Below are 72,089 nucleotides of genomic sequence, written 5' to 3' on the forward strand. Positions count from 1 at the left end.
TAAACCCCTCATATTCCACGAACTAAAATCATTTAAAAACTTTATTACACACCTTATTTCAGTTTTTGGGGCGGCACCTTCTTGCTTGCCTTTTTTTTTGTACCAATAATTCATTCTGAGCTTGGAGAATAGTCATAATGTCCTTATACTCGTCATATAAAACAGCTCCTGATTCGACAACCAGATCTCAAGCAACCCTATTTTCAGCCATATCTTTATCCCAACTTCCTTTGTGTTCATCTTGATATTATACGAAGAAAATATTATAAGCTAATCACTTTGATAAAACCAAAATGTGACCAATTACCACTTATAACTTCAAAGAGGAAAGAAAGAAAAAATATATATTAAGCAATGGGAATTCATGAAAAAATGTATCCTAAAACAAAATATATTTATAATTAATCAAGTATATTAGAGTTATCATCATTTTGGATACTCATAAATTTTATCACTAAAATAAATATGTTTGTTGGACTTCTAATAGATACAAAGTAATATGAAATTAATCACTACTCATAATAATACAATTGCTATATATTTTGTAAAGACAAAACCAATATAAAAGATTGATTATATTATGTGAATACTACATTTTTCATCTGATACAAAATATGCAATGCAATTTATAATGATTGAAGCAATTAAAGAAAGAATCACTAACATTGTTTCCTAATTAAAGAATGGTTTATGTGACATGAGGAATAAAGCTCCACTATTTTTTTCCTTAAATTTCTCATGGTTCTCCTAACCTTAATGAACACCTATTATTTTTATAATTCTTCACCTCAGTCGCAATTTGATAAATTGACTCAAATTTTGAACGAACAAATTGTAGTAGTATCTGGTTGCATCATCTTGATAATGACTGCCTATGTACCCTTACCAGGATCAAACCAAATGTAGTTCATTTATTCGCCATGTAATGCCTAACAGGTAATAATGTTGAGCAAATCCAAGCAATACTGGAATTTGTTTCCCGATGCTACTTTAGTCAACATGTCTGCTGGGTTTTCATTTGTGTGTACCTTCATGAGAGAAATGTCACCTTTCTCTATAACATCAAGTACAAAGAGATACCTAACATCAATATGCTTGGTACGAACATGATGAACCTGATTTTTAGCCAAATTAATCGCACTTTGGCTATCACAACTAAGATTCACACAATCTTGCTTAAAACCCAAATCATCTAGAAGACCCCTTAACCAAAATGCCTCATTCACCCCTTCTTCTATTGCCATGTACTCAACCTCTGCAGTAGATAGTGCCCTTGTAGCTTGTAATCGATCACCAACTAACCGGAGTACTAGATATTTTATATATATAAGTAGTTGTAGATCATCGTCTATCTAGATCACCAGCATAATCAAAATCAGCAAAACTGCTAATATGACATGATGATTTACCACCAAAGCATAAACATGTTCCAATACCCTTCAAGTACCTTAATATCCACTTGACTGCTTCCCAGTGTGTCTTTTTTAGGTTTGTCAGAAACCTGCTAACAACACTGATTGCTTGTGAGATGTCTGGGCGGGTGCATACCATAGCATACATTAGGCTGCCTACAGCACCTGCGTAGAGTACATTGTCCATGTAAGCCTTATCTTCTGTTGTTGTAGAAGATTGTTTATCTGAGGGCCTAAAATGTAGAACCAATGGAGTCACCACTGACTTAGCATTTTTCGTCCCAAACCTTTCGACAACTAGTGCATGAAACTGACTCCGCACGTTTCACACAGATAGACCGGCAAGTATACCGGGTCGTCCAAGTAATACCTCAGGTGAGTGAGGGTTGATCCTACGGAGATTGTTGGATTGAGCAAGCAATGGTTATCTTGCAGATTTTAGTTGGGCGGATAGAAAATATAATTGTCACAAGAAAATGCATAAAACAGATAAATAAATAAAACGTTACTAGATAGGTGTGAAATCAATGGTATGAGAATGGTTGAGGCTTCAGAGATGCTTTGTCTTTCCTGATTAACTTTTCTTACTGTCTACTTCAATAACTTTTTGATTCATTCAATGGCAGCTATAAGTGATTAACTCATGTCCACTCATCAAGTTAACCTCTTCCAGTGCAGTAATTCACCAAGTTGTAAGTGACTCATGTCCTCTCATCAAGCCACCTCTAGGTTTCTCACTGTAGCAGAAGATGAAGCTCTAAGCAATCCACTCCCTTTCATGATCCTACTCAAAGTGCCACAGACAAGGTAGATCTTCCGAATCAGGGAACACTGCTTCTCAAACTCTAGCCTTAGCGGCACAGAAACCTCACTTACCCACAGTCAATAGGATTTCATGTCACTTATCCAAAGTTGTCCAGGTACTCTATTGGAATCTGCAATGCAATCTCTAGCTTTGATTCAACGCTATCCGGGTCAAGACTCGCACGGAACCCATGTAGAACAAGGGTGATTGTCACGAGTCACCCTCAATTCATAAGATGAAGAACGAGAATGCATAAGAGAATAAAATCAGACATATTGAAATAGAACAATAATATTATTAATCCATGAAACTCAACAGAGCTCCTAACCTTAACCTTAGGAGGTTAGTCACTCATATTGTATAGAAAATAGTAATGAAAGGTTCGAATGGGCAAAGATCTCTAACAAGGGTGATCTTTGTTGTATATATACTGATCTAATAACTAAAGATTACAGAAATATGATAGAATGGTCTTGTATTACGAAAATCCACCTCTAGGACCCACTTTGTGAGTGTTTGGGGTGAGTTAAGCGTGTCTCCCACAAGCTTGCTCCCTTTTAGGCGTCCAACGCTAGCTTTGGACTCCAGAATAGGCGTTGGACGCTAGCTACTCCCCTTTGGGCAATGGACATCAGGAATGGGGCTGGTGGCTGGCATTGAACGCCAGTTTTTGGCCTTCATTTCTGAAACAAAGTATATACTGTTATATATTTCTAAAAATCCCTAGATGTTAGCTTTCCATAGCCGTTAAGAGGGCACCATTTGGACTTTTATAGCTCTAGAAATGCTCCTTCGAGTGCACGAAGGTTAGATCCTAACAGCATCTGCAGTCCTTTCTCTGTCTTTGAATCAGACTTTGCCAAAACTCCTTAATTTCAGTCAGAAAATACCTGAAATCAAATGAAATGTAACAAATCAAAGTAGAATCCTAAAAATGTGAATTTTACACTAAAACTTAAACAAAACATAATAAAAACTATATGAAAATTATGCCAAAAAGCGTATAAAATATCCACTCATCAGAACACCAAACTTAAACTGTTGCTTGTCCCCAAGCAACCAAAACAAGTAGGATAAAAAGAAGATAAGGATACAATAAATCTCATAGTTTTCAATGAAGCTCAGTTTCAATTAGATGAGCGGGACTAGTAGCTATTCACGTCTGAATAGTTTTGGCATCTCACTTTCCTTTGAAGCTCAGAATGATTGGCATCTTTAGGAACTTAGAATCTAGATGATATTATTGACTCTCTTAGTTTAGTTCTTTTTTATTCTTGAACACATCTTCTTTTGAGTCTTGGTCGTGACCCTAAGTGTTTTGTTTTCCCGTATTACCACCGGATATATAAACGCCACAAACACTTAAATGGGTGAACCCCTTAGGATTGTGATTCAGCTTTGCTAGAATCCCAGCCAGTGGTGTCCAGAGTTCTTAAGCACACTCCTTTTGCTTTGGATTACGACTTTAACTGTCCAGTCTCAAGCTTTTTACTTGACATATTCACACCACAAGCATATACTTAGGGGGAGAAGTTCATTTGAACTTTTAAGGCCAAGGTTTTGTTTCTTTTAGGCCCTTCTAACCATTGATGCTCAAAGCCTTGGACCCTTGCTCTTGCCTTTTGGTTTAAAGAGCTATTGGATTTTTCTTTCTTTTTCTGCTTGCTTTTTTTCACATATTTTCTTTCTCTTTTTCTTTTTTTTTTGCTTTTCGCTGCTTTTTCTTGCTTCAAGAATCAATTTTTGGATTTTTCAGATTACCAATAATACTTATCTTTTTTCATCATTCTTTCAAGAGGCAACATTCTTAACTCTAACATCAAACATGCACTGTTCATTCATACATTCAGAAAGTGAAAGCAATGCCACCACATCAAATAATTGAACTATTCTTATTACATAACTCGAAATTCATGTATTTTCCTATTCTTTTTCAAATAAAATTTTCTTTTAAGTAAGGTGAGAGATGCATGGAATATTTCATAGCCTTAAAACATAGATAAAGATGATCATGCATTTAGAAACAGGAAACATATAATGAAATACAATGGAAAACAGAAACATGAGCAAAGGGGAATATGTAACGGGTGCCACCTTAGTGACAGAGGCTACCGCTTCCTCTAGAGAATCCAATGGAGCGCTTGATTTCTTCTATGTCACACCCTTACCTCTGTTGTTCTTTCCTCATGGCTCTTTGATCTTCTCTTATTTCATGGAGGATGATGGAGTGCTCTTGATGTCCCATCCTCAACTAATCCATTTTAGTGCTTAATTTTCCTAGAGAAGTATGCAATTGGTCCCAATAGCCTTGGAGAGAAAAATGTATCCCTTGAGGCATCTCAGGGATTTCTTGTTGAGGCGGCTCCACATGCTCTTGTTGAGGTGCATGTATGGACTCTCTAGTTTGCTCCATCCTTCTTTTAGTGATGGGCTTGTCTTCCTCAATAGGAATGTCTCCTTCTATGACAATTCTAACTGGATTGCATAGGTGATAGATAAGGTAGGAAAAAGCCAACCTTGCTAAGGTGGAAGGCTTTTCAGCTATCTTGTACAGTTCTTGAGGTATTACCTCATGTACCTCCACCTCACTCCCAGTCATGATGCAATGAATCATGATGGCTCAGTTGATGGTCACTTCTGATCGATTGCTAGTAGGGAGTATGGAACGCCTAATAAAGTCCAACCAACCCCTAGCAACTGGTTTGAGATCCAATCTTCTCAGTTGGTTTGGTTTACCTTTTGTGTTATTGATCCACTGAGTTCCAGGCAGACATATGTCTTTTAGAATTTGATCCAACTTTGGATTGGCTACCACCCTCCTATTAAAAGATTCTGGATCATCCCTTTGTGGAGGCAACTTAAAGATCTCTCACACCTTGTCAAGATGAAAATAGAGAGTCTTCCCTCGCACCATGGTGTGAAAAGTATGGAATCCTTGTCCATCTTTCTTTTGCTTATTTGTCATCCAAAGATTTGCATAGAATTCATAGATCATTGTTATTCCAACATTGATCTCAGGGTCGGCCAGGATCTCCCAGCCTCTCTTTCGAATTTGCTCTTTGATATCCGGGTACTCATCTTCTTTTAATTCGAATTTGGCTTTCAGGATCACTGTCCTCTTGCACATTATTTTGTAATAATTTCCTTCATGCTGCTTTATGTAGAATTTGAGAGGTTTGAAAATAACTGTTTGGTTGTCTTCTTTCTTGCTTCTTGAAGTGGGATTTCCATTTTTTGGAGCCATGGAATTTAAATGGAGTGAGAAGGCAAGGGTCTTTCTACACCAAACTTAAAAGGTTTTGCTCATTCTTGAGCAAAAGAGAAGAAAGAAGACAAAGAAGAGGAGAAGAATTTGAAAGTAGTGCGGATGAGGGAGTGTATGGAGCGAATGTTATATATATAGGGAGGAAAGGGTGGGTTTCGAAATTAATTAGATAAAAGATAAAGAAGATATGAGCCATACTTTAGTAAAAGATAGAAAAATATAAGTTTTAAAATTAAAAGATATGAAAAAGATAAAAAGATAAGATAGAAGGTATGAAAAAGTTTTAAAAGATATGAAAAAAATTGAAAAAGATATGAAATTTTGAAAAAAAATTGAAAAATAATTGAAAAAGATTTTGAAAAAATTTTAGATTTGAAAAGAATTTGATATTAAAATATGATGGATAAGAGAGTTTTGTTTAAAAGATACGCCTGAAAAGATAAAGATTGGAAAAGATAAGCTTTGAAAACGTCAACAACTTTCCTAACATGTGTTGGGCGTTTGAACGCCCAAAATGCCTTGATTATGGCGTTCAACGCCATACTGGTGCTCTCTCTGGGCGTTGAACGCCCAGCCAGTGCTCCCTGGTTGGTGGTCAACGCCAGCCTTGCTTCCTCCCTTCAGGGCGTTGAACGCCCAGCCAGTGCTCCCTGGCTAGCGTTCAATGCCAGGTCTGCTACTCCTTGAGGGCGTTCAACACCCAACCAGTATTCCCTGGCTGGCGTTGAATGCTAGTTTTGCTGCTTCTTTGGGGCGTTTAACGCCAACAAGGTTCCTGCTCCAGGGTGTTCTGTTTCCAGCTCTGATTGTTTCTGTGTCTGTTCTAACTACTGCACATGACCACAAACTTAAACAAATGTAAAAATTAAACTTATATAACTGAAATAAACTTAATAAAACAAAAATAACTTTAATTACAGTTGGGTTGCCTCCCAACAAGTGCTTCTTTAACGTCACTAGCTTGACGGTACTGCGCCCATGTCAGCAATATGGTGGATTTGTGACGGAGAAAAAATGTCGATAAAGATTTTCACAAGAATATCGCGTTGCAAGTATAGTTCTAAATTGACAATTAAACCTCAATCAACGTTTAAATTATTTGTCACTTAAACAAACCCAATAAAATTAACCGAAGTATTTAAACCTCAGGTCGTCTTTCAAGGAATTACAGGGAAGTGTATTTATTATTGGTTACGAGATTGTATTTTTTTGGGTTTTGAGTTTAATAAGCAAGGAATGTAAATAACAAAAAAATAAACTAACAACTAAGAAAAGTCCTAGCAAGGGTTAAGAATCGAAATTCCTATCCTCATTATCATTGTCAATTGTGATGGTAATTGCAAATTGCTCTCACTTAGTTAACCTCTAACAATTAAAGGAAAGTCAAGTAATCAAATCAACTTGAGTTTACAAGTCCTAATCAAAGACTAGAGTTAATGAAGCTCAAGCCAACTAGCAACTTTCAATCACCAACCAACAAGAGACTTTGACAATTCAAGAGTCTCCAAATTACTCAATTTAAGCTAAGAATATAAAAATCTAATTTAAAATCCAACCAAATATTTTATCAAACACTTGGAAGGCATAAAATAAAAACATAGAAAACTAACAAGACATAGCAAAATCTAAGACTAACAATTGCAAGAGGAAACAATAACAACAAATTAAAGAAAGCAATCATAAACATGAAAATATAAATTGCATTAATATGGATTAAAGGAAACAAGAAGAGTTCATAAACTAAATTGGCAACATAAGAAAATCAACAAGAGAAGTAGATAAACCAAAGTACTAGAACAAATAAAAGTAGAAGAAAACTAAATTAAAGTAAGGTAGAAATCTGAATTTGAGAAGGAACAATACTAAAAACAAACCTAAAACCTAGAGAGAGGAGCCTCTCTCTCCCTAGAGTAAATGCCTCCTCTAGCTATTTTTTGTAGGAGAACATCCTTGGAAACTTGATCACGAACCATACAAGATTTAGGCCGAAATTCAAAATAGACTTTATTATCCTCAGCAAATTTGGACACACTTAAAAGATTTTGTGTAATAGAAAGGATATGCAGTAAGTTATTTAATTTAAATAAAATATTTTGATATTTATTATAAAGAATTGTAGATCCATGATGTAAAATAGGTACTCCCTGACCATTACCAATAAAGAGTTGCTCAGGGCCTGGTGATGAATAATTGGTGGAATTCAGAAAATTGGCATGTTCAGCAGTAATATGATGTGAAGCACCAGAATTTAGGTGCCATGTGCTGTCATCCAGGATGAAAAAGGTGGTCATGTATGTTTAAAGTTGATGAAAGGATGCTGGAGGAGGTGGTGGAAGTGAATTTGCATATGAAACTGCAGTCTGAGTAGATGGTGAGATGATGAATTGTGAAATTGAGCATCAAACCTGTGATAACAGATTTGCATTACATGACCCACTCTGTCACATAATTGGCATTAAAGTCTTGAATTCATAAATCTAGCACCCCCTCTTATAGGTCTCCCAGCATGGCCCCTTCTTCCATTGCTTCTCTTCCAAAGTTTGGTATTGAAAATAGAGAAACTTGAGCTAAATTTGCTAAAACAATCCCTGGTTCAAGCTTCTTAAACCCCTTGAGCATATCTTCATAAGCAAGCAAAAATGATTTTGCTTCATAAATTGTGAAATTCGTCATTCGAGACATCACTGATGTAATGTAACCTTGATATTCTTATGTGAAACCATCCAGGATAGCTTGAATGTGATTATCTTTTTGAAATGGGTAACCTATAGCAATGAGAGAGTTTGCAATTTTGCGAATTGTAGAGAGATATTCAATAATTGTTGTGGTTTTCTTGCAAGCTCTAAGCTGAGTCTTTAAACTTTGAATACGTGTTCTTGAAGAAACCGTAAAGATGTGATTAATCTTTTCCCACATTTAAGCAAAAGTAATGCAGTGTACCATCTTGTTCTTGTATGTACCATTCATGGAGGACATAGCCCAAGTCATGAGTGCAAAATCATTTTGCATTCATTCTTTGTATTTGGATGAGTTTTTCTAACTTATTGATGTAGGTGTGGAATTGTCGTTGAAGCAACATCATCTTTTGTAGCAGAGGGGGTTAGAGTTTGTTTTGAAGAATCTGAGATTTCACTTTCTTCAACAATTGTAATCGATTCTTGCTGTGATGAGATTTTTGATGGATCGAGATGATCTTCAAGCTCAAGCGTCTGAATTGTTAGAAAGATGTTGTGCCTCCATGTTGAGAAGTTATTTTCTTTAAGTTTGTCTGCCAGAGGAACCAGTGCGTTCTTGAGATTTGTTGATGAAGTTGCAAATGGTAGAGCCATGATCGTTTTCAACCTGCTCTTGATACCATGTGAAAGATCTTGTATCTATTGAGAAAGAACACTGATGACCAAAGAAAAGAGAATGATGCAGAGAAAGTAATGATAAAAATGATTAAAAGCTGAATAAGAAGAATGTGTTATTAAAGAGTGTTGATACAAAAGCACCTAGCTCCTATTTATAGTCTAATAAAAATTGCACTAACACTCTCTAACTACTTTTAATAGCCACTCTAACTGAACTCTTCTCATAATAAAATTTTAGTGACTTCACATAATTTGTTACTTAAGTTTTGACTTCTTCTTTTTTAACAATGTGTTGAATTGTTGTGAGGGTATAGGCATAGTTTGTGTTAATGAGCAGGTTGGATGGGTTTTGGTGTTGATAGTTTTAGGAAGGATATTTGGGTAGTAGCCATGGTGGTTAACGTTAGGAGTTTGTTGAGTGTTATTAAATAAATCCATGAAGTTTGCTTCCTTTTGACACGTCAAGTCCTTTCATTAAAAAACACTTAATGCTGTTAGTGACAGGGACCTAGTTATTTAATTTAGAGCAAAAACAACAAAAACAAATAGAGTTGAAACAATTTGGGTGGAATTCATAACACTAGTTGAGATCTAAATCTATCTTTTTCAAGAATAATTTCAGGATTAATTAATATATTGAGATTAGTAGGTAAATTATTATTGGTTAAATGATTCAAAATATCAAACAATTTAATTAATATACATATTAATCTTTTTAAATTTTAAAATTAGATATATTAGTCTTTTAAAAATTTTAAATTAAACAATTTAATTCATATCCATTAATTATGACAAATGCCTTTTAAAAAAGGACTTATGTATCAATCGAAAACAAATGTAAGAATTCTTTCTATGAACTATGAAGAGCATCTAACAAGCAATAAGTTGTAGTTTTTTTTTCTTTGTCAATAAATTGGACAACTCTCAATTTTAAATATGAATCTCTAGAGTTTGAATCCTAAACCTTTAAGGTGAGAAGGAAAAAATATGCCATGTGAACTAAGGTGGCAGCAACAAGTTGTAGTTTATTTTACTTGAAAGGGGTTCAAGATAAGCCCACTGTGGCTAAGTCCTTTAACTTTCCCCAATTAAGTACTAGTCCTTCCCTGAACAACTACCTCCAACTCTCCAACATATGTCCCTCAAATTAGGAATATATATACCCCTTCTATGAACTTGGGTCTTACATTGGGACCCATCATTTAATATAACTATCTAAGAGACAAATAAAGACCTTGGTCAATAGTGGGTCAAATAGGAAATAGATAGAGAGTTGCAGTGAAGCTAAGACCTCAGAAAGCAAAAGTGATGGAGAACCCACATTGCCCATCTTCTTTTGAGCATGGCGTGGGCCATATCTACTCCCAATTTCATGATGCAATGCATCTAACCCTCCCTTCCCCTTTCATTGTTTAATGACAACCCAATATGTTGTAAATATTTTGTTTCCTCAATCATTCACTTAATGAATTGCCAACATCCACAACGATTTTAAGTGTAGGTGGGTTCCATGATCGATTTGGATTCAGCTCTCTAGTTGGTCGCCATATTGTTCCGCACTAGTAACTCTAGTAGTTGTATTTACACTGCTTAAACGGATTAACAATACTATTAAATTTTCAGTTTACCGACATAATTGATGCCGTAGGGCCTCCAAACTATGGCAACAATTCAGTGTGGAACTTGGTAGAAACCAACGCAATCAAGTCAACAGATTTTGTACACCAGAAAAACTTGCTTACATTATTAATTACCAGAGTTTTGAATAGTGAGAGAGAAAGAGAGGCACATATAACAAGTAAAGTGTATCGTCGAGTCAATTTTCAGCCTTAGAGATTATTCATGACAAAAGAACTACAGCCACTATATTGATTGAATTCAATAATAGCTGCAATTTGAAACTCAATGCTTCTTAGGCTTCATTTGATGCCGCTGCTGTCATTGTTATTAAATCAATTTTATTTGATAATTATAGTAAGGTTTAATTGGTCGAGCATGAGAGAGTCATGAGAATAATCACACCTAGGGCTAGAAGTGAGCCAAGTTTAGTCGAACTAGACCAAGTTCAAACTCGACTCACGAAAATTGAGCTTGACTCACAACTCTACTAACTATCGAACTTATTTCTTAAACTCAAATTTTGCTCACCGAAAATTTATGAGCCGACTCGAGCTCACGAGCTGGCTTAAATAACAGGAACATAATCTATAATTTTATATTAATAAATTATAACTTATATATATATTAAAAAATATTAACTTTATATATTATGTATCTATTAATTATAAATTTTTTATTTATGTCATACATCAAAATTATATAAAAATAATTATAAAATTTTAAATAAGAACACTAATATATGTAAAATTATATATTATTATTTTATATGTATATATATGATATTAAAGGTATAAACTAAATGTATATAGGATATGTGTGTATAAATTGTATATATATAATCGAATCAGCTCCCAAGCTAATGAGTTGAGCTTATCCACGCTCAAACTCGGGTTATTTAATTTATAAGCTCAATTTCAGACTCAACTCATAAATTCACGAACTCAGCTTATCGAACTATTAACGAGTTGAGCTCGAGTTGGCTTGACTGACTTCCAGCCCTATACCTAACAATTTTCAAAAATATTATCTGCGCACAAAACATTAATCGCTAAATTAATCATCATATATTTATGTATTAATACATATATTTTTAAATCATAGAAAATATATATTTTTGTATTACAATATAAATTCTATCCAAATAATTAATTTGGTAATTAATTTTTGTGTGCATCTAATATGGTTAGAATTTTTTACTCCAAATTATCAAAATCATCGAAAATGAGTTTTGTCATGAGGTTTTAAAATTAATTAATTATTAAAGTTGTTACATCATTTTTTTTTTATTTTTCACAGTATCTCCCGATCTAACAGACTAATGACTAATCTATTGCAGATCCGAATTTCATTTAAGGTTGGTTGCTGGCCGATGGGGTTTCATCATATTTTATTATTATAATATATTTCAATTTTCACTCAAGAACACATCACGTATTGGCTCAATTGAGTTGTTGGGATTATACAAACAAGAATTGTGAACGAATGGAAACAAATGATCTTCTAAAATGGTAGGAACTAGAAAAACATATATAGCTTCTTCATGGTTCATGACTTGTGTGGTTAAAACTTAAAAGCAATAAGGCCAAGTTGGTTGAATGCCATGTTCCTCTCTCTCATTCTTCACCAACTCTTTTGCTTCTGATGCCCTTGCTCTCTGCAACAATTCAAATTTCAAACATTATTTACATATAAATAAATAATATAGTGATGAGAATTTCAATTCAGTGAGCATGCACCAGCACTGTTTCGAAAGCATCTGTCTGTGAGTTGAAGTCATAGAAAGCACTTGCTGCATTAAGCTTCATAGAGAGGAACTGCAAAGTATAATCAAACATGAATTCATTGCCAGCAATTATAACAATAAAAAAACTTCGCTATTCTGATCATCACTTACCTCCACTTGATGCTGCAAGGACTGAACATAGTTTATGATCTCTTCCAACATTATTGCCATTCCCATAGTCTGCAAGTTTATTAAAAAAATCAAAATTTTTTTTTTGGATAACTAAGATATATAAAAATCAGAATCTGCTTTACCTTATAACATCCCGGGACAATGTTCTGTAAGAATTTAAGTTTCTCATTGATTTTCCCTCTTCTAACCTGAATTACATTTATTAAATGATAAATATGTATTAGTCCACATTCATTTATTTCTTTGTAGAGGGTATTAGAAATGGTACCCTTTCTGCTAAACTGTGAGTATCAGTAGCTTGGCCTCTTCTTGCTCTAACATGAACTACTTCCTTTGATTTCTTTTCTTCTGTTTCATTCTTTTTTCCTCTCTTCCCTCTTCCATAGTTCTGTAACACATGCAGTGAAAATGAACATCTATGCTGCATACATCTCAAACAATGAAATATCCAATAAAAGAAAAGAAAGTGAATTGAAAATTTCAAGAAAACATACATTTTTTGTGTTGCTGCCACTCTCAGATACTGCAGGAGTTGAGTTTGCTGACATGGTGTCCGGCGTATCAACCGCTTTGCGCTTTTTACCTTGTTGGATTTCATTATCTGCTGAAGATATGGTAAGTGAAGATGGAAGATTACTGTGATTAACATAATGGACAAGGCCTGAAAATTCAGATTCTGGAGAAGTTGTGAAGCTGTGACTTGTGTTGAAAGGCATAAAAAAGTCCTGCATATGCAAACTTGAGTTGTTGTTTAGGATATGTGAATTCACATTCATCACCCCTTTGAATCCATTTGTTAGTTCCATAGTGTTAATATCTAAGAAAGGAAAAGAAGGTCTAAAACTATTCAAATCTGCTGTGAATTCAGCCATGTGATGTGACTTTATAAAACAGATTATGTGAGAGGCTTAACTTGTATGTCTAGATAATGTGGATAACAATACTACTATTTATAATGTAAGATTTGCAGTTATGTTATTAATGAACTACAGAAGCAGGGTGACATGGCCACGTGGCAGCTCGAGCTTGTGTATTTTTGTTCCCCCTGGCTGGCTCCACATACTGGAGAAAAATGTCCAATAACAATCCCATGCCTTCTGAGACATGCACTGAAATATGGGTCCATGTTCTGTGAGAAAACCAACCACTGCCTAATTTGGAGCATTTAGAGCTTCTAGCTCTCTACCTTTCTTATGCATTATTATTATGTAAGTTTTAGGTGTAGTGGGAAAGGGCATACCTTGATATAAAATATTGAAAGATTTTCAGGTATTTTAGAAATACTCGTATTTCAGTAATCTCAATTGTATACTGGAACATTAGTATTTTTGGAATACCTAAATATTACTAAAATGTTATGCAACTATTTCAGTCAACAAATGTGACTAGAAAAAGGCTTATTTAATTTTATGATTTAACAACCAAGTTCTAACTAACACAAACATGTTTTTCCCACATTTCTAACAAGTTATAAATTTTACCCATTGAATCAGCAGGTGCTTGATTTATTATCACAGTTAATATGATATATCCAAAGCTTTCAGATAAAGAAATCTGATATCATAATTTGTTTTTGCACTTCTGCCACATGTTACAATGCAAGTACCACCTTAATGAATCATGATTTTCCTCAGTCTTTTGATATGATATAATATATTAAAAGATGCACCTTAATTATTATTATTATACTTGAGTTTGGACTTTGGAGTCTGGTAGTTCATTTAATTCAATTTTTACCAAAGGGATAGATTCATTCCTTTTGTTTCACGGTCTAAAGAAAACATACGGAGCAATAGTAGTTGCCCCTATATGACCAAATGTAGGCACAACCATAAATGGATATGGTTTTGACATTTGTTTCTAGGCATTTAGGGCTGTTAATATACCAAGGACACAAACTTTTGATTTTTTGTACCATTTTCCCAGAATGAGTAACACCCTATTTGATTAACATGTAGCAGAACCACCCCTTCTCCCCTTAATTTGTCAAGTGCATGTAACACCATACACTATTACAAGAGGGTCCTTCCTTTCTTTTTCTTTTGAACTTGCCCATGCTTTTACATTTAAGGCTTAGTAAAATAAAAGGAAGTGCAGCCAAACAAGTTCAAGTCTGAATGAGGATTCCATATTAAGATGGTTTATGCCTTTATGGTCATGGACGGCTACTAGTTAGGTTGGATTTACCTAATAGATAACTGAATTTTATTTCCCCACTTAGGAGAACCTATATAATCTCATCCTTAAAGTGAAAATTCTAATATGTTCTTTAAAGATAGTAGTATTAATTGTTCATGATATGACCAGTAAGATCGGTTACGAATTATAGCTCGGTAACGCACCCACAATGATGGCCGAACATTCGCAATAATCAGCATTTATCTCCATAACGTCGGACATGCGATTAATGCTCTCCTCAGACGTTACAACTCAGACAAAACGGTCATCCCAATCCGAACAAATATAAAAGCAAAGGACAGAAACGAAAGAGGTATGCAATCTTTCTAAGAAAAACTCCTCATATATTTTTCATCTATTGACTTGAGCGTCGGAGTGCCTTTGCAGGTACCCACCTCCACCTCTCTCTTACCGACGAAGTCCGGGACGTATCTCGGGAGCTTGCCGACCTTACCAAGAAGGAGCGACCTATACCTCGGTTCAGCCTGGTAAGAACATTGGCGCCCACCGTGGGGCCGAAGAAATTCTAAAAATATCATTCGTAGCAGGCCCCAAAAGTTACATACACTTCCATGGCTGACGTTCCCCCGCCAACTCCATCCGAACTTCTGAGGATGGTGACTGAACTCCAACAAGCAAATCAGCGAATGGCAGAGGAAAACCAGAGAATGCAGAACCAAATCGCACAATTAGAACAAGCTCGCCTAGAGCATCAAAATCACGATCATGAAAACAACGAACGAACTCATGTCTCAGAGACGCCGCAGAGCGATAATGAAGGAAATCCGCGCCATGATGAAACCCAACCCAATAACGAAGAAGAACAACCCGACAACTCGGCAGGACCATTCACAGCAGATATAATGAACTTCCAACTCCCCCGACAATTCACTCTGCCGACGACTTTAACCCCATATGACGGGTTGGGTGACCCAAAACAGCATGTCAAGAAGTTCCGATCTATCATGATCGTTAACGGTGCATCTGACCCAATTCTTTGTCGATGTTTTCCATCTTTTTTAGACGGTCCTGCACTTGACTGGTTCTGTTCTTTGCCTGCAGATTCGATATCTCGTTTTCAGGAGCTGGCCGCCCAATTTGAGGATCATTTTGCAGCATCCGCAATATATCTCCACGATTCTGATTACTTGACGACCATAAAACAGGGAGCACAAGAAAGTCTGAAGGACTATATCACCCGCTTTACAAAGGTCGCCATGAGAATTCCCGACCTCCATCCAGAAGTTCATTTGCATGCTATAAAAAGCGGCCTTCGCCCTGGCAAATTCCAGGAAACTATTGCAGTAACCAAGCCAAAAACCTTAGCCGAATTTCGTGAAAAGGCCAAGGGTCAAATCGACGTTGAGGAACTCAGACAAGCAAGGAAAACGGAAAGATCGGCAACAAATAAGGACGACGATAAACCTCGGGATAGCAGAAAAGCATTTAAGCCAGTTCCACGATATGACTCATACACCAAATTCAATACAAAAAGGGATGATATCATAAAGGAGATATTAAACTCCAAACTAATCAAGCCTCCTCGCAAAGCTGGCAATTACCCCGAGTCAAAGGGCGTCGACAGATCAAAGTATTGCACCTTTCACCAGAAACACGGACACACCACCGACGAATGTGTCATCGCCAAAGATCTCCTCAAACGGCTAGCAAGACAAGGACATCTCGATAAATTTATTGCAGGACAGATGCAGAAAAATACTAGCCCCACACCAGACGCACCAGCAGCTGGCACCTCCTCAAAAGGAAAGGACAAAGCACCGGCACAACCTAGAGGGGTAATAAACTGTATCTCAGGAGGCTATGCTGGAGGAGGACACACAAGCTCGGCCAGAAAGCGTACTTACAGGGCTATGCTAGCAATTACGGATGCCCCAAGCCATCCTCGGCCGCCGCCGAACATTTCAGAAGTAACCTTCAGACCAACCGACTTTAACGGTGCCGATGCCAATCTAGACGACCCTGTTGTCATTTCAATTCAGCTGGGAGACCTGATAGTGAAGAAAGTTTTACTCGACCCAGGAAGCAGTGCAGATGTTCTATTTTTCACCACCTTTGAAAAGATGAAGCTGAGTAACAACATTCTGCAGCCATACATGGGAGACCTGGTTGGGTTTTCAGGGGAACGAGTTCCTGTACTCGGATCAGTGTGGTTACAAACCACACTCGGTGAGCAACCATTACACAATACACAGGATATCCAGTATCTTGTGGTCGACTGTTTTAGCCCGTACAACGTTATATTAGGCAGACCATTTTTAAACAAATTCGCTGCAATTGTTTCCACTGTTCACCTCTGTGTTAAGTTCCCTGTGCAGGACAATGTAATAGCTACAGTTCACGGAGATCTCCAGGAGGCGAGGCAATGCTACAACACAAGCCTAAAGCCAACCAAAAAAGTCGGACAGTCACATGTCAACTCTATAAAGTCGGAACAGATAACAATATCCGAACTTGACCCAAGGGCCGACTTTCAAGATCGGCCTACGCCGAACGAGGAGTTGACAAAAATCATTTTAAAAGACGATCCACTAAAATTTACTTTTGTAGGTACTTCCATGACTCCAGAAGATACGAAAAATCTGACAAGCTTCCTGCAGGAGAATGCCGACTTATTCGCATGGACCTCCGCTGACATGCCAGGAATAGACCCTTCTATTATAACACATAAATTGGCACTGAATCCAGCAGCTAGGCCGATCTCCCAGAAAAAAAGAAACCTCGGCACCGAAAAGCGACAAGCATCAATTGCCGAGGTACAAAAGCTCATACATGCAAACTTCATCAGAGAAATCCGATTTACAACATGGCTCGCTAATGTCGTTATGGTAAGAAAAAACAATGGTAAGTGGCGCATGTGCGTCGATTTCACTGATTTAAATAAAGCATGCCCAAAAGATGCTTACCCTCTCCCTTGTATTGATACACTGGTTGACAACTCTTGTGGCTATGGTACTTTAAGCTTTATGGACGCATACTCTGGCTACAACCAGATTCTTATGCACAAAATGGACCAGGAAAAAACGGCTTTCATAACTGAAAACGGAAATTATTGCTATAATGTCATGCCTTTTGGTCTAAAGAATGCAGGAGCCACATATCAGCGGCTAATGAACAAGATCTTCCAGCAGCAAATCGGCCGAAATATAGAAGTTTATGTTGATGATATGGTCGCCAAAACAAAGCTCGGCGACTCTCATATCCAAGACCTAGCTGAAATCTTCGGACAAATCCGGCGATACAACATGAGGCTAAATCCAGAAAAATGCGCCTTTGGAGTGCAGGGAGGAAAATTCCTCGGATTCATCCTCACAAGCCGAGGAATTGAAGCAAATCCAGAAAAATGTCAAGCAATCCTCACCATGCAAAGCCCATCCACAGTAAAAGAGGTCCAACGGCTAACAGGACGATTAGCCGCTTTATCTAGATTTTTACCATGCTTAGCACCTAAATCATCAAATTTTTTTCAATGTTTAAAAAAGAATGCAAAGCATTTTGAATGGAACCAGGACTGTGAGCTGGCCTTCCAGAAATTAAAAGAATTTCTTTCAAAACCCCCTGTCTTACAAAAGCCAATACCCGGCGAGCCATTATACTTATACTTATCTATCACTGACAATGCTATCAGTTCTGCACTTGTAACAGAAACAGATCGGAACCAACAGCCAGTCTATTTTGTGAGCAAGTCCTTACAAAACGCCGAGCTTCGCTACCCAAGGTTGGAAAAGCTCGCCTTAGCTTTAGTATTCTCATCAAGACGCCTCCGACCATATTTCCAAAGTCACACAATCATCGTCAGAACAGGACAACCTTTGCGGCAGGTTCTTTCAAAACCCGAATTAGCAGGAAGACTAATTAAGTGGGCTATCGAGTTGTCAGAATTTGACATTCAATATCAGCCACGAGGGTCGGTCAAGTCCCAATACCTCGTAGACTTTATCGCCGAACTTACAGAACCATGCTCAGACACATCAAGTCCAACCTGGACCTTATTTGTGGACGGGGCTTCCAACCCTCAAGGCGCGGGCGCTGGAATACTACTCGAAAATTCGGATGGGATAGTGCTCGAACACTCCCTCAGATTCTCGTTCAAGGCCAGCAACAACCAATCCGAATATGAAGCCCTCATCGCAGGGCTCAGGTTAGCAACCGATCTACATATTGATAGTTTAAGAGTTTACTGTGATTCATTATTAATTGTCCAGCAGGTAAACCACACTTTTCAAACAAAAGACCCGATCTTATTAAAATACCTGGATATTGTTCATCAACTGTTACAAAATTTTTCAACAATAGACATCATTCATATTCCTAGGGAACAAAACCATAGAGCAGATATTCTGTCAAAACTAGCAACTACACAGACATACACCACTACCCTCCTACAGTCAACACTAGATAAGCCGAGCATTGATACACATAACGTTCTAAACATTGTTGATAAAGAAAATTGGCAACAACCTTACATTCAATACCTCCGTTCGGGAACAATTCCGAGCTACATTGACAATAAAGGTAAATTTAGAAGACAGGCTTCCTATTATACACTGTTAAATGATAACCTGTACAGGCGAGGATACTCTCGACCTCTACTAAAATGTTTGAACAGGGCAGATGCCGAACTTGTACTATCAGAAGCACACGAGGGAATCTGTGGAATACACTCTGGAGCCCGAAGCCTATCACAGAAAATCCTCCGAGCAGGTTTCTACTGGCCGACGATATGGGAAGATAGCAAACACAAGGTCAGAACATGTGACAATTGTCAGCGGCATTCGCCGATCATTCATCTACCGGCAGAGCATCTTCACCATTCGACGGTAAGCTGGCCATTCGAAAAATGGGGAATCGATATTCTAGGACCTTTCCCCACTGCTCCAAGACAGGTAAAATACTTGGTAGTGGCAATTGATTACTTTTCCAAGTGGATTGAAGCACAACCTTTGGCAAAAATCACATCCGCACAAATGATAAGCTTCGTTTGGAAAAACATAATATGCAGATTTGGCATACCGAGTAATATTATAACTGACAATGGCCGTCAATTTATCGACCAAAGTTTTAAAGCTTTTTTGCAGAATCTTAAAATAAAACAGCATTTTTCTTCAGTCGAACATCCACAGTCAAACGGATTAGCAGAAGCCGCCAATAAGGTTATTCTCCAGGCTTTAAGGAAAAAGCTGGACGACGCAAAAGGATTATGGGCCGAGCTCGTACCAGAAGTGTTATGGGCATATAATACTACCGCTCATTCAACAACAAAAGAAAGCCCATTCCGTTTGGTATACGGATCTGAAGCCATGATCCCTATAGGAGTCTCACATGGATCAATGCGGACGATAGCCAAAGAGCATAACCAAGCTCGGCAAGCAGAACTCGATCTAATTGAGGAAATACGAGAAACAGCAGCCATTCGACACCGAGCACTGCAACAACAACTCAGCCGACGATATGGGCAGAAGGTGAAACCGAGGACCTTTAACACTGGTGACTTGGTACTCAGAAAAACCGAACAAGCCCGCCGACCTCCTTCTCATGGGAAACTTGCTGCAACATGGGATGGTCCCTACAAAATATCTGAAGTCCTCGGCAGAGGGGCGTACAAGTTGGAAGACATCAATGGCACTCAACTCCCTAGCACATGGAACGTCGGCTCCCTGAGGCGATACTACAGTTAGTAAATCAGCAGGCCAGTACTCTTTTTCCTACCACGAGAATTTTTCCCAACGGGTTTTTGCTCGTGGAGGTTTTAACGAGGCTGGCTCACCTTGAAAAAATTATACATTTCACAGGTACTGCTGTTAATACATTGTAATTTACATTTCACTTTAATAAAACTGATCACTCATTCCCCGAATGGGACTTACTCCAGACCAAATTACACTCCTTTAAAGGAGAAACAGATTACATCTAAAGTCGCATTATTACTATACGAATGCGCAAATGCAATAATCCAAACTGTCATTAAGGCCATCCGAAGGCAGCAAAATACACGGTGGGGAAAGCAAACAAACCCCAATCAAAACAGTTTTCTGACAGCTAAATACTTAGATACAAAATATTACTACTCAGTCATAATAAACCAGATCCTCAATTCAAAACAAAAAATTTCTTCTTTTCTAAAAAGAAAATATCAGTTATTGTCACCGCCTTCTTCCTCTTCATCATCAACAAGCTTACCATCCCGAATTACTTTACCGGGATCCATAGCCGAAAATTCTTCTTCCGGACATAGAAACCTCGCCTGATTAACAGCCCGTTGAAAACCCTCAGCAAAAGCATCCAGCACATCTCCTTCCCTGCGATTCTCAAGATCTTTCATCTTCGCCGATACCTCAATCACCTGAGTACTCAAACTCGACAAATCATTTTCCTTTTTCTTCAGTAGACCAGAAATCTCCTCATAACACTCTTTTTGGACCTTCAGTTCATTCTCGACCTCAGACAGCTTTTTCTTCAAATCAATTATGCTCGTTTCTTTCAACAAAAGTTGTTCCTTCAATTCAGAAACTTGCGAAACCTCACCAACCGACTTCCTATGTTTTTTCTCTTGGCTACGACCAATGGAAGCTAGCCGAAACCCCAACACCTAATATCCACAAATCAAAATTCAGTAAAAAAAAAAAAACAAACAAGAACAACCGATACCTGTAAAAACTGGTCAACACCTATATCCCCAACCTCCTCTACCCGCCTAACGTCCGTCACAGTCTGAACGACTTCATCAGCAACAATATTAAATGGAAACTTTTGGCTCCACACAGACGAGCTCTCGCCTTCCTCTTCAAATACGTGTAGCCTCTGCTGCTTCGTCAAAAAACTTGATAAATCATCCAGCCGAACATTTTCATCCTTACCCTGCATATCTCCCGATAAAGTTGACTCTGTCTTCCTTTTCTTAAAAACAATTGCCTTCTTCCTCGGTGGGGGCTGATTAACCTCGGCACCCCCATCAACCTTATCCTGATTAGACGACGAACCCTCAAAGTTTTTTGCTTTAAATCGAGACCTTAAGCTAGATGCGGTCACCCCTGGAAAAGCACCAGCTGAAAACACCGAACAGTTATTTAGCTAGGCAATCAAAAAGACATAACATTAAGAAACAGTTTTTCAAAACCTTACCAAAGTATTCTATAACAGAGCCCTTATCTTCCTCCCAAGGAAGTAAATTAGACACAGAAATCAAACCACTTTTCTCAACCATCTCTAGCAGAAATGAAATCATACACTCATTTTGACCGTTTATAAACTCGGGGCCCAGTATGTATTGCGGATGGCAACACCAATACATAGGAAATTTCTCACCCAAATTTTCATCAATGTAAAAAGGAAATTCTTCATCAACAGATTTCACTTTCAGATACATTTCCTTGAAATCCTTAAAAGAAGATTTATAAAGTTTAAAAATCGAAAAACCTGGAGTACTATTCAGATTAATCCATACACCTTTCCATACCCCCTTAGCCTGAAACAAACAGAAAAACAGTTCTAAATCCGGCTTAACTTCAAGGAAATCCATCAAACCTTGGAAACACCTAATAAAAGCCCAGCCATTAGGATGTACTTGGGAGGGCGCACAGTTCAGTTGTTTCAAAACACTACATTCGAAACTAGTAAAGGGAAGCTTCACTCGCAACTCCTCCATGACACAGCTATACATATAAAAACTCTGAAAATCATTCCTTCTATGAAAAACACGATCCGACCGGTTGCATGGCAACAGTTCCAGCCGAAACCCAGCCCTAGCTATCCTACCCAGATTTACCCTGTTGACACTCTCAACGTCAGAGAACAATGAGCCTCGAATGTGCACGTCCCTGTCAACCCAACTATAATCCTCAAAACCTTCGATTTGAGGTAAACACTTTTTCTTTTTATCACCCATTCCCAAGAAAAATTTAACAAACGAAGAAGTAGAAGAAGGTTTACTAACCTCTAGTACTCATGCTTCTATGAAAAACTGAAGCTTCAAACTTAAACGGGAAAACAGAAAAGCCACTCTCTTTCCAAGCCACTAATTAAATGAACTTTTCAGTTCCATCAATTAATCCAAACCACACATCAACACCCACTTAGAACGGTTATGAACCAACTTGGGAAGTTGAACCAAATCATAATAACTATACACAAGGCCCAATAAAAACAGGCCCTACACTAATACATTTCGAAATCTCTAATTAAAAAATAAAAAGAAGCAAAAAGTACTACTGAGTGAGCCACGTTGACCTGGGGGCTCCATACACCGAGCTATAACCCGGCAAAAAAGCTCAACCCGTCTCCTCAAAGCCAGGCTAAGCTTGGGGGCTGTGATATGACCAGTAAGATCGGTTACGAATTATAGCTCGGTAACGCACCCACAATGATGGCCGAACATTCGCAATAATCAGCATTTATCTCCATAACGTCGGACATGCGATTAATGCTCTCCTCAGACGTTACAACTCAGACAAAACGGTCATCCCAATCCGAACAAATATAAAAGCAAAGGACAGAAACGAAAGAGGTATGCAATCTTTCTAAGAAAAACTCCTCATATATTTTTCATCTATTGACTTGAGCGTCGGAGTGCCTTTGCAGGTACCCACCTCCACCTCTCTCTTACCGACGAAGTCCGGGACGTATCTCGGGAGCTTGCCGACCTTACCAAGAAGGAGCGACCTATACCTCGGTTCAGCCTGGTAAGAACAGTTCATATTAATGTTTCCCATAAGCTTAGGCCTAGCTAAGCTACCTTTCTTTGAAGAAAACTTGGAGGGAAATTTGTCACCATGGACCACAAAATATTATACCGATATTCAGTAATATATCTTCAAAATTTAGATGATGATAAATTGAGAATAGGGTGTATCGGATGATAATTTTCTTATTGAGTCTAGCAAATCAGATCAGCAGATGTGATAGCAATATTCGATATTCAAATCGGATAAGATATTATCATAAAATTCGGATAGTATATGCTCGCAGTATTCCGATCTTCTATCACAAGTTCACAGCCATAAAAAAGTCCTAGTTTTGTAACAAGTTGCCTTTTTTTTTTCTTTTAAACATCATAATATTCCAATGGGTTCATTGATAATTGGTACTACGCATTTAAAGGTTTCATTTACAGAACTTAGTAGATCTACACTACCGATATATATGAGTCAATTCATACAAAGATGTATTTCGGCCAGGAAAAGGTTTGAAGTTTAGCCCAAGGCAAGTGTTCGAAAAAACATTAACCACGCAAAGTTTCTTGGTCCAATACTCCAATGTGCTTATTGGAAACTTTGAATCTAACTTTGCAGTCCAATTCTAATCTTTAATCCATAAAGCCTAAAATTCATCCCCAGGAAAAAAAAGGGTCCTATTCAAAAGTTTAGAACTAACTTTTGATTTTTTGGTATGTGGCTGGTTTTGGGTGCATTTTTAGGGATTTACTTAACTAATTAGATTAAGGGTTATTTAAATGTTTATCTGAGGTCAATGTTATTAGAAGTGAATTTTTTGTCATATTATGTGATCTCTGTTTGGTTTGAAATTGTAGATTTAAAGAAGTCATTTGTGAAATGGATGCACAAATGGATTACATCAATGCGTATCATACTATTGTTTTGAATTTTTTAAGTATTCATTTTGATCTCCCTGTCAAGATTCAAAAACTGTATAATAGGTCTTGTATTGTGAATTTGGCTCTAATCCAACGCATTGCAAATGCGGCGAAAAATTACATGATAAAAACTGCCGTGTACTATAATATTTCTTATACAGAATGATTGTTGCCTAGTAAGATTTGATTGATTTTTTTTTTGTTATAGGATTTGATTGAGCTTATATATCCCTTTTTTTAGTTGTTTTTGTCTTTGTCTGTGTTTGTCTTTAGTCACTAATAAAAAAAAGTTTAGAACTAACACTTGGAGACTATCACGGTCAGAAGTAGGGGTGTACATCGTCCGATCCGACTCGAAGATCCGGCCCGGTCCCAAACACTTTAGGAGCTAATTTAGTGTGATTTCGTCGGATTTAGGGTCGGGTAAAGGTCTCAAAAATAGACCTGGTCATTATTTCGGGGTCGGGTCCGGGTCATAGCTCGGGTCATCCAAATTCGGTCCGGTAGCCCAGTCATCATACATAATTAATATTTTGTGTTATTAGTGATGGATGATGGTTATTCTTATGTGTAATTTAAATATTGTAAACCTTAATATTTTGTGTTATTAGTTATTATAAGATTATAAGTTAATGTTGTATATTTAAAATGCATAAGACTTTAGACTAATGCATAATATTGTGTTATTTGTATTAATTTAAATATTTGGTGTTATTAGACAATATTAGTATTGATTATGGTTATACTATAATTTTAGAGAATTATTGGTTCTTGTTATATTTTTTTTAAGTGAATTTTACTATGTGAATTGTGAATAATGATTGGAGATTAGGTGATTTTTACATACTAAAGATCCGGTTTTTATCCAGTTTTCACCCAACCCGAAGATACGTAGATTTCATTGGGGTTAGAATTGAATTATGGTCTAAAAATTAAGCCCGGTCTATATTTCGAGTTGAATCTGGATTAAAACAAACCCGGTATGACCCGACCCATGTACACCCTTAGTCACAAGAAGCAAGGGCCAGCTGGATAAGGGTCCAGTCCTTTTGTTGTGTATGCGTCGGACTGTCCGGCCCATACCATGACAAAAAAAAAGGAAATACTTCGCAAAGACGCAAAATGTCTTGTTCTTGTTGTCCCGTCAAATATAACCTAAGAGAGGCCTAGTCTAAAAAAAAAATAGCTAAGAGAGAAAAATGAGAAAATAAGAAACTTCGTCTTGAATTTGAATCCTCTAAATTTTAAATTTTTATTTTAAAGAATAAAATATAATTTTATTTTAAATTTTTTTTATATTTATTCTTGATCTACCTATAAAATAAATAATAAAAAATTACAAATTTAAATAAATAATAAAAAATTATAAATTTTATTATCCAGAGTAAAATTCAAAATCTAAAAATTTCAAATCCTTTCGTTATGGGTAGCAGCAGTGAGATCCGGTAAGATTGAGTGCCGAATCCATGGTAACTTCCGGTGGGGTTCTCGTTCCTTCAAACACTACCAGATAGAAGGAGGAACATCGCGGGTCAGGGAGGTGAGTAGCTAGTGAGCTTTTCCGCCATATTTCTACTCATTCTTTTCATCTCAATAAACAATACCTTATTCATTCTATTTCTTGCTGACATCGACCACAGATCGGATTAGTCGTTAACGGAGGGCTCTCTAGATGAATTTTCAGTTTCCATAACTGCTTTCAGATTTAGGGTTGCTGCATAATTTTCATTTTAAGCTTGTAATCGCATTTCAGTTCTTGGTTGTAATCCGACTTCCGAGGACATGGCGGCTCAACACCCAACACCGCCACAAACACCACAGCCGCTCCTCTTCGGCGAACTGGTGATGGAGATCCTCTCTTGGATTCCTGCGAAGCCTCTCACGCGCCTGAAGCTTGTGTGCAAGTCATGGAACTCCATCATCTCCAATCCTCACTTCGTCAAACTTCATCTTCAGCGATCGCCCAAAAATGCCAACCTCCTTGTTATGCTAAGAGAAATATCCCCTGAAGGAGAAGTGAGTGTAGTGTTGAGTAGCGTTGAATCTTTCATCCGGAATCCTTCCTCCACTCTTACTGCTCAAGATGGTTGCCACTCTCTAGGCCGAGGCTGGGTTTTGGGTTCATGCAACGGTTTGGTTTGTATTTGGGATGGCATTGAAGATTATCCCAACGATTTCGAGTTCCATTTATGGAACCCTCTCACAGGGTTTAGTTCAGTGAAATCGCCGCGCTTACATGTCAATAAGTATGCTTCGTTTGGGTTTGGGTATGATGAGTCAAGTGACGGTTACAAGGTGGCGGCTGTCAATTTGGACATTAACTATACCGATAATTCTTGGGAAACAACTGTGGAAGTTTATAGGTTCGGTAGCAGTTCTTGGAGGAACATCGATAGTTTCCCTGCCTTTCCACTTGCTATTGAAGAGGACGGCATGTACATCGGTGGCACTCTTAATTGGCTTGGACTCCAGAACACTCAGGGAGGTGTTTATGATTGGGGTGCTGTTACACTTGATATGTTAGTGATTGTTTCGCTTGAGCTGAAATCGGAGACATATAAACAGATTCAGCTGCCTAATGGTATTGATGAGCTCCCCAGTCACAAGCCAAGTCTGAATGTTTGGGGGAATTGTCTGTATCTTTCTCATGATTACAAGAAAACTCATTTTATTGTGTGGCAAATGAAGGAGTTTGGAGATGAAATCTCTTGGACTCAAATGCTAAAGATTAGTCTTCAGCATATCAATGTTGAACTGCTGTTTCCTTTGTTTATATGTGAGAATGGAGATATCTTTGTGCTTGGAGCGAGTAACGGGGACATTTCTAAGATAGTTTTGTATGACCCGAGAGTTAATAATGTTGAGCACATTAACATCTTGGATAAAAATCATTTTGCCATTACCAATGATTATGTTGAGAGCTTGGTTCAGCACTGTTAAAATTCAGTTCTTCGAAGTTCTGCCCTTGCGGGTTATTGTTCTGTAAGTTATTTTAAATCCTTGCGTTTCATGTAGGCATAGAAAAGTTCAGGTCATTGTGATTATTTTGGGTGTTTCCTTACTTGGCAACTTCTTGTTGTTGGATCCAAATTTGCAGACAGATCCCTCAAAGTTTGGGCAGACTTTATACATACTTTCTTTGACTACTTGTTGCACATGTTTATTACTTTTTGCTAATCGTTGGATGTAAGTTTACAGACAAATGAAGTGGCGTTGATTTTTTCATTTGTTAGATCTAGAACATGATTTTCTGGAATGAAGAATGATTTTGGTGAGCATCTCATTGTAGAAGCAAGGAAATTTTGACTTTCTTTGTTTAGTTATTGGTTATTTACCTTTTCATGATATATGGCAAGCTGGATTGTACTAGTTGCTCAATTTATGATGTATATACCCTTCACTAGTTTTTGCGGTGGAAATTATGTGGCTATGTCAAGGTGGTTTTCATCATCTGCATCTCTATTTTCCCTTCAATTTTTGTTCCGATAGTGCCTTTTTAGAACCAAGAAGCTTACCTGTCAGGGTATTGTTTTTGGTTCTTTTTTCGGTTCAGAGAAATTTCTCATGCAGCATATGCCTTCTTGGATCTTTAGGGTTTATACATGTCTAATAGGATAGCAACTAAGTAAGATTGCTCGCTTAGATTGTTACATACATGTCTAATAGCATAGTAAATATGTGTATTCTGGAATTTGTTGATGTGAGATTAGTTAATTCAAAGAAAAAGAATGACAGAATATTGAATAATGGAAGAATTTTTTGCCACCAGAAAAGTTAGATGAAATTAAGATATTAAAATGATGTTGTAGAGGGATGATTGGGGCTTGGGAGGGGAGGGGTATAATTATAAAAACAATGAGGGGGCTGCTTTTATTGTTCTATAGCTGTTTTGTCAACAAAATTATCAAGTCCAAGAATAAAAGTTCACATTAGTAGCTGAAAAATTTGTTTCAATGCACTAGAAAATATACTGCTAAAAGTCACAATTGATATTGAACTGAAATGATAAGTTTGATGCTATCACTACTTGCTAACGTTGCTGCACTGCTAATACTAAGTTGTCCCCTGTTGCATTCACTAGAAACCTCAGCTCATGATTAACTCATTTGAATTGTCAAATGTTTCTTATAGCTATCTTACATTCCCAATTTGATAAGAATAGCAACTGCACAATGCAGCCACTGCCATGTTTAGTTTGCCTAATATAAAAGCCAGATACTATAACTATCATGCACTTCATTTTTACAACTCAATCTATGCTTTGTAAGATCACATTGTAGACTTGTAACCAATTTTTGGCATCACTTATGCAAACAAAATATGAGTATTTTGAATAACAATTTTAAACTCTTTTGAACCATTATGTCTTTCTTAAAAATCCTTCTTTCTCTCTCTTTGTTTAAACTCAATTCCAACAAATTTGGATCAATATTTATTACTAGCTTGCAAAACTTTCATTATAGAAGAAGTGAATGGAAAAATAAGTGCGTATATGCAAGTTATTAAATTATGAACTTAGTTATCGATGGAAATATAAACAACAATTTCTATCTGCAGGGTCTGGAAAATGTGACACCAATGATTGCAAAGATAGACCAGAAGAGTGCAATAGAGCTTGATTGCTTGAATCCTATGGCTTGGTTACAAGGAATGGTAATTCCTACTAGTAGTAGTTATAGTGATTAGATCTTAGCATGTTGCAACCGTAATGTTGAGAACCTTAGATGATACAACATGTGTAGCATGTTACTGCATGCACAGGAATGTAAGCAGTGAAGATTAAGAACCAAAATTTTATAGAACGAGAAGCAGTTATTAGGTGATATATATGTGTGATACTTCCTTTGCCAATGTTATTAGTTATTCTAAAATATTTACTTGTTTTCATGATTCCCACTGGTGTTATCATATCTTATAGTCAACTAGACATTTTATGACAATATCTTGTTATATTGAAAACCAAGAGAAATATTTTTAATCTTAGTAATGATGTTCTGTATGACGAGATATCCAGTGTCATGTATGCAAAAGATTATGGTCAACGGTTGACTTCTATGAATTCTTCTGAAATCATGCAAGTGGTTTTAAATCCTTGCATTTCATTTAAGGATACATAAGATCAGGGTGCTGGAAATACTTTTGGTGTTTCTTTAGGTTGACTAACTGTTGTACCTGTTCATTCATTATGCTAATTTTGGTTCTAAATATGTTGTTGGGTGAATTTATTTTGAATTTATTCAAGATAATGTCATGAGAAAGTGAGCTAATATTTGCAGATTATAATATAATGAATAGTTGTGAGTTAGGATATTGACACTGAATCTGTTTTTTATGTGAATTTCAATATTAACACCCAATCTGTTTATCTAAGTGTTGGCTTATTGCATCATTGTGGTAGATAGTAGAGTATGATTTAACTTTTTAAACTTCAACCCTGTTAAAATTCAATTCCTCTTCAAAGTTATGCTTCTATAGCTTTTTGTTCTGTAAGTTATTTTAAATGCTTGCCATTTCATGTAGGCGTAGGAAAAAGTTTCAGGACATTGTGATTATTTTGGGTGTTTCCTTATTTTGGCTACTTGTTATTGTTGGATCACAGATCACTTCAATTTTTGGGTGTTTCCTCATTTTGTTCTGTAATTTTTGAAGTAATCTTACTTGTTAATTTGCATGCAGATCACTCCAATTTTGGGTAAAACTTTTTACATACATGTGCACAAAATTCTAACATCCTTTCTTTGACTACTTGTTGCATAAGTTTATTAAATTTTTACCACTAGTTTTTGGCACAGGATTCGGTGGTCCAGGAATCTTTGGACCATTTAGTGGTCCAAGTAGAAAACATGTTTTTAGAGTTTTTTTATCAATTGCTACGTAGTTCTTGAACTAATTTTAATTACAAATCAACTCCATATATTTTATTTAATTATAAAAATAGTTTTTTATTTTATAAATTATTATTTTATCAATTATCAATTATATTTATTAACAATCAAATACAAAAATAACAACCAATTATATCCTCCATTCATCTTAATAATTCCAATTGGTTAAAAAGTTAACTTTGATCTTGCTTCCAAATCGTGTTTCCTTGAAATTCAATCGATTGGTTTACACTATATCACAAAACAATCGATTGAAAGTTGTAAGGTAGAATGGTAAAAAACTTATACCAGTCGATTGTTTATACTTTCCAATCGAATGAATGCCTCAAAACAATCGATTGTTGTTGTTACTCAATCGATTGAATTCACGAAAACAACATGGATTTGCCAAATACAATCGATTGGAAAGTGATGACATTGAAGTTTTAGCCAAATTCAATCGATTGGTAATGTAATCCAATCGATTGGAAGGTGATGAAGTTGAATGTTTTGCCAATTTCAATCGACTGGTAATGGTACATAAAATTTATAAAACGTCAATGATATTTTCTTTTAAATTAATTTATAAAATCTTTTAGATTTGTGTCTTATGAAAAGTAAAAAAAAAAATTATAGTAGAGTAAAACTTAGCTGAAACCAAATAACATAGTGTAACAAACATCTTTGATCAATATTAAAAAAAATTAGCCTAATTATGTACATAAAATCCTAAAAAATACAGTTCTATCTTTTTTAATTAAGTTAGCTTTAAAATACCAATAATGCTTTTTCATGTGCTGCTTTTAATCTAAAATCCTAGAAAAAAATTGATTTAAAATATTATAATGTTATTATATTGGCACAACACTTTATTTTTGTATGATAAATATAAGTACATTTTTATATAAAGTATTTAAAGTATATAAAAATGTATTCCTATTATAAAAAAAATATTTAAAAAGTCATTAAATTTTTATATGTTATTAAAATTTAATAAATACAAGTACATTTTTATATGTTATTTTTAATTTAATGTACTAATAGGAGTTAAAATTAATTTATATTTAATAATTTTATACTAAAATTAATTTACTATAATTTTGTTTTATACTTCTTTTAGTATATTTTTTTATATTATATAGTATTTTTTCTAGTATCTTATTGTACAATGTGTAATTCGAATTACCATTTGATTCGAAATGTGAGTAATTCGAATAAATTTGATTCGAACTTCCTCCTACTCACGTGTTCCTACTAATTCGAATTGATACAATTCGAATTATGCTTTTATAATTTGTTCTAAGTTGATTCGAATTACTTGTATGCAATGGTTGGGAATAATTGGAGCTGTATTGATTCGAATTATTAAGGAATGTAATTAGAATAAAGTTGTTTCGAATTACATTAAAGTGTGCTTTGGTGAATTCTTGTATCAGATTCTTGTTTGGCTTATATGCGTAATAAACTTCTTTCCTTGGCTTAAATATGTTTTTGGTTACTAATATTTTAACAAACTAAATTTGTGCATAACACAAATAAATAAATAAATTAAGCATACTTACTACTTAATACGTTGCTACCTTATCAATATCATATACTTTTTGTATTTTTTACTCTACCTTACTTGAATAAAAGCAAAAAATACTATTGATCGGCAAAATTAATTTTATAAATTACCAATCTATAAATTAATTTTATGTACCATTACCAATCGATTGAAATTGGCAAAACATTCAACTTCATCACCTTCCAATCGATTGGATTATATTACCAATCGATTGAATTTGGCTAAAACTTCAATGTCATCACTTTCCAATCGATTGTATTTGGCAAATCCATGTTGTTTTACGTGAATTCAATCGATTGTTTTGAGGCATTCATTCGATTGAAAAGTATAAACAATCGATTGGTATAAGCTTTTTACCATTCCACCTTACAACTTTTAATGGATTGTTTTGTGATAGAGTGTAAACCAATCGATTGAGTTATCATTCAATCGATTGTTTTGAAAAACCAATCGATTGAATTTCAAGGAAACACGATTTGGAAGCTATGGACGAACGTAACGAGATCAAAGTTAATTTTTTAATCAATTGGAATTATTAGGATGAATGGAAGATATAATTGGTTGTTATTTTTGTATTTGATTGTTAATAAATATAATAGATAATTGATAAAATAATAATTTATAAAATAAAAAACTATTTTTATAATTAAATAAAATATATGGAGTTGATTTTTAATTAAAATTAGTTTAAAGACTACGTAGCAATTAATAAAAAAATTCTAAAAACATGTTTTCTATTTAGACCACTACATAGTCCAAAAATTCCTGAACCACCGAATCCTGTGCCTAGTTTTTGCCGTGGAAATTGTGTCTGTGTGATGGTGACTTTGATCTTCTGCATCTCCTTTCCCATTCAATTTTCGTTCCAACAGTCCCTTCTTGGAACCAAAAAGCTTACTTGTCATGGTATTGTTTTTAGTTCTTTTTTGGTTCGAATTAAATTTGTTACGCAAGGTATGCCTTTTTGGATCTTTTGATACATGTCTAATACAAATAAGATTGCTTGTTTAGATAAAAGCATACTTGTCTAATAGAATAGTAATTATGTGTATTCCAAATTTTGTTGATGCAAGATTAGTTAATACTTGATAAGAAGAAAAAATGACAAAATATTAACTAATAAAATAATTTTTTGCCACTGAAAAAGTTACATGTACACCGTCACATTCTGTTGCTATATCAATGATGTGATATCAGACTTTGTAGTTATCATATTAGTCGGCAATGAACACCATTTAATCATATCGATCAACCCTCATGAAGTCATGATCCTCAACTTTGGTCAAACAACAATTATTACTGTCACGTGTCACATCCAAATAGGCCCAACTGTACCACTCTCAGTCTCGGCCATTGGCCTCTGCAATCTGCATAGTTTCTTTCTTTCTATAACTTATTTTTAACCAAATTTTGTTTTGTTGGCATAACATTTAGAAATATAAATTTTTTGAAATTACGTTATTTTGATATTATAAATTATGATAAAAAAAAATAAATTATCAGTTTTTGAAATATTTTTATCTGAGTGGTATTGGTAGCTGGTGACACCGACAACCACGTGTACCCTGCAATGGCCATCGCGGATGAGCTCATATTAGCCAATTCCACAATGGAGTTCCTCTTTGTTGGCACTCCAAATAGCGTTGAAAGCGCTGCAGTTCCTTCCGCAGGGTAGAGCTCCGCCTTGGTGCCTTCGGCGAGGTTGAGTCGCCCCTCACAACCTTTTCTTCTTTCCTTATTGTTTGTTATGATCACTCATCCGTTGCTTTTGCCATTTGCGTGATTTCAACCCCCATATCGTTGTTGGAACTGGCGGGTATATCTCTTTCCCTGTTTGCCTTGCCACCAAGTTAAAAGTGATAAACCTTGTGATCCATGAACAGAACTTTGCTCCTAGTTTGGCCAACTCTATTTTTGCCCTGTTTGTTGATGCCATCTTGGTGACACTGGCAGTTGTGGATGAGATCTAAAAAATTTTTAGCGTGGTAAAGCCTTAGGAATTAGGGTGGGTTAGGTTAGGTTGGTAATTTGAGATTTTTGGATAGTATTTTAAGTTTTTGATAATTTTGTCTCAACCTCATTTTTATGAGTATAATTTTAATTTTTTTTTTGTGGATAGATTTGTCAAGTATTTAAATTTTTTATGGGTAGAAATAAGAGTTTACTTAAAATAAATTTAGAATTAAACTATTTTTACAAAAATCGTAAAAGTAAAAGTTTTAGTCAATTAAGTAGGCCAAGATTTTGGTAAATAATAAATTTCTTAGTTATTATTTTTATAGATAAAAGTTTAATTTTTAGTTATATTTTAATTTTAATTTAATTTAATTTAGTTTTAATTATAATTAGAGAATATTATATTATATATTTTAATTATAAAATTTATACTTAGTATTGATAATAATATATAAAAGAAATAGATTAAATAAAAAAATAACTAATAAAAAAATAAAAAAAATTCTTTAATTTCAGTAAAAAAAAATTAATTTCAATTAGTAATATGTAATAGAGTACTATCCTTCAATACATTTACAATTATGTTATGAGTAACTATCACCTATATAGGATTTTTTTAAAATAAATATTTTAAATATTTTATTTATTGGTATAGATAATTTGAATGTAATCTATGTTTTTGTATTTTATTATTTATCTTATTTATTGTGTAAATAAATTAATTATAAATATATCCTATCTAGTGGGATAAAGTTTTATTATTGTTGTTGTTGTATATTTTATTTAAAATTTAAAACAAATAAAATATTCATAATTAATTTATAAACGAAATAAATAATAAAAATATAAATTATATTCAAATTATTTATACTGATAAATAAAACATTTAAAATGTTTATTTTAAAAAAAAATTCCACCAATATATGCTCCTCTAATTGCATCATGGAGGCACTTACTCAAAGAAAATAAATGCAAAAGGCATGCTATTTATGAAATTCATGGCTAAAATATAACACATTTTATTACGAGAATATTTATATACAGATCAAAATTGTACTACGACACTCATTAAAAATAAAGAAAAAGTTTAAAGGTTCAGTACTTTAATTAAAATTTAGTTAAATATTTAATTAATAAAAAAGTTTAATTTTATACTATTAAATATAAGAAAAAATTTAGGGGTTAATATTTTTATTAAAATTTGATCGATACTTAATCATTAAAAGAAAAGTGAATAATTTTATATTATTGGATGAAATTTCATACTATTACAAATATTAATAATGACTAATTGATGATTATAAATTACAAAATTTATTGGCCTTTTAACACTTTTCTTAAATATAATTTGACACTATTAAAAATATTAATGATGATTAATTAATAGTTACAAATCACAGAATGTATTTGCGCCTCTAATACTGCTGAAAAATAAAAAAGAATGAGATAGACTTGCATGTCTTTGTATCTCTCCACACTTGCATTATGTATTGTATGGGAGCAAATCCTTTTATTACTGCATATGAAATTGTTGTGTTTCAATAGCAAAAGGAGTCGTAAATGTAACTTTGTAGTGACCAATGTGAAATTTAGCTCAGTTTTTCACCAGGGACAAGAAAATAAACAGATTGGAATGAAATTCTCGACTTACACGTGAATATACTTAATAATAAGTTCTAAATTTGACACCACAACTAAAACTTATCACAGCCAGCAAATGATATACAATTCAACTATCAAGTCTTGTCAACTTTAAATATTCTCTGACCTAGATATCCTTTCTAAGCTATTCTCAGTCCTCAGCTTAATGCGAATCAACCAACAGATGCAGAAAAGTTTAATTTAATCAACCGACCCTTAATTATACCGCTTAATGCGGCCGTCTAAGTTTAAATATATTTTTTTTCAAAAGAAATATTTCATTAATAAAATGAAATGAAAGATCCACTAGGAACTAACATAGGGGTAATTTTGGAAAAGATTTAACAAAGACTATGAATGTAATTGAATTACATTGATTAAGTAACTTTTTTAATTCTTCAAAAGAAGTTTCGTTTTCTTCTCTCTCACAAAGAACACCGTATCCAGTTCATCTTCTTTATCTTCTTCATCTCCTCTGCATAGTTCGGTGAGCCGCATCAACACACATCCAAGGTGTTCTCTACTTTTTATTGAAGACCAATTCATTCCTTACTTTCCATATCTGCCAACACAGGTTTGCTGCTAGCTCTATATCACTTGAATAGTTATGGCTTCTAAGTATGGTTGCTTGTGTGAACTCTGACCATCGCTTCCATGGTTCCGTTTGTTGTGCAGGAACTTCAAACTCCGCGAGCCTCCATGCTTCTACTGAGTTCGGGCAGTCAAAAATGCAATGACCCACTGATTCTTCTTCCATTTGGCAGCGAATACACATCGGGTTAGAAGAAGCAATCCTGGAATGCAGCTTTTGGTTAACTGGTAAGCCTTCATGAGCCATCTTTCAGATAAAATTTTTGACTCTAGGTTGACTTTTCATCTTCCATATGTTCATCCAAAACTCTTGTTGCTTGCATCGATCTGGGAGAAACTCCGCTGGAGGGTGGTAGAAGAGGAATGCTACTCGGTAATCTGACGCTACAGAATATTCGCCGTTGTTGGTCCGCATCCAGGTTAGTTTATCGTCTCCTTCACAAATAGGAGTATTGATGATTGTTTCAGTGATTTCTGGTTGAAAAAATTTTGCTATTTTATCCTGGTCCCAAGTTTTGTTAGGCAAAATTAGCTCTGAGACCCACTGAGGGATTCGATCAGTGTTTTGACTAGAAATAGGCATAATTACAGTGTAGTCATTGACCCATAAATTTGTATGAATGTTCACCATATTTTCCCTACGAATTTTTCAGATTAGTCCTTTTTCCAAGACTTTCCTGCCTTCCAAGACACTCCTCCAGCCCCATGATGGGTTATTCCCTGTCTCTGTTCTCAGAAAATTTGTGAACTTGTAGTATTTGCTCATGTATATTTTATTAAGCAGAGAATTCGATTTAGTAAGTAGCCTCCAGCCTTGTTTTGCAAGCATTGCAAGGTTGAAAGCCTTTAGGTCTTTGAAATTTAGTCCTCCTTGATTTCTGGGTCTACATGTAATCTGCCAACTTATCCATTGCATCTTTCTCTCTCTATTTTTTTGTCCCCACCAAAACTGTAAGATAGTGTGTTGTAATTCCTCTAATAAAGTATCAGGCAATCGAAAACAACTCAGAGTATAGATGGGAATTGCTGTAGCTACTGCCTTTATCAAAATCTCTCGACCGCTAGGAGAAAGTAGAGCTCGTTTCCATTGTTGGAGTTTTTGGCGGACCTTGTCTTTAATATAATTGAAAGTAGCTCTCTTGGACTTCTGAATAACTGACGGTAACCCCAAATATTTATTTTGATTTCCAACATGCGGAACCATAAGAAGATCAGACAATTGGTCTCGGGTTTGAAGCGGTGTATTTTTGCTGAAGAAAACAGATGACTTGGCTAAATTAACCACTTGGCCACTTATGCCCTCGTAGGTCTGTAAGATACTTAGTAAGCCTCGGCAGTCTCCTTCTGTAGCTTTGCTAAATAAAATTGAATCATCTGTAAAAAATAGATGGGTAATTCTGGGACATCTGTGATTCAGTCTCAAACCAGAAAGATCCTGTCTCTGTTCTCCTCTGTGGAGCAGATGAGAGAGACGCTCTGCACAAAATAGGAATAGATAGGGAGAAAGAGGGTCGCCTTGACACAACCCTCTACATGGTTTAAAATAACCATGTGGTTGACTATCCACAGTAACAGAGTAAGAAACTGTCGTCACACATTCCTTCATCCAGTCCAGCCATTTATCGCAAAAACCCAACTTTTTCATCATCGCCCAAACAAAAGACCATTCGACTCTATCATAAGCCTTACTCATATCAAGCTTTAGAGCTAAGTTTTAAATAGTTAAAACTATACAGAAAATTATAAAAAATATATGATTGACTCATTTTTTTATGCATTTAATTAATCTTTTATTAAATTAATAAAAAATATATCATACTTTAGCTTACAATAAATATAAGTAGATAAAAAATGAATCACTTATTATTAGAAAAAGACTTAAGTATAATTATTTTCATCAAGACTGCTACACATACAAGTCTTTTTGACTTACAAGTTATACAAGCTGCCCAAACCCAACAAAAAATGATGCGCACCCACACTTCACACTCGAACGTGAAAACCACGCGCGCTACTCAACCGTTTCACTTGCTCCAAAGCGTGCTCATAATGAAAAACTCTTCCTCTTCTTCCTCAATCAATACACAAACCCTCGAGATTCAATCCACATTCAAAACAAAAAAAGCTTTGAAGAAACTGTCCAAGTCCTCGCAAAAAGTACAACAAATCAAGAAGCAAATATTCAAATCTCCATAAAAAATACCAAAAAGAACGAACAAACATCATTCAAGGTACTGTTTCATTTTTCATCTAGGTTTTTCACATTTCTATTTCTGATTTCGAAATCGAAGTACTATATCGTGGTATTTTTCTCTCTGTTTGACTGTTCTAGATTTAGATCTCATATTACTGTTCTAAATGAAACTCTTCAAGTCATTTACGCTATTTTACGTAGTTCAAGTGAAATGATATTTGGGTGTATATATATAAACTCTGTTTTGTGAATGTTAGGAGGCCATTTAAGTAGGTTTGTATACATATAAACTATGTATAGAGCATTTCTGGGTGTATATGTCAGTATAGAATGAGACTGGTGCTTCTAGTGGCATTTTGAGTGGCATTTTGAACCTAAATATCATTTTGAACTCGTTTAATTTATGATTTTACTTGTTTGATTGAGTTGAATATGATTTTGAACTCATTTAATTTTGTTTAATTGAAAAAAAATGTGTATAGGACTGAATTTAGGTGTTTGTGGCTGGAATTTAAGAGCACGTGACTGGTTTTTAGGTGTATAGCTCTGGTACTTGGGTACATTTTTTATCTATTAACAGTATTTCTTTTTCCTTGTAGTAAAAATGACAACCAAAAACCAAAGTGAAAAAAATACAACGTAAGTGAATATATATATATATATATATATATATATATATATATATATATATATATATATATATATATATATATATATATATATATATATATATATTACAACAAGTCAATTTTTTCTAATATAAATATAGGTTATTTAAATGACTCTAATTTTGCTTTGTTTACAGCAAACCAAAGACTTGAAGTATGCTACCAGACTACTGAGTAAAAAATTTGAAAAGATGAGTGAACCGAAGAAAGCAATTGTTCGTGAACTAGGATTTGGGGGACTCATGCACATTCCGCCTATGAATGTGCCTCACAAACTTTTAAAGGAGTTGGCTAACTCCTTTAAATTAGGAAAAAACACACTGGAAACCAGCTATGGCTCCTTTAAGATTAGACTAAAAATAATAGGAGATGCCCTTGGCCTCAATGTATCAGGTAACTAATTATAGAAAACCTCTATAGTTCCATTATCTGTAATATTTTCTTCGCAATATCTTATTTGGATCTCATGTAATCAAGTAATAGATTTAGAGGCATATGAATAATATTTGGGTGCACATGAGTGATATCTGGGTGCATGTGAGTGATATTTGGGTGCATATGAGCGATATTTGGGGTGCATGTGAGTGATATTTGGGTTCATATGAATCATATTTGGGTGCATTTCAAGTAATAAATTATTTTCTTTTTTGTAGGAGATCTATTTCTTGAAAAAGTGAGTTATAAGAATCTCTCCGAAGAGAACCAACTCATTTTTAGAAGGTTCCAGGGCAACACTCTGAAGCAGTTGACCGATGAGATGATGAGCATCGGTGTTGAAAATGAACAAGATCGGTTGATGTTTAAGAGGATTTTCATCCTCTATATTCAGATGGCATTCTTGCTACCAAGTATAATAACCAAAGTATCACCTACGCACATGATAAACCCCGTTTTGACGGTTTATCTTGTATTGATTTTAAGAGATTTTATCACCTTTTACCCATATTTATTCAATGAAATAGCATGGTTTTGTGATTGTCTCCTTATTTGTGCTTAGATGTGAAAACATGCTTTTAGACCCTTAATTTGATGATTTTTATTCACCTTTGATTCCACTAGATGCCTTGATGTGTTTGTTAGTGATTTCAGATTGAAAAGGCTAAGAATGGATCAAAGGAGTGAAGAGGGAAAGCATGCAAAGTGGAGAAATCATGAAAAGTCAAAGAAGTTGAACTCGCCCATGGACGCGTGCGCGCACCTGGCGCTTACACGCACCTGCGAATCACCCCATGGACGCGTACGCGTGCTGTGCGCGTACGTGGTGCACGAATTTGTAATCCGTACAACTAACCAGCAAGTGCACTGGGTCGTCCAAGTAATACCTTACGTGAGTAAGGGTCGATCCCACGGAGATTATTGGTTTGAAGCAAGCTATGTTTATTTTATTATTCTTAGTCAGGATGTCAATCAAAATTATCAATTGGAATTATTAGATTGGAAAAAATAAAAGAGAATAAAATCGTTACTTGTTGTGCAGTAATGGGGAATATGTTGGAGTTTTGGAGATGCTTTGTCCTCTGAATTTCTGCAATGTAATATTCAACTCAATTGTTTGTAAAGCCCGTCTACGGCAAGCTGTATGTAGGGTGTCACCATTGTCAGTGGCTACCTCCCATCCTCTCAGTGAAAACAGTCCAAATGCTCAGTCACAGCACGGCTAATCAGCTGTTGGTTCTCGATCATGTTGGAATAGGATCCATTGATCCTTTTGCGTTTGTCATCACGCCCAGCAATCGCGAGTTTGAAGCTCGTCACAGCCATTCAATCCTTGAATCCTACTCGGAATACCACAGACAAGGTTTAGACTTTCTGGATCCTCAAGAATGGCCGCCATCAATTCTAGCTTATACCACGAAGATTCTAGTTAAAGAAGCTAAGAGATGCCCATTCAGTCTGATGTAGAACGGAGGTGTTTGTCAGGAACACGTTCATGGATTGAGGAAGGTGATGATTGTCACGGATCATCACCTCCTTCACAATTAAGCGCGAATGAACATCTTAGATAGGAACACACACACGTTTGAATGAAATAGAAACAATTGCATTAATTCATTGAGACGCTGCAGAGCTCCTCACCCCCAACAATGGAGTTTAGAGACTCATGCCATCAAAGTGTATAAAATTCAGATCTGAAAATGTCATGAGGTACAAGATAAATCTCTAAAAGTTGTTTAAATAGTAAACTAGTAACCTAGGTTTACAGAATATGAGTAAACTAAGATAATTGGTGCAGAAATCCACTTCTGGGGCCCACTTGGTGTGTGCTGGGGCTGAGACTAAAGCTATCCACGAGTTGAGGCATTTCTTGGAGTTGAACTTCAAGTTATAACGTGTTTTGGGCGTTCAACTCCGGATCACGACGTATTTCTGGCGTTTAACTCCAGACAGCAGCATGTACTTGGCGTTCAACGCCATGTTACGTCGTCTATCTTCGTGCAAAGTATGGACTATTATATATTGCTGGAAAGCCCTGAATGTCTACTTTCCAACGCCGTAAAGAGAGTGCCAATTGGACTCCTGTAGCTCTAAAAAATCCATTCCGAGTGCAGGGAGGTCAGGATCCAACAGCATCAGCAGTCCTTTTTCAGCCTAACTCAGATTTTTGCTCAACTCCCTCAATTTCAGCCAGAAAATACCTGAAATCACAGAAAAACACACAAACTCATAGTAAAGTCCAGAAATATGATTTTTGCCTAAAAACTAATAATATTCTACTAAAAACTAACTAAAACATGCTAAAATCTACATGAAATTACCCCCAAAAAGCGTATAAAATATCCGCTCATCAGTACGCGTCGGTGCTGGTTTATGATTTTTTTAATGAAAACGTGGCCAACGAATTCTGAAGGGTTGTGGGGCCCAATCTCAACCAACTTTGGTGCCTAAACTGCTATTTAAAGCCAAGGATTGAAGAGCAAAGGGGATTCCAATCATTCACACTCAGTAGGATTAGTTTAGAGGTAGTTTCTAGAGAGAGAAGCTCTCTCTTCTCTCTAGAATTAGGATTAGGATTAGGTTTAGTTCTTAGATCTAGGTTTTAATCTTTGCCTTCTTCTACTTCTATCTCTCAATTCTTTGTTGCTACATTCATCTTCTTCTATTCTTTTGTGGTAATTTCCTTTATGTTGTTCTTATATTTTGTTGTAGATCTAGTATTGTTGCTTCTACATTCTTCCAATTCAATAAGAGGTAATTCATAATAAATGTGTCTTCTTTGCTTTTCTATTGTTGATCTCTTATTTTTGTAGTTGTAGATTCCTTTAATTCTTGCATTTAATAATGTTTACTTCTATTGCACTTTATGTGTTTGTTGAAATGCCTCTTCTAGATATAGTATAGATTTTGTTCCTCTTGGCCTAGGTAGAGTAATTAGTGACACTTGAGTTATCTAATTCCTTTGTTGATTAGTAATTGGAGAGATTGCTAATTGGTTTGGAGTGCACTAAAGCTAGTCTTTCCTCGGGAGTTGGCTAGGACTTGTGGCTCAAGTCAATTCATCCACTTGACTTTCCTTTATTTAGTAAGGGTCAACTAAGTGGGAGCAATGAACAATTCTCATCACAATTGAGGAGGATAACTAGGATAGGACTTCTAGTTCTCATATCTTGCCAAGAGCTTTGTTAGTTGTTAGTTTATTTCCTTTGCCATTTATATTTCTTGTATAAAATCTCAAAAACCCCAAATATAGCTCACAACCAATAACAAGACACTTTATTGTAATTCCTAGGGAGAACGACCCGAGGTTCCAATACTTTGGTTTATAAAATTAGGGGTTTGTTACTTGTGACAAACAATCTTTTGTATGAAAGGATTTTTGATTGGTTTGGAAACTATACTTGCAACGAGAATTCATTTGTGAAATTCTATACCGTCAAAAATCCGTTCATCAAAATGGCGCCGTTGCCGGGGAATTGCAATGGTGTTGTGTTATTGGTTATTGTATATATGTGAATATTGTGAATATGTTTGCTTTTTGCTTCTTTGTTAGTTTTTAGTTTGTTCTCTTTATTTGTTACTATTTTTTGTTTTTGCCCTCTCTTGCTATCATGAATTCTCACTTTGGCTATGAGTGTAGTTACAATTGTGTTGTAGGTGATGAGAACTTCAATGAGGATGTGTATCAAGGATGGAACAATCAAAGGTGGGAGGAGCCATATGCATATGATCAATCCTCTTGGCAACAACCTCCACCAATGCACTATGAAGAAGAGCCATTCTATGATGCATATCAATCCAATGGCTATGGTGAATCACCTTGTGACTTTCAAGAACCACCACCATATGCCTATGAACCATATCCTCAACATAACCCTCAACCATACTCACAAGCCCTTTCTTACCAACCACCTTCATATGACCCTAATCCATATCCACCATTCCAACAACCATATGAGCCATATGAACCACACATAGAGCCACCACCGTCCCAACATCACCACTTTCAAGAGCCACCCCCTCCACATTATTACCAAGATGAACCACCTCCAATATATGAACAATTTTAACCACAAGATGAATACTACTTTCCACCACAACCTCACATGGAAGAATATTCATGTCCATCGATCCAAGACCCATATGATCCCTATCATGATATCCAAGCGGAACAAGAGTCAAGGGATCATCTCAAGGAAGCATTGGATCAATTTCAAGCAACCATGGAGTGTGTTGTGCAACAAGTGGAAAGAATGGAAAACATTGAACCACCACAACTCTACCAAGAAGAACCACCTTCCTATTATGAACCTTTTCCCCAAAATGATGAACCCTTCCACCCACCCCAATCTCTAATAGATGAAACCCTTGGTGTTCTTGTTCAAGGTCAAGAAGAGATGAAAAGGGATGTGCAAAATTTCATGGCCGCCTTGGATGCGGTAACAAATCAATTAGCCTCCCAATGCTTGAACACTCAAGGAACTCCCATGGCTACATGTGGAGAATCAAATGAAGAACATAGCATGAAGGAGAGATTGGAAACTCCGATGGGAAATGAGGGAAGTTGCTTTGTATTAGACCAATTGGAGGAAGCTTTAATTGTTGAAGACAAGGAAGAAGTGGTAGAAGACTTAGGAGATGCGGAGCCTCCATGGGAATATAGAGTTGAAGAAAACCCCTCCAAGATGATTGAAATTGATGCTAGGGAGGAAAGTGCACACCTTCCAAGGCATATTCCATATGAAGACTTGGATGGGATAGAGAAAGAATTGAGTTCCCTTGGTGATGAAGATCAAGCATCAAGTCTTAGTGGTGAAGAATCCTTTGAGCATAAAGAACCTTCTCCGGTTAGATTTGAAAGCGTTGAGGAGGTAAATTTTTCTCACCCTCTCCATTATGAATTGAGTAAAGGAAAATGTTTAGATAAAATTGTTGAACAAAGGATTGAGATTAAGAGATCATGTGAAGAGGTGGAAGTCCCTAGAAATAGAAGAACGAGGGTTGGTTATGCTTTGTCAAGATCTTTGGAAGCATCTTTGCCTAGGTTGCCATCTACATCTTTATTTGAGTGGGTGAAATTCATTTCTATTAGCTTTATTATCCCACTTGAATATGGTTTGCTTGAAACGGATGGCCAACTTAGGGAAGTTTGTGGGATGAAGCGTAAGCGGAAAAGGTTTTGTGGTGGGCGTTGCAAATCAAGGCTCATTATGGTTGATGCATCAAACATGAGATATAAAGGTTGGAGTAGTGCTCAAATAGATGGGTCTAGGAGGATTGTTGGCCACTATATAGAGAATTCACCTTACTTACCACCCGGATGGACTAATAATGATAATCAACTTCAAGACGGGTGTGAAAATAAAGTGTGGAATCCCGGATTAGAAAAAGAGGATCAACATTGGGAGCCCCAAGCTTGTGAAGAACTTCATCAACACTTGGCTCAACCCATAGGAAATCTTGGGGCACAATGGAGAGCCAAGCATTGATGGAAGTTCCAAGATGAATACAAGCACAAGCCACCTTGATGAGGAGCTCTCCATAAGTCCAACTTAAGGACAATAAATAAAAGTGCTAGGTGGGAAACACCCCACTATGGTAAAATCCTTTCATTTTCTCTTTTGTACATATTGATAGAATTAGTTTAAATTCATGTTTTGATTAGTTAGTTGAGTATATTTGGTAGTATAATATGTTAAATAAGATTTTATGGTATTCTGGTAGCTGTTTGGAGGTTTGGAATGCTTAAATTGGTGCAAAAACATAGGAAAATTTTGAAAAACAGAGCACCATTCACGCGCACGTGTACATGGCACGTACGCGCACTTCAAGCATTCTCGACCACTTACGCGCACGCGTACATGGCGCGAGCGCGTAGATGAAGAAGTTCCACTCCCAGCCAACAAACCCGAGGGTTAGGCCTTCACTGTGCGAACGTTGAGCCCCAGGCCCAACATCATCCGCGCGTACGCGCACCTGGCGCGTACGCGCCCATCATGCTGAATTCGCAATGCACGCGCAAGCGCACATGCCGCGCGCGTGTCGATTAGGCCACCTGCACCCCTGGTACTTTTACCAGAGAGTTGTGCGAACTCTGGGCCAACATTGAGCCGCCGGCCTGACTAGCCACCTACGCAGACACGCACTGTACGCGTCCGCGTCTCCCTCTCTGTTCCACCACCCCCGAGCGCGCGCCATGTGTGCATACGCGCGGATGCCCTTCTTACACTACATTTCTTTTCTTCTCCTCTTTCCATTTCTTTCCTTCCCCTCTCTTCTTCCCTTCTTCTACCCCTCATCCAACACTTCCAAACACCATTGATAACCATTTATTTTAGTTAGTTAATTAGTTAGTTGGTTAGTTAATTAGTTAGTTTTAGTTTAGTTTTTATTTTATTTTCTCTCTTTTCATTACAAGTGTTGAATTATTGACTTTGTTTACTACACATTGTTGCCCCTTATTACCTAAATGCTATTTTAGCATGAATATTTTTAGATAATCTTTGTTGGATTCTATGATTGAGGTTATATTTTGCTACTTGGTTTTGAGTTTTTCATGCTTACCTTTTGAAAATACCCAGTGATGAGAATTGCTTTCGAGCTTGTAACTCTTTTGAATTGCATGTTGTAGCTAGCCATCATGTGATTTGAGCCTTATTCTGTGATTAGGCAACCTCTTGATAGATGATGTTATGCATTTACCTTAATGCATTGTATTTCATGATCATATGCATCCATATACTTTAGCTTGAATGCTTTCATGCTTCTTTAATGCTTGCTTTACCTTACAAGTTCACTTAAAGCATCCCAAGCATACTAGAATGAGTAAAGTGCATGCTTCTTTTGTGACATAGCTTTTATGCTAATGTGTGTTCTAAAAGGCGCCTAATTTAGAATTCACACACCTATTTGTCATTAATGTCACAATAATTCACTCACTTATTTCTAGTGATTTACCTCATTCCAACAATGTATGCTTCCTTGCTTTTATATCTTCTCCTCTTATGGTGTTATATTTTTGTCTTTCATGACGAATGCACCACAATCAATAACGGAAGCAAGACTAAGAACACGCAGCAATCCGGAGAGTCGCCGTACCCCCTTACTCATCTTTGAGTGCACCGAGGACGGTGCAAACTTTTAAGTGTGGGGAGGTCGTCCGACCGGTCGGCGATTTTGGGTGACAAATTTCTAATCCCAACACTTTTGCATTTTATTCTAGGATTTTATGGTTTTTACTTGCATTTTCTTATTTTTGCATATGTATACACAATAAGCTTAGTCAAAATAATAAAATTTTTCAAGGATTTCTATCTATAGGGCACCAATTGATTTGAGCGAAAACTTTTCATAGAACTTGCTTGAATTATATATCTTGTGGATCATGTTTTTGAGCTAAGAACACAAGCAAGTGAGATTTGAGCCTAATGATGTGGTTACATCTTATAACCACTTATTTTTCCTTCTTGTGTGCATTATTCTCTTCTTATGATTGTAATCTTTGATTTGTTTGATTCTTTATGTCCATTATTTTGTGTATTCATGCATTTATATGATTGAGGCCATCATTTCATTTATCTTACTTACCCAAAAAGCCTTATCTTTTATCTTCCTTTGTTAGCCAAATTTGAGCCTACGATTAACCCACTTGTTCTTAATTTTAGCACATTACAAGCCTAAAGCGGAAAATAATAAATGTCCTTAATTTGGATCTTTGATTAGCTTAGGCAAGTGTATGTGAGTATCATTCAAGTGTGGGAATCTTGGGACATTGGGTGAATAAAAGGGTAGTTTTGTATTATTATTGGAAATATTGGGAATTGGGTACATACTCATGTATTGATCAAATGTAAAACCTTATGCATTGAGGTTCTTGTATATAGAAAGAAAAAAATGAGAAAAATAAAAGAAAAATAATATGGAAAAGGAAAAGAAAAAAAGAAAGAAATAAAAAAGAAGAAAAATAAAGAAATAAAAAAGGGGATAAAATGTCCCAAAGCAAAGTGTAGTCCAATAAAATCAATGCATATGTGTTGTGAAATGAAAAGAAAATGCATGAGTATGTGAAAAAGTGAGGAATGGGTAGTTAGGTTAGAACTTAATTGTATAGGATGTCATAGGCTAGGTGGGAAGTTTAAACTTATCAAAGATCCAAATTTTAAGCTCACTTGACCAAATATGCATCCTACCTTGACCCTAGCCCCATTACAACCAAAGAAAAGACCTCATGATAGATGTATGCATGCATGAGATATATGTTGATTGTTAGAAGAAGAACAAATCTTGGAAAGCATAATTAGGAGAGAATTGAGAGAATCAACCCTAAACACTTGAGCGAATAGAGTGCAAACACTACCGGTGAGGGTTCGATTGCTCAATTACATGTTTCCACCCATGATCATCTCCTTTCATGCAAGTTTGTAAAAATATTTAATAACTCAATTCAATTTGTGGATTAGGCTTGCTAGTCCTTAGCCCTTGCGTATATATGCTTCTTGAGAAATTGATTTATTTTGACCAAGCAATTGCATTCATGTAGATAGTTGCATATAGGTAGATTGCATTTAGTTAGTTTCCATTAAATAAATGCCATACCCTTACTTTATTCTTGGTTTAAGCATGAGGACATGCTTGGTTTAAGTGTGGGGAGGTTGATAAACCCCGTTTTGACGGTTTATCTTGTATTGATTTTAAGAGATTTTATCACCTTTTACCCACATTTATTCAATGAAATAGCATGGTTTTGTGATTGTCTCCTTATTTGTGCTTAGATGTGAAAACATGCTTTTAGACCCTTAATTTGATGATTTTTATTCACCTTTGATTCCACTAGATGCCTTGATGTGTTTGTTAGTGATTTTAGATTGAAAAGGCTAGGAATGGATCAAAGGAGTGAAGAGGGAAAACATGCAAAGTGGAGAAATCATGAAAAGTCAAAGAAGTTGAACTCGCCCATGGACGCGTGCGTGCACCTGGCGCTTGCGCGCACCTGCGAATCACCCCATGGACGCGTACGCGTGCTGTGCACGTACGCATCGGTGCTGGTTTATGATTTTTTTAATGAAAACGTGGCCAACAAATTCTGAAGGGTTGTGGGGCCCAATCTCAACCAACTTTGGCGCCTAAACTGCTATTTAAAGCCAAGGATTGAAGAGCAAAGGGGATTCCAATCATTCACACTCACTAGGATTAGTTTAGAGGTAGTTTCTAGAGAGAGAAGCTCTCTCTTCTCTCTAGAATTAGGATTAGGATTAGGTTTAGTTCTTAGATCTAGGTTTTAATCTTTGCCTTCTTCTATTTCTATCTCTCAATTCTTTGTTGCTACATTCATCTTCTTCTATTCTTTTGTTGTAATTTCGTTTATGTTGTTCTTATATTTTGTTGTAGATCTAGTATTGTTCCTTCTACATTCTTCCAATTCAATAAGAGGTAATTCATAATAAATGTGTCTTCTTTGCTTTTCTATTGTTGATCTCTTATTTTTGTAGTTGTAGATTCCTTTAATTCTTGCATTTAATAATGTTTACTTCTATTGCACTTTATGTGTTTGTTGAAATGTCTCTTCTAGATATAGTATAGATTTTGTTTCTCTTGTCCTAGGTAGAGTAATTAGTGACACTTGAGTTATCTAATTCCTTTGTTGATTGGTAATTGGAGAGATTGCTAATTGGTTTGGAGTGCACTAAAGCTAGTCTTTCCTCGGGAGTTGGCTAGGACTTGTGGCTTAAGTCAATTCATCCACTTGACTTTCCTTTATTTAGTAAGGGTTAACTAAGTGGGAGCAATGAACAATTCTCATCACAATTGAGGAGGATAACTAGGATAGGACTTCTAGTTCTCATATCTTGCCAAGAGCTTTGTTAGTTGTTAGTTTATTTCCTTTGCCATTTATATTTCTTGTATAAAATCTCAAAAACCCCAAATATAACTCACAACCAATAACAAGACACTTTATTGTAATTCCTAGGGAGAATGACCCGAGGTTCCAATACTTCGGTTTATAAAATTAGGGGTTTGTTACTTGTGACAAACAATCTTTTGTATGAAAGGATTTTTGATTGGTTTGGAAACTATACTTGCAACGAGAATTCATTTGTGAAATTCTATACCGTCAAAAATCCGTTCATCAGCACATAGCTTCAATTTTTAAGATGGATAAAATAATAGAGGGCAACTGGGGGGCCCATGTGCTGAATTTCATCATTAAAGGCATAACAAATTTCCGTCTGAAAAGGAAAAAATCAATCGACGGGTGCCTTTATGCCTTGATGAAAATATATTCCCATCTCTCTAAAAATAAGGAGAAGAAAAGAGAGGAAAGAGCTGCAGTGCCTTGGGTTAGCAACTGGAACAGAGGGTAGCTGGTTGCAAGAATTAGAGCAGAGATAGATGGCCATATGGTAGGTAAACATAATACATTCTCTAATTTGTGTGTGTTTTATTTATCTAGATGTTGTAAACTAACATTTCTATTATTTTAGGGCATCGTCAAGATGGCGGAGACAAAAAAAACTGAAAGAAATGAAAGAAAAAGAAAAGAAAGAAGAAAAGAAAAAAACAAGAAAAAAAAGAAACCAAGTTCTTCCTCTAAGAATGATTCATCAAAGACTGATGTTGATGTTTCCTTTGAGTCTGAGTCGGAAGAAGACTCAGAGAAACCTACAAGGAAACAACCCAAAAAGGGAGTAAAAATGTAAGTAATATTTTTTGGTGCATTTTGTCAATTTTAGGTTGTTTTTCCTTAATAATTGTTTGCTTTTCAGAATGGAATCCAGAAAGAGAAAGCAGATTTTGGAGGATTCCAGTTCAGAGAGCAAAAGTGAATCCATTAATGAGTAAGATTCTGAAATTATCATCACTTTCTTTCCTGTTTCTATCAAAATTTAATATATTAACACATTGTTTCTCATTTAATTTCAGGAGTGAAGAATCATTGCCAGTTAAAAAACAAAAAAACAAGGAAAAAAAATTCACACCGCTGCCAAAAAGTATGAACTGCCTTCGACAGTATCTCATCATCAATATTGTTGTATTTCTCTGATTCATAATTTTTTTATTTTCTGGACACAGTCCATAAAAAGGAAGCACGTAATTGAGGATTCGTCTTCAGAAGAAGAAAATCATTCTTATGATGGGTAAGATACTTTCTGAACCTATCTTAAACTTTGTAATCAGAACTATATTTTGTTAACATGTACTTTTGAATGTACTGTCAGAACTGAAACTGAAACTGAAACAATAGAAGAATGTTTAAGACAAGGTCAACAAGGGTATGTTGAGTTTGGGTGCATATTACCTTTTTTAGGGTGTTTTGGTTGCTGATTATTTATCTTCTGTTAATTGATAGAATTTTGATATACTGAATGATATTTATTATGTACTTAAAATGCCGGAGGTGAGCTTAGCAACCGAGACTGATCCTTTATTTCAAGGACAAACAGAGCAAAGTAGTGTAAACAAACCTTCGGATTATGTAATTTTTTTTATTATACCATTTTCTAAATTCTTTTTTTACCCTATTCTTCTAATTCTGTATATTTTTTTAGAACAAAAAGCCCTTTTAAGTTTTATTCAAGAAAAAAAAGGCAGAAAAAAAATAAAAATCTGCAACTACGTAAGTTCTCAAAAAAAAAGCATTCTCAAGTGCATCTAGTTATTATTTGGGTGCATTGTTATCTTATTTGGGTGTATCTCAGGTTCAGTCAGCAAGAAGAATTATTAAGTGACCCAGCTCAACAATAGATCATCGTTTTTTGACCATCCTCTCAACCGCTTGATATGTAAGTTTTATAACTAAATTTCAACCCTCTAATGTATTTTAAAAAGGTTTTCTTAACATTTAATTTTTGTCATGTTTAGAGTTTCAATTCAAGTATGCATCCTTTCATCCCAGTCAACATCAGAAAGTCCTGTGCCAACATTTGAACCATCCCCCCAACAGAGAGGTGAGTAAATTTATTTAGGTGCATTTCGTTATTCTTTGGGTATATTGTTATCTTATTTGGGTATATATCCTGAAAATTGAGTTAAAATTGATTTTTTTATAGTCTGATTCATTTTCTCTAACCCCACGGCACTCTAGAACCCCAAAAAGTTGATGAAAGCACACCAACAATGCCACCAACTCCATCTAAAATGTAAGTTTGTCAAAATAGAAACTGATTTTTGATACCATTCGTTTATTCTTATTCTCATAGTACGATTTATGTCAACACACAGGGATCCAGCCCCTGAAGCGACTACTGCTGCACTATTAATGATGGCCAAGACAGCGTCCTATGTACCCAAAGAACTACCATTGCCATCATTCAGCCTTGGCTTGACTGATTCAAGCCAAGAAGAAACACAGATGCAAGAAGGTGTTGAGCAAGCAGAAGCTCAGGTGGTAAAAAGTCCAAAAACCACAATATTAATAGAAGAATTAGATGTGCTGGTGGAAAAGATTGCAAAGAGTGGAGAAAAGTAAATAACAGATTTCTCAGAAGGTAAAACTCCGCCAACTGCAAAGCAAACCGTGGGCTAGATTTTTGAGAAATTTAAAACTCCTTTGAAGAGAAATTTTATGTCACCCGAAATGAAAGAAAAATACTACCTCTGGGCGACACGTATCAGGACATACGGGTAGGACTACACTGATGAATATGATTCACTTTGCACACTGAACGCCCAAGAAACCTTAGTGCTGTCTTTGCATCCTTAAAAGCTAAAACATATATTGAAACTGACGTAAGATTAGAATAAGATTAATGATTATGTTATGACATGTGACTGCAAATATTGATTGATGTAATTAATTTGGCTGTTTTGTTTTTCTAGATTGTCACTGCCATGTGCCTGATCCTCAACCAACAAAATATTAAAAGATTCCAAGAAGAAATTTACTGTCTGCCACCTAATATTGTGGTAAGGTGCAATGTATAAATTTTTTGGTGTATTTTGTTATCTTTTGGGTGCATTAAACATTTCTTTAGGTGTTTCACAAATACTGCAGAACATGGCAATTGGCAATCATCCAAATGGGGAGTTCTTACAGCCAAAGTCAAAAAAGCCATTTAAAGTTGAAGATTACCCAATGTTTTTACCCTTTTTGGACCGAAAAAAATTAGCATCACATCCATACGTAAGTTTTCATTTCTAAAACTTCTCATCACAATTATTTGGTTATCTATGAATTAAACTAAAATACTGTTCAATGTGGAGATGTTTTAGATTTTTGCGCTTGTTTGCTATTCAATCATTGGTGGATGTGGATGGCTGATCTAAGAAAGAAAAAGTTTTATATACTAGACCCCTACCACAAGACGTATCCCTCCAAAGACATAATGAAGCTAAATAAGTTTATTGTAAGTTGGACATGTATATTTTTTGCGTTATGAAATTTGGGTGCATTTCAAATCAAAGTAAGGTGTATATTGTTTATATTTGGGTGTATTGATTCATTTGACTTATTCCTTCTTATATTCGGCTTTGTTTTTTATTTTTAGGGGTATGTGATTTCAAAAATTAGAGTATATGCTAGGGGCATCTCTCAAAAGAAAAGATCGTGAAATTGAGCCTCATTACATTGACATTTCAGGCCAAAGAGAGTACATATCTTTCACTTTGAAATATTGTATTTTCAATTCCTGTCCTATTTTAATTTGCTAAATTATTTTTGGTTTTCAGATATGATTGTGCTATTTATGTGATGAAATGGCTTGAAATAATTGAGTCTCAAAACGTTAAAAAGGGAAAATATGAGTGGGACAATTGGACTCAGATAATTATATTTAAAACTATATATCTCTCTATTACTTTTCTAAATTAACAGATTTAATTCAAATAATATTCTTTCAAACTGTAGGCGGAGGTCGACCACTACAGAGTTGAATTTGCTTCACGAATTCTTTTTCATGACATGAATCATGACAGAGATGCAGCGATCAAGGGAAGTGAAATAATGAGATTGTCGAAGCCATCTGCAGCTTTGTTAAGTCAATACTGTCAATTAGATTCTTATGATATTGAAAGTGTCAGTGATTGACTTCAGTTTTATGTAGTTTTGAAATAGTTTGAACACTTGTAAATTTTGAAAATTTTTTATTCATTTGTATTATAAAATTTGTTTGCATAAATAAACTGTCTGTGCTATATTCAAAGGCTGTAAATTACAGGTATATAGAAAATAAAGGAAAACAAAACCAAACCAAATAATGCACCCAGTTACTTAAATTATGCACCCAAATATCACCCGTGTACACCCAAATATATACCCTAAATTCCTAAAATCCTAAACCATAAATCCTAAAACCTTAAACCCTAAACCCTAAATCCTAAACTATAAACCCTAAACCCTAAAAACCCTAAAAGCCTAAACCCTAAACCCTAAACCCTAAACCCTAAACTCTAAAACATAAACCCTAAAACCCTAAACCCTAAAAACCCTAACCCTAAATCCTAAACCAGAAAATCCTAAACCATAAAACCTAAACAAAACAATAATTTATAACACAAACAGCAGCATCTGAAAATATATAAAAAGTAAAATGTCAAACACAAGAAAATTCAGAAATACACCCAAAAAATAAGCTTTACACCCATATTTTGTAACTATACACCCAAAAAACTATCCCCTGCTACTGATTCACTGATAAACCGTTATTTTACGGTTTATCTTGTACTCAATTGAGTGGTATTCATTAGATTCTTCCCACATTTATCCATGTAATTAGCATGTTATACATTTACCTTCCTGATATAATATTATGATTGAAAACCTGCTTCCTAAGCCTTTAAATTGTTAGATTATAATCCCCCTCTATACCATTCGATGCCGTGATCTGTGTGTTCAGTGTTTCAGGCCTTATAGGGCAAGAATGGATTGGAGAACAGAAAGGAAGCTTGCAAAAATGGAAAGAACACAAAGAAACAATGAAGCTGACCAGCGAGACGTGACGCGCACGTGATGAATGGATTTTTGACGGTTTAGAATTTCTCAAATAAAATCTCGTCGAAGTATAGTTTCTAAACCAAGCAATAATCCTTTCATACAAAAAGTTGTTTGTCACTGAAACAAACCCCTAAATTTATAAACCGAAGTATTCAAACCTCGGGTCGTTCTCCCTAGGAATTACAATAAAGTGTCTTGTTATTGGTTGTGAATTATTTTGGGGTTTTGATAAGAAGTATGAAAGATAAATGGCAAGAAAGTAAACTAAGGCCTAAAAAGGTCTTGGCAAGGGTTGGTGGTCAAGGATCTCTATCCTAATCACTAACCACAATATGAGAATTGGCAATGATTAATCTCATTAAATCATCCTCTAACTAGTAGTAAAGGAAAGTCAAATGAGCTATATCAATCCTAGTCCATAAGTCCTAACTCTCCACTAATTCAATTAGTGAGAACTAGAGTCAATGGATCCCAATCATCAATTACTTGGACATTAGTAAATCAAGAGTTCCTAAGTTACCTTTCCAAGCCAAGAACATAAAACTCTACTCTAAAATCCAACCAAGAATTTTATCAAACACTTGGAAGGCATAAAAGGAAAGCATAGTAAATTGATAACAAGAATAGAATCTAACAACAATTATTGAAATGAATTAACAATAACAATCAAAAGAAACACATTTATTATGAATTACCTTGATTGAATTGAAAGAGAGTAGAAGAAACAAAAGTAGATCTACAACAAAACACAAGAACAACATAAAGGAAATTACAACAAAAAAATGGAAGGAGAATGAATGTAACAACAAGAAATTGAGAAGATAGAAGTAGAAGAAGATGTATTAAAATCTAGATCTAAGAACTAAACCTAATCCTAATCCTAATCCTAGAGAGAAGTGAGAGCTTCTCTCTCTAGAAACTAACTTCTAGAACTAAACTATGACTAATGGTAACTAACATATGTTTTCCTCTTCACTCCTTGGGTTAAATAGCATCAGAAATGAGTTGGATTGGGCCCACAAGGCTTTAGAATTCGCTGGCCACGTTTTGCTTTAAGTGAACCAGGTGGCAGCAACGGTGCGTGCACGTACTATGCACGTGCGCGCCACCATACGTGTAGCAACTATGGCAAAACTTATATCATTTTGAAGCCCCGGATGTTAGCTTTCTAACCCAACTAGAACCGCATCATTTGGATCTCTGTAGCTCAAGTTATGGTCGATTAAGTGCGAAGAGGTCGGCTTGACAGCTTTCCAGTTCTTTCATTTCTTCATGAGTTCTCCAACTTTTCATGCTTTCTTTCTTCATTCCCTTGATCCAATCTTTGCCTCATAAACCTTAAATCACTTAACAAACATATCAAGGCATCTAATGAAATCAAGGAGAATTAGATTTAGCTATTTTTAGTCCTAAAAAGCATGTTTTCACTCTTAAGCACAATTAAGGGAGAAGTTATAAAACCATGCTATTTCATTGAATAAATGTGGGTAAAAGGTCATAAAATACTCTAAATTCAATACAAGATAAACCGTCAAATTGGGGTTTATCAACCTCCCCACACTTAAACCTTAGCATGTCCTCATGCTAAACCAAGAATGAAATAAGGGATATGACACTTATTCAAAGCAAAGAAACTATATGCATGCAACTAAATGCAAAATGATTCTACCTACTTGGTTAAAAAAATAAATCATTCTCCAAGACATACATGCACAAGTAGGGCATAAGATCATATAACGATTCATGAGTCCTACCAATTGAAGTATAAACATGAAGTTCACATAGACTTGCAAGAAGAACGCTCGTGAAAGCCGGGAATTAAGGAATTGAGCATCGAACCCTCACCGGAAGTGTTTGCACTCTAGTTGCTCAGTGTTTGGGGTTGATTCACTCAATTCTCCCCTAATCATGCTTTTCAAGATTTGTTTTTCATCTAACAATCAACAATTATTCAATGCACGCATACAATTATCATGAGGTCTTTTCTTTAGGTTGTAATGGGGCTAGGGTTAAGGTAGGATGCATATTTGGTCAAGTGAGCTTGAAGTTTGAATCTTTGATAGGCTTAGACTTTCCACCTAACCTATGACATCCTATACACTTAAGTTCTAACCTAACTACCCATTCTTCACTTTTCCACATACTCATGCATTCTTATTTGATTCATAACACATATGCATTGACTTTTATTTGAGTTTTACTTTGGGGCATTTTGTCCCCTTTTTTATTTTTTTCTTTTTCTTCTTTTTTCTTTCTTTTTCTATATTTTTTTCTTTTTCATATTGTTTTTTTTCTTTTCTTTTTCTCATTTTTTTTATATACAAGAGCATCAATGCGTGAGGTTTTACATTTGATCAATACATGAGTATGTACCCAATTCCCAATATTTACACTGATAATACAAAACTACCCTTTTATTCACCCAATGTCCCAAGGTTCCCACACTTGAATGATACTCACACACACTAGCCTAAGCCAATCAAAGATCCAAATTAAGGACATTTATTGTTTTTCGCTTTAAGGCTTGTAATGTGCTAAATTAAGAACAAAGTGGGTTAAGCGTAGGCTCAAATTGGCTAACAATGGATGATAAAAGGTAAGGCTTTTTGGGTAAGTAAGCTAAATGAAATGATGGCCTCAATCATATAAATGCATGAATACACAAAATAATGGACATAAAGAATCAAACAAATCAAAGATCACATTCATAGAAAGAGAATAATTACACACAAGAAGGAAAATAAGTGGTTATAAGATGTAACCACACAATTAGGCTCAAAACTCACATGCTTGTGTTCTTAGCTCAAAAATCATGTTCCAAAATAAATTCTTTCAAGCAAGTTTCACAAATTTTCTTTTTTCAAATTGGTAGGGTGCCCTAAAACAGTTTCTTGGAAAGAAAATCATCACCCTAACCAAGTAGTCCTAATAAGAAAGAAGGTAGTAAAATATGTACAAATTCTAACTAACATGTAACCTATCATGCAAATGCAATAGCTAATCTAACAAAGAAAAAAAAATTTGGTGTTGAAAAGGAAATTGTTACCCATGGAGATCGGTCGACGACCTCCCCACACTGGAAGATTGCACCGTCCTCGGTGCATGCAAAGAAGAGCAATGTGGACGGGTTGCTACAATTGATGAGCTCCTTCAAAAGGTTGTGCGGATGACTTGTTTGTTGCCACATTTAGAAACTTTTCCTTTTTCCCTTCTTGGTGGCCAACCTAAAAGGAAAGAAAAAGAAAGAAAGTGAAGCCTATAACAAAGATATCAAAGCAAATAGAACATAGGCGGGGGCTAATGCCAAATAAAGGTATGGTTCTCCACTACATGGTAGCAAAGCATGTAAAAGAGAAAATAATATAAGCCACGGCATATCAACTAACACTTGATGCAAGAGTAAAGTTAAAGCATGAAAAACATATTGAGCATCAAGATCAAATAAGAATTGACACAAACAAGATTAGTGATAAGCATGAGGGCATTTGGTCCCAACCTAACTCAATGATGAAGAAGCACAAAAACAAAGGATAATGAGTTAGGAAGGACTAAAGCACTACCTTGTGTGTGGAACAAAACATTTCAATTAATGTTAAACAGGTCACAAAGCACCAAGATAAAGCAAGAGAGTCTCAATAATTGAGTATAAGACTTCAACACCATTATTGAAATGACTTAAAAAAAAACGAAAACATGCTACAAAAACTAAATGAAAATGGGAAGAGTAGAAGTATGCGAATGTGATAAGCAAAAGAAAATGGAAGGAGAGAAAAAAACTCTTTTTTTTTACCGACGCGTGCGCGTCATGCACGTTTACGCATCAATGGGCATATTGGTTGAAAGACGCGTACGCACTAGGTGCGCGCACGCGTGCATCGAGTTAGGCCGGAGGCATAATGTCGGCCCAAGTCTAGCACAACTCTCGGGTAAAAGTACCAGGAGTGTGGATCGTGCAATCGACGCGCGCGCGCACAGCGTGCATACGCATGCATTGCGAACTTAAGATCGTGTGCGCGTACGCGCCAAGTGCGCGCACGCGTGCATAGACTTGTGCCTTAGGCCCAATGTTCGCACAGTGCAGGCCTAACTCTCGGGTTTTTGGCTGGGGTATTTTGCATCCACGCGTACACGTACAGTGCGCGTCCGCGTGGATGGTCAAAAAATGCTCAGGTGCGTGTACGCGTTATGTGCGCACACGCGTGGATGGTGTTCTGTTTTTCAAAATTTTTTTCTAAGTTCTTACACCAATCCAAGCCTTTCAATCCTCCAAACAGCTACCAAAACACCCTAGAACCTTATTCAACATACTATACTACTAACTAAACTCAATAAAACAATAAAAACAAGAAATTAAACTAATTCTACCAATATTTACAAAAGATAAAAATGAAAATGAGAATCTACCTACAATGGCAACTCAATTCACTTATTAACAAACTAAAAGAGTATGGAAAGAGTTTACCATGGTGGGGTGTCTCCCACCTAGCACTTTTATTTATTGTCCTTAAGTTGGACTTATGGGGAGCTTCTTATCAAGGTGGCTTGTGCTTGTATTCATCTTGGAACTCCCACCAATACTTGGTTCTCCATTGTGCCCCAAGATTCTTCATGGATTGAGCCAAGTCTTGATGGAGTTTTTCACAAGCTTGGGGCTCCCAAAGTTGGTCCTCTTCTTGTAATCCGGGATCCCACACTTTGTTTTCACACCCGTCTTGAGGTTGATCATCATTATTAGTCCATCCGGGTGGTGAACAAGATGAATTCTCTATGAAGTGCCCAACAATCCTCCTATACCCATCTATTTGAGCACTATTTCCACCTTTGTATTCAACTCTTGAAGTATCAACCAAAATGAGCCTTGATTTGCAACGCCAACCACGAAACATCTTTCGCTTATGCTTCATCCCACAAAACATCCTAAGTTGACCATCCGTTTCAAGCAAGCCATACTCAAGCGTGACAATAAAGCTAATAGAAATGAATCTTACCCACTCAAGTGAAGGAGTAGATGGCAACCTAGGCAAGGATGCTTCCAAAGATCTTGACAAAGCATAACCAACCCCCGTTCTTCTATTTCTAGGGACTTCCACCTCTTCACAAGATTTCTCTAATTCAATCCTTTGTTCATCAATACTATCTAAGCCTTTTCCCGTAATCAAATTATAATTAGGAGGGTGAAAGAAGTTTACCTCCACAACATTTTCAAATGCACCGGGAGAAGGTTCTTCAAGTTCAAAGGATTCTCCACCACTAGGACTTAATGCTTGCTCTTCATTGCCATGGGCACTCAATTCTTTCTCTATCCCATCCAAGTCTTCATATGGAATATGCCTTGGAAGATGTGCACTTTCCTCCCTAGCATCAATTTCAATCATCTTGGAGGAGTTTTCTTCAACTCTATGTTCTCATGGGGGCTCGCATCTCCTAAGTCTTCTACCACTTCTTCCTTGTCCTCAACAATTAAAGCTTCCTCCAGTTGTTCCATTACAAAGCAACTTCCCTCATTTCCCACCGGAGTTTCTAATCTCTCCTTCATGCTATGTTCTTCATTCGGTTCTCCACATGTAGCCATGGGAGTTCCTTGAGTGTTCAAGCATTGGGAGGCTAATTGATTTGTTACCGCATCCAAGGCGGCCATGAAATTTTGCACATCCCTTTTCATCTCTTCTTGCCCTTGAACAAGAACACCAAGGGTCTCATCCATTAGAGATTGGGGTGGGTGGAAGGGTTCATCATTTTGGGGAAAGGGTTCATAATTGGAAGGTGGTTCTTCTTGGTAAAATTGTGGTGGTTCTATGTTTTCCACTCTTTCCACTTGTTGGACAACACACTCCATGATTACTTGAAATTGATCCAATGCTTCCTTGAGACGATCCCTTGACTCTTGTTCCGCTTGGATATCATGGTAGGGATCATATGACTCTTGGATCGATGGAAATGAATATTCTTCCATGTGAGGTTATGGTGGAAGGTAAAATTCATCTTGTGGTTGAAAATTGTCATTTATTGGAGGTGGCTCTTGAAAATATTGATGTTGGAGTAGTGGTGGCTCTATATGTGGTTCATATGGTTCATATGGTTGTTGGTAGGGTGGATATGGATTAGGGTCATATGAAGGTGGTTGGTAAGAAAGGGCTTGTGAGTATGGTTGAGAGTTATGTTGAGGATATGGTTCATAGGCATATGGTGGTGGTTCTTGAAAGTCACAAGGTGATTCACCATAGCCATTGGATTGATATGAATCATAGAATGGCTCTTCTTCATAGTGCATTGGTGGAGGTTGTTGCCATGAAGATTGATCATATGTATATGGCTCCTCCCACCTTTGGTTATCCCATCCTTGATACATTTCTTCATTATAGTCCTCATTTCCTACAACATATTGATAACCACACTCATAGCCAATGTGAGAATTCATGATAGCAAGAATAAAATGAAAACAAAATCAAATAAGAAGCAAGAAAATTAAATCCTAAAACAAGATATTCACACTATTCACATATGTACAATAACCAATAACATAACACCATTGCAAATCCCCGGCAACGGCGCCATTTTGATGAATGGATTTTTGACGGTTTAGAATTTCTCAAATAAAATCTCGTCGAAGTATAGTTTCTAAACCAAGCAATAATCCTTTCATACAAAAAGTTGTTTGTCACTGAAACAAACCCCTAAATTTATAAACCGAAGTATTCAAACCTCGGGTCGTTCTCCCTAGGAATTACAATAAAGTGTCTTGTTATTGGTTGTGAATTATTTTGGGGTTTTGATAAGAAGTATGAAAGATAAATGGCAAGAAAGTAAACTAAGGCCTAAAAAGGTCTTGGCAAGGGTTGGTGGTCAAGGATCTCTATCCTAATCACTAACCACAATATGAGAATTGGCAAGGATTAATCTCATTAAATCATCCTCTAACTAGTAGTAAAGGAAAGTCAAATGAGCTATATCAATCCTAGTCCATAAGTCCTAACTCTCCACTAATTCAATTAGTGAGAACTAGAGTCAATGGATCCCAATCATCAATTACTTGGACATTAGTAAATCAAGAGTTCCTAAGTTACCTTTCCAAGCCAAGAACATAAAACTCTACTCTAAAATCCAACCAAGCATTTCATCAAACACTTGGAAGGCATAAAAGGAAAGCATAGTAAATTGATAACAAGAATAGAATCTAACAACAATTATTGAAATGAATCAACAATAACAATCAAAAGAAACACATTTATTATGAATTACCTTGATTGAATTGAAAGAGAGTAGAAGAAACAAAAGTAGATCTACAACAAAACACGAGAACAACATAAAGGAAATTACAACAAAAAAATGGAAGGAGAATGAATGTAACAACAAGGAATTGAGAAGATAGAAGTAGAAGAAGATGTATTAAAATCTAGATCTAAGAACTAAACCTAATCCTAATCCTAATCCTAGAGAGAAGTGAGAGCTTCTCTCTCTAGAAACTAACTTCTAGAACTAAACTATGACTAATGGTAACTAACATATGTTTCCCTCTTCACTCCTTGGGTTAAATAGCATCAGAAATGAGTTGGATTGGGCCCACAAGGCTTTAGAATTCGCTGGCCACGTTTTGCTTTAAGTGAACCAGGTGGCAGCAACGGCGCGTGCGCGTACTATGCGCGTGCGTGCCACCATACGTGTAGCAACTATGGCAAATCTTATATCATTTCGAAGCCCCAGATGTTAGCTTTCTAACCTAACTAGAACCGCATTATTTGGATCTCTGTAGCTCAAGTTATGGTCAATTAAGTGCGAAGAGGTCGGCTTGACAGCTTTCCGGTTCTTTCATTTCTTCATGAGTTCTCCAACTTTTCATGCTTTCTTTCTTCATTCCCTTGATCCAATCTTTGCCTCCTAAACCTTAAATCACTTAACAAACATATCAAGGCATCTAATGGAATCAAGGAGAATTAGATTTAGCTATTTTAAGTCCTAAAAAGCATGTTTTCACTCTTAAGCACAATTAAGGGAGAAGTTATAAAACCATGCTATTTCATTGAATAAATGTGGGTAAAAGATTATAAAATACTCTAAATTCAATACAAGATAAACCGTCAAATTGGGGTTTATCAGCACGCATGGCCGACGCGTGCGCGTGATTTGGAGCATTTCATAGAGACGCGCACGCACACTTGACGCGCGCGGGTGATTAGCGCACAGGACGAGCAACGCGTACGCACGACTGACGCGTACGCGTGACAAGGAGTTTTCACAAATGAGACGCACGCGTGACCTACGCGTACGCGTGACATGCGCGACATACAACAGTTGCAGAAAATTGCTGGGGGTAATTTTGGGCCAGTTTAAGACCCATTTTTGGCCCAGAAACACAGACTAGAGCCAGGAAATAGCAGAGACTCAGGAGACATTCTCATTCTGCATAGTTTTAGTTTTATTTTTTAATCTTGGAGAGAGAAATCACTTCCTCCTCTAGGGTTCTTCACATTTATAATTCTTAGTTCTATACTTTTGATCTAAATATTGAGAAGACTGACTACCTCCGTGGAAGTTTATACTATTCTAGTTTGTTCCCTCATACCTTTACTCTTTTATTGCCCATTTACCCAGTTCAGATACGTATGTTTATGACTTTTGGATTTATTAATGCCAGGAACTATTTTTATCTTTAATTAATTCTCAGTTATTATTCAATTTATTATGTCTTCTCTTTATTCTATTTTTATGCTTGTGAACGTAGCACCCATGTCAAGGGAGTAGACTCCCAACTTGATTTGGGAGTTGATTGAGAGGAGACCCTTGAGTTGGAAAGACTCAAGTGTTAATCCTAATTGGAAGTTGTTGGCTGACTCTCTAGTCTCTAACTCTAATCCTTCCTTCGGAGAGGATTAGGACTTGAGGATAGAGTTGATTAGCTAGTTACTTGACTTTCCTTTATTCAGTAAGGGATAACTAAGTAGAACAACAACCTATCACTATTACACTTGGGAACATCCAACAAGGATAGGACTTCCGATTAATCTTCTCCCAGTAAAGGCTTCTTTTTATCATAGTTAATTAAATCTTTTGTTAATTCTCCAGCTTTAATTCTATTCTCCAACTCCAAACTTCTCAGAAACTTCCTAATCAATAAATAGCACTCTCTCTGCAACTCGTTGGGAGACGACCCGGGATTCATACTCCCAGTATTTTTATTCTTGCTTTGTGACAACCCTTTTAAATTGATAAGCAGATTTTCGTTGGTTAAGAACTGTACTTGCAACGCTACTTTCATTATAAATTCTTAATCGGCTAATTTCCGCCACGTCATTCACTAAACTAATAATTCATAACATATCCGTGATATTGGCTGGAATTTGGACGCACTACTGATGCAGTATCAAAGAGGTTTAACTGAAAAATTATTAAACTCACATATTAGCAAAACTATTAACAACAAAATTAAGCTCAATCACCACATATTTAAATAAAATCACTTTTACCTCATTTAAAGCTTTCGATTTTTCTTCTTTGAGGCATTTGCAATCTATTTGTCTAACTTTGAGCCTAGCCTATTTTTTGGACGTCCTCTTGTTCGAACCCTTGGAGGGCTTTGAAGCTCGTTAACGGATTCCAAGTTGGCATCTTCGTAAGATAACGAACATGTCCCCTTCCTTTTTGCTCTCAGTTCTTCCATCTCAACCATGATGTTATCGTACGCATGGTTGGTGCACGAAATTGTAGATCACACTTTTCACAACTCGTACAACTAACCAGCAAGTGCACTGGGTCGTCCAAGTAATACCTTACGTGAGTAAGGGTCGATCCCACGGAGATTGTTGGCTTGAAGCAATCTATGGTTATCTTGTAAACCTTAGTTAGGAGATTAATAAAGAAAAGAGTTTTGTTTGTAAAAAGTAGAAGAACATGAAATGAAGAATACTTGTTATGTAGTAATAGAGAACAGGTTGAGGTTTTGGAGATGCTCTGTCTTCTGAATCTCTGCTTTCCTACTGTTGTCTTCTTCACGCACGCAAGGCTCCTTCCATGGCAAGCTGTATGTTGGTGGATCACCATTGTCAATGGCTACCATCCGTCCTCTCAATAAAAATGGTCCAACTATGGGTTCTGTAGGGTTAATCATCTGTCGATTCTTACTCGTGCTGGAATAAGATCCATTGATCCTTTTGTACACTGTCACTGCGCCCAGCATTTGTGAGCTTGAAGCTCGTCACAATCACCCCTTCCCAGATTCTACTCGTAATACCACAGACAAGTTTAGACTTTTTGGATCTCAAGAGTGCTGCCAATTGATTCTAGCTTATACCACGAAGACTCTGGTTTCACGGATTTGAATACTCTGTTGTCAGGAGAGGTAATCAAACTTGTGAACTAGGAACCCAAGAGATACACACTCAATCTAAGGTAGAACGAAAGTGATTTTCAGGTACGCATTCATAAGTTGAGAATGGTGATGAGTGTCACGGATCATCACATTCATCATGTTGAAGTGCGAATGAATATCTTAGAATAGAGACAAGCGTGATTGAATAGAAAACAGAAGTAATTGCATTAATCCATCGAGACACAGCATAGCTCCTCACCCCCAACCATGGAGTTTAGAGACTCATGCTGTAGAAGATAGAAATTTAGATGTAAAATGTCATGAGGTACAAAATAAATCTCTAAATGTAGTTTTATACTAAACTAGTAACCTAGGTTTACAGAAAATGGGTAAACTAAGATAGATAGTGCAGAAATCCACTTCCGGGGCCCACTTGGTGTGTGTTTAGGTTGAGCATTGAAGCTTTCACGTTTAGAGGCTATTTCTGGCGTTAAACGCCAGCTTTGGTGCCAGTTTGGGCGTTTAACTCCAACTTTTATGCTAGTTCTGGCGTTTAACGCTAGAAAAGGGTAAAAAATTGGCATTAAAACGCCAGTTTGCGCTATCAAATCTCGGGCAAAGTATGAACTATTATACATTGCTGAAAAGTATAAGATGTCTACTTTTCAATGCAATTGAGAGCACACCAATTGGGCTTTTGTAGCTCCAGAAAATTCATTTCACTTGCAGGAGGGTCAGAATCCAACAGCATCTGCAGTCCTTTTTCAGCCTCTGAATCAGATTTTTGCTCAGGTCCCTCAATTTCAGCCAGAAAATACCTGAAATCGCAGAAAAACACACAAACTCATAGTAAAGTCCAGAAATATGATTTTTGCATAAAAACTAATAAAAATATATTAAAAAGTAACTAAAGCATACTAAAAACTACAAGAAAATACCACCAAAAAGCGTATAAAATATCCGCTCATCAACGGTGCAGAATGGCAGTCAGCTCCTCCGATTCTGATGCAAATTTGCAAATATTTTGTGAACGAAATACCAATTCGTCAAATCTCTTGCTTCTTGGATCCAATAGTGGCTCGTCGTGGCTGCTCTTGATGTGTGTATGTCACCTCTTTACCGTCTTGCTCCATCGTTCCAATATATACGTCGGTGACACTTGGGTTACTCGTTCAAAGCTTAACACAGTTAGTGCGTGACGACACAATATCCCTCTTGACTCGAATAATAAGCATTGGAATTTCACTTGGGCTACTACTGAGTCGTAAGTAACCACAAACTTATTGAATATTGAGCTGGAAACTTGTTCTCCAACTTCGTCTACTGAATAGCCTAGGGCGGAGTTTGTTAGTTTTGTGAAGCAATTCGCCTTTCCTCTGAATTGTGCTTGGACTTCCCTAAACTTTTGGTGAGTGTACACATGTTGAAACTTAGCTTCAATGGAGGATTTTGTTGCACATGGTATCACCGTATGAAAATCTATAGCATCTGATTCTCTCTCTGCTTGCTCCCTGCTTCCGAGGCAATTATCGTATTGTTTGATAAATTGAATAAGCGAGCTGTTCCAGGTAATAAACTTGTTAAAAAATGAATACATGCTCTCGCTCCTTTGTGTGCTTCTCATCCCAGCCCAGAAGTGGTGATCCATATAAATTGGAACCCATATATGATGGTCTTCATAAAGATCTACAAAATACACCCAAATCAGACAATAATGCACCCAAAAAACATGTAAGTTGCACCTCTACTGCAGATTTTAAATAACATTACCTGAAAGCCACTTGTTGTCCACAAGACCATACTTCAGCAGAAAATCATACCAATTCCTATCAAATGAATCTTGGCTATAAGAGTTCCAAACAACTTGGCTTATTTTTTATTGGATTTCTGCATGTCCCTTGTACCCGTTTAATATGCTTGGAATCTTGTTCGTGATGTGCCAAATACACCAACGATGAATTGTTGTGGGCATACAAGCCTCGAGAGCCCTTTTCATTGACGCGCATTGATTGGTGAGAATCCCTTTCAAAGCATTTTCTCCCATGCAATGAAGCCAACATTGAAATAACCATTTGAATGATTCAATTTCTTCGTTTTTTATCAAAGCACATCCAAGAAGTGTTGACTGACCGTGATGTTTCACCCCGACAAAAGAACCACAAACCAGATTATACCTGAAATAGATTACCACAAAAATAGAATTATTATCTACAAAATGCACCCAAATAATGATTCTGTGCACCAAAAAACTGCCAATATACACCTTTGCAGCAGATTCGTTAAACAACATCAATTCAGCATCATAAACCAGAAAACCATGTTACCTATTTGTATTGTGGTGGTGTCAAATGAAATAACATCTCCGAAATACTCACAGGTAGCTCTGCTCCTTGCATCTGCCCAAAAAGCAAGCTTAATGGACTGATCGTCCTCGAGTTCGAGCTCAAAAAAGAAATTTGGATTCTTCTCTTTCATTCTTAATAAGTATTTCCCTAATTCTTTTGCATCCTCTTGTTCCGAAATATTCCGCACTTCTCTAGTGATGTAATTTCTCACATCTTTTTTGATAAAATTTAACTCACGGTGACCCCGGCTGCTGCAACAAATGATTTGAAAGTTTGCTAGGTCTGCTACTGGCTTCCTCGTTATTCTCTATTGTACGATGCATTGACAGGCTTAGTTCCCTGTGCTGTTTGAGCATCTGTGCTTGATCTGGACAGCAAGGATGTGAATGATGCAACACGACATTTGAAATGATCTAAATACCAACATCCTTCAATACGTGTATATAAATTCTTGCAGGACAATTTAAACCAACTGAGGGATTTGTCTTCTCGGTCGGAGATATTTTCGATTTCCATTTTTCCTCTTTAGTACATGTAATCAATTGATTCTTAATTTCGTTTCCCTTCTTATTTGTGCACCGAACTCTTGTAGAAAAACCTGCAAGCTTTGAATAATCCTTGTAGAATTTCGCAGCATCGTCAAGGGTTCTAAAAGTCATTCCACCTTGAGAACAAATTGGTCATCAGCTGCACAGAAGGTCTACAAAAATACATTAAAAAAATATACTATATTAAAACAGAAACTAAAAAAATTCAACTAAAATAATAAACTGTAACAAACTGTAAATGCACCCAAAATTTTCTTAAATGCACCCAAATTTGTCTGATCTACACCCGAATGTCTGATATAAAATGGAAAAAATGTTTTAATTCTAAAGAGAACTAGTGCATTAGATTCAATTGAAATAAGGAAGAACAAACAGAAAATATCACAGCAAAGGTACACAGATTATTCAGCTACACAATCAAAAAAACTACTAATCAAATTCAAATTTCACATTCAATTACTAACTAAATCTAAATCACACATCAGGAACTTCATTGGATACAGTCTCAAAATCCACTTCGCTCTGGTTCAGCTGAAAATCTGAAGCTGAATCATCCATTATCTTCAAACGCAAAATGAAACGAAAAATCTGAAGCGAGAAGGCGCAGAGAGAAATGCATGTAAAGGAGGAAGAAGAAGGCACAGAGAAACGCTCAAAAGAGACCGAGGAGAGAATGCAAGAAAACGGAGAAGAAATTCGAAAAAAGAAACCAAATCCTTTTGAAAAAGGAAGTTATATATTCGTGCGTTCCTTAATTGAAAAATCTGTTAAATAGGCGCGTGAAACATACGTCCAAAGAGAAACGCGTTTTAAAAAGAAGCGCGTTTTAAGATTTGTAAGACTTGTATATGAAAAACACTTGTATGTGAAAATTTTCTGTATTTTTATATAAATTGATAATTAAGATTTGTTAAATAATTTAAATATTTGACGTAATTTTATTAAATTACAATTCAATAATTTTTAACTATTAATTTATATAAAAATATCTGCCCGTAAATTTTTACCTTCTTTGTTATTGAACAGGTGCATAAACTTACAACAATAGTATATATACCTTAAATTAGAGTCAAATATTGCAGCAGTGATAAATCGATGTAGACTTTTTCTGATTGTGTTGTTGTTCTTGAGTTGAGTTGTGTCCAGAAGAACAAGCGGGAAATTTTTGGACAAAAGGGAACCACGTAACTAAGGCTTAGTGATTAAGGCTATTCTTATGTAAAAGCAAACATCATGCGACAGAACAGAACCAATCAAAATAGAAAAGTGGTCCTAATTCTAAGATTCTTAGCAGGCTTTCCTTGCCGCCCCTTGTTATGCCAACACCCTTAATTGCACGTGTTGATTAAGGTCATTACTTTTTTTTCTAATTTAAGTTATATATGCTCTAGTCAAGCACGTTTCTGTCACTGTTTACGAATATTACCTATAACAATAAACAATGACTTGGACTAGCTAGTAATTCAATGCCTTAATCCACTGCAATGGATAAATAGATAAGTGTTACATGGAATATATATGGTTGGCTTAGGTTTTACAAAGAATAATAACCAGTTTTGGAAGGGCACCTGGTTCAAAGAAATTACCAACACAAAGAAGAATGATATGAATCTTTAGTGACAGAGAAGTAAGTAACGCTTATTTTCCTATTTTGGTTCCTAGTGCGAGTGTGTGTCTGACTGATGCCACATCAAACTAATAAAAGTAAACTGTCCCTTTTATGTTATTAATATTAAGATAGCATACCACGGGCAATGAACCTATCCACTTTAGAGTTTGTCTTCAGTTTCTGCAGTGGTCGTGTGACTATGGAAGGTGAATGGAAGCTGTCGTATGGAATTTGTGGAAGCAGCAGCATTAGTAGCCTTTCTTTTCTTTCTTTTTTTTTAACTCTTTTAGAAAAGTAGTAAAGTAGTAGTATATATATATTATTCACTTTGACGTCAAACTCAAATGGGATACAGCATACATTTATACTATTACTATTACTATACCATATATGTATGTATGTACATATCTTGCGTACCCCAATTTGCTTTCTAACTCTTATTACTCGTGTCTTTTGTTGACCACTCTTTTTTTTTTCTTTCTTTCTTAAGCCCTGCATAAGGTGTTATAATTAATACTGGTTAAGAATCTATCTCCCCCACCATCATTACCATGATGTCTAGTTCAAAGAGTGTCAGTAGCAGTGGTAGTGAGGATGACAATGAAATTAGAAGAGGGCCTTGGACTCATGAAGAGGATAATCTTCTCACACAATCCATTGCTAACCAAGGCGAAGGACGTTGGAATTTACTTGCTAAATGTTCAGGTAAACCATTAACATGCCAAATCATATATTGTTATATCAAACAAGTTTAATATGAAGTTCATTAAAAATGAGTTTTTGATGAGTTTGAATTTCGGATGTTTCTTCTAATTGTATTATGGATATTCTTGTTTTTAGGAGTTTCAGATGTTTTGTTTCTTATGTCGGATATTGACTGCAATATTGGCGATGCATTGTTGGCCAGGACTTTCTCATTGTTAATATAAGATTGTGTGCCTTTTCATTTTAGTTTTCACCAATTTTTTATGCTAAGTCGGGTTCTGTTTTATGAATCAGGATTAAAGAGAACAGGAAAAAGCTGCAGATTAAGGTGGCTGAATTATCTAAAGCCGGATGTAAAGAGAGGAAATTTAACACCACAGGAGCAGCTTTTGATTCTTGAACTTCACTCAAAGTGGGGGAACAGGTGCTTATTATAAAGGAATTATCCATCAATACACAATATATAATTAAGATATAGATTTTTATAATATTAATTGTGTTTTAATTTTATGTTTATGATTGCAGGTGGTCAAAGATTGCACAGCATTTACCGGGCAGGACAGACAATGAAATCAAGAACTACTGGAGAACCAAGATTCAGAAACAAGCAAGGCATTTGAAAATCGACACCGATAGCAGAGAGTTTCAAGAACTAGTGAGGCGTTTTTGGATTCCAAGATTGCTTCAGAAAGCAAGAGAATCATCCTCTTCTTCAGCCATGCCAATCCAAAACCAAGCAACTATGCCTGTTTCTCAGTATTCACCAGCAGCAACAACACCACCACCTTGTGTGCACCCAACATGTCCAAATTATTTGGATCAACGACTTGAGCAACACAGCAATGGTTCATGCGTATCCTTCTCTGAACCAAAATTGCCTCAGTTATTGGGATACAACTCCAACAATTTTGGTAATGGCTTGGATACCGATGAATTTGGGACCTTCACATATGATTATGGCTACCATGTAAATAGCAATGGCTATGACAATGAGACCCTCAACATGGAATACCCTGTTGATGATTGCCAAATGGCAAGACACAATTGGGTGAATGATTTTGCATGTGACTTGTGGAACATGGATGAATGCTGCCAATTTAGTAACTTTAAAAAATAACATCTTTTTAGTTTATTATTATTATTATTATTTTGAATGACCCAAATACTATTTCCATAAAGGGTATGTACTGTATTATTAGATAATTAATTGTGGATTACTATTAGCTACCAAAGTAAAATAGAAATCTATTGTTTTATGGGTTTTGTTAATACGTATTCTAACAAGAAATTTTAAGAGTATTATAAAAAAATATTTTACTAAAATTTATTAAAAAGGATAACTTTTTATATTTTTAATATATTGAATGTATCTGTTAATACTTAATTATTGATAGTAAAGTATGTGATTTGCATTGAATTGCTTAGTTGGAAATTCAGTGCCAATAATGATTTCAGTGAGGACTTTCAAATACTTATGTTATAAAAATTGAGATAATTATTTCATTTCACAATAGTATTAAAAATATATAATTAGACTACTAATACTTAAAGATAATTAAAGTATATGACAAGAGAAGTATATAATTAAAATATATAGTTGTTTGTATGTATGATCATATATCACTGCAACAATATAAATTATTTTTTAGGGTTATATGTATAAAAAAAGATTTAAAATTTGTCAAAAAAATAAATTTTGACACTATTTTAACTATGAAAATATATTAATAAAAGTTTTGTTAAAAATAGTATTTTTAACATATAAGTAATTGTGAAAAAAATTTAAATCTTATTTTGATAAATATTGGGCGTCAAAAATAATTTGTTAGAAAAATTTGAGAATATATTTTCTGTGATACTTAATAACCGTAAAAAATACTATTTATTTTGATACTTATTGACCATAAAATATTTTCAACAAAAATCTTTAACAAAGAATGAGATGAGATCTTGAAACTGAAGATTAAATTAAAATTTTAAAGATAAATAATGAGTAGTATGATTTCAAACTGAGAGCAGTGTGATGTCAAAATTAATAAAGCACAGAGAAGAAGAGAAATAGTAGAATAAATTGAAAATAAATGAGTGTCAAAATTGAAAAGTAATTTTTTACGGTCAAATTATTCATCAAGAAAACATAAAAAATTTGACATTTATGATATTTGTCAAAAATATATATTAATGTTGACATTTAATTATAGTGTTAAAAAATAAAGTGTTAAAATAGCTCTCTTTTCTTGTAGTGTATTTGATTAATCAGAATTATAAAGTATTATATTAAAATTGGGTAAACTACTGTCTACCTATGAAAGTTGAAAATGTTGACACATTTATTCATAGAAGAAGAAAATTATTATTTGTAACCAAGAAATATAGATTCCGCACAACAAAATTATGCAAACACTAAAAAATTACCTAAAAATTTTAAATTACCCTTTTTTTCATCAATACTACCATCATCCCTCCCCTCCCCCCCTTTCTCTCTTCGCATTCTCTTTTTTTATTTTTTTCATTCCTTATTTTTCTCTTCGCCTCCCCCAACGCTACCGCAGCGACCAAGAGATCCACAATCACCAGCA

At 35.8% G+C, this 72,089-nt stretch overlaps 3 protein-coding genes across 11 annotated transcripts; 2 read left to right on the plus strand and 1 right to left on the minus strand.

The window, feature by feature from the left end:
- Window positions 1-11,798: 11,798 nt before the first annotated feature.
- LOC112770274 (transcription factor BEE 1-like) lies at window positions 11,799-13,591 on the minus strand. The gene is made up of 6 exons (XM_025814662.3): window positions 12,865-13,591; window positions 12,639-12,758; window positions 12,493-12,558; window positions 12,350-12,418; window positions 12,192-12,269; window positions 11,799-12,109 (listed from the first exon to the last, which is right to left on the minus strand). Exons 1-6 carry the CDS (start codon window positions 13,240-13,242, stop codon window positions 12,023-12,025), a joined length of 798 nt encoding a protein of 265 aa, XP_025670447.1. The 5' UTR covers window positions 13,243-13,591; the 3' UTR covers window positions 11,799-12,022.
- An 11,748-nt stretch (window positions 13,592-25,339) lies between these two features.
- LOC112790295 (F-box/kelch-repeat protein At3g23880) lies at window positions 25,340-29,047 on the plus strand. 8 transcript variants are annotated; one of them, XR_011879808.1, is made up of 4 exons: window positions 25,536-25,695; window positions 25,909-27,137; window positions 27,354-27,426; window positions 28,713-29,047. XR_011879808.1 is itself a non-coding variant. In XM_025832626.3 (3 exons), exon 2 carries the CDS (start codon window positions 25,938-25,940, stop codon window positions 27,093-27,095), a length of 1,158 nt encoding a protein of 385 aa, XP_025688411.1. In that variant the 5' UTR covers window positions 25,340-25,695; window positions 25,909-25,937; the 3' UTR covers window positions 27,096-27,137; window positions 28,713-29,047. The 8 variants fall into 8 exon arrangements, 2 of the variants coding, with proteins under 2 accessions (XP_025688411.1, XP_025688410.1); XR_003196592.3 differs by having other exon boundaries at window positions 25,537-25,695; window positions 25,796-27,137; window positions 27,253-27,426; XR_003196593.3 differs by having other exon boundaries at window positions 25,537-25,695; window positions 25,796-27,137.
- A 39,697-nt stretch (window positions 29,048-68,744) lies between these two features.
- On the plus strand, window positions 68,745-70,766 carry LOC112790296 (transcription factor MYB21). 2 transcript variants are annotated; one of them, XM_072232814.1, is made up of 4 exons: window positions 68,745-68,823; window positions 69,296-69,510; window positions 69,805-69,934; window positions 70,036-70,766. In XM_072232814.1, the coding sequence occupies exons 2-4, from the start codon at window positions 69,357-69,359 to the stop codon at window positions 70,625-70,627; spliced, it is 876 nt and encodes a 291-aa protein (XP_072088915.1). In that variant the 5' UTR covers window positions 68,745-68,823; window positions 69,296-69,356; the 3' UTR covers window positions 70,628-70,766. The 2 variants fall into 2 exon arrangements, with proteins under 2 accessions (XP_072088915.1, XP_025688413.1); XM_025832628.3 differs by lacking the exon at window positions 68,745-68,823 and adding an exon at window positions 68,944-69,056.
- The last annotated feature ends 1,323 nt before the right edge of the window (window positions 70,767-72,089 follow it).

Source organism: Arachis hypogaea, chromosome 3, assembly GCF_003086295.3.
Source record: "Arachis hypogaea cultivar Tifrunner chromosome 3, arahy.Tifrunner.gnm2.J5K5, whole genome shotgun sequence".
NCBI classification, from domain to species: Eukaryota; Viridiplantae; Streptophyta; class Magnoliopsida; order Fabales; family Fabaceae; genus Arachis; species Arachis hypogaea.

Bases quoted from the DNA above. Each gene is read 5' to 3' on its own strand.
- LOC112770274 (XM_025814662.3), bottom strand. From the start codon at position 13,242: ATGGCTGAATTCACAGCAGATTTGAATAGTTTTAGACCTTCTTTTCCT. The intron at 12,419-12,492 runs GTAAAGCAGATT...ATAAACTTGCAG, and splicing joins TTGTCCCGGGATGTTATAAG to ACTATGGGAATGGCAATAAT. The intron at 12,110-12,191 runs GTGCATGCTCAC...GAATTGTTGCAG, and splicing joins ATGCTTTCGAAACAGTGCTG to AGAGCAAGGGCATCAGAAGC.
- LOC112790296 (XM_072232814.1), top strand. From the start codon at position 69,357: ATGATGTCTAGTTCAAAGAGTGTCAGTAGCAGTGGTAGTGAGGATGAC. The intron at 69,511-69,804 runs GTAAACCATTAA...TTTATGAATCAG, and splicing joins TTTACTTGCTAAATGTTCAG to GATTAAAGAGAACAGGAAAA. The intron at 69,935-70,035 runs GTGCTTATTATA...TTATGATTGCAG, and splicing joins CACTCAAAGTGGGGGAACAG to GTGGTCAAAGATTGCACAGC.
- LOC112790295 (XM_025832626.3), top strand. From the start codon at position 25,938: ATGGCGGCTCAACACCCAACACCGCCACAAACACCACAGCCGCTCCTC.